Source organism: Leptopilina boulardi, unplaced genomic scaffold, assembly GCF_019393585.1.
Source record: "Leptopilina boulardi isolate dan_hultmark-lab unplaced genomic scaffold, ZJU_Lbou_2.1 LbouV2_351, whole genome shotgun sequence".
Lineage (NCBI taxonomy): Eukaryota > Metazoa > Arthropoda > Insecta > Hymenoptera > Figitidae > Leptopilina > Leptopilina boulardi.
The window spans coordinates 1,480,687-1,552,775 of record NW_026137920.1 but is presented as its reverse complement, the minus strand read 5'-3'; the positions used below and the strand labels follow the sequence as shown (position 1 = coordinate 1,552,775).

At 29.7% G+C, this 72,089-nt stretch overlaps 1 protein-coding gene across 1 annotated transcript; it reads right to left on the bottom strand.

Annotated features, from left to right (window-relative positions):
* Positions 1-26,043: 26,043 nt before the first annotated feature.
* On the bottom strand, positions 26,044-26,961 carry LOC127286213 (prostatic spermine-binding protein-like). Its single transcript, XM_051312570.1, has 2 exons — positions 26,656-26,961; positions 26,044-26,584 (listed from the first exon to the last, which is right to left on the bottom strand). The coding sequence occupies exons 1-2, from the start codon at positions 26,959-26,961 to the stop codon at positions 26,483-26,485; spliced, it is 408 nt and encodes a 135-aa protein (XP_051168527.1). The 3' UTR covers positions 26,044-26,482.
* Between the last annotated feature and the right edge of the window lie 45,128 nt (positions 26,962-72,089).

Below are 72,089 nucleotides of genomic sequence, written 5' to 3'. Positions count from 1 at the left end.
AAGGCCAGAAACAGAGGAAGACCCTCTGAAAATTCCATTGTGTGTGTGTGAAACATGTTTTTTATAGTGTGTGTGTGTGAATTCTCAAAATTATATTTAACATTCAATTAAAAAATTTTTTTTTTTTTTTTTTTTTTTTATTATGTATCCTTTTATATTTTGAATGTGTGTGTGTGAGTTTACTTTTTGTAGTGTGAATGAGTGAGTGTTTTTTTTAAATAAATATTATAATAATTTTGTAAAATTTATTTTATTTTAATTTCACCATCCTTGTCTTCCTTATATAATGTATCCCCTTTTTTTTTATATATGTCTACGATGATTATTTTATATAATAATAGAAATATTCTTTCTCTTTTTTTTTTTTTTTAAATAACCTTAATATTATTCTTTCTTTAAGTATAATTTATATGATTTATTATTAATATTATAAATTACATAATTGTTTTGTTTTTACTTTTAAATTTTCTTATATAAATTATTAATATATACACACATATATATATATCCTTTTCTTTTAAACTTTATTAATCATTTTAATTATTTTAAATTTAAAAAAAAATTTTTTTTTACATACAGTTTTAGATATATATACATATATATATAGATAAAAAACAATATTGTTAGGTGTTGGGGCCATCGATTTATTGATTAAATCGATGAATCCAACGCGAAATATTCATATTTAGAACTAGGGAAGAAGAATGCGCTCGGAGGTAATTTCTGCGAGTACGCTATGGCAGCCATGCACGGTGCGACAAGATGGCGAGTCTAGCTACTCGGCCGTCGCTTGGCATGAGAAGGAAGGCGTGGGACCCAGCGCGCGGGAGGCGTGGGCCTCGCCACTCCTCCGCGCATCGAGTACCTTCCCCCATTCTCATGCTTGCCTGATACTCAAGGCTCAACTCGAAGCCTTTGTTTTGCATTTATTTATAATTGTTTATTAGTTTAAAATTTTTATATTAGTATATTTCAATAAGCTATACTTAGTTTTATTATAATTAAAGCGTTTTAATTATTTTAAAATAAATTTGTTAACTAATGTTATATATATGATAACTAAAATTAGTTTATTATTATTAATTTTTTTGATATTAATGTTGAATATTTAATAACAATTCATTATTATTTATCTTAATCTTTACTGTCACTTTTACTTTAAATTACCAAATTTATTATTTTATTAATTACAATATGGTAATATTTTAATTATGTAATTCAACATAATAAACAATAAAATTAATAATGCTTCTATTATTTATTTATTTGGTTATATTTTCATGCAAACAAGCACATATAACAAACAATATAATTGTTCATACATAATTGCATTGTTTTATTGTTTATTTATTAATTAATTGCAATTGTTAATATAATAAAGCACGATATATGTATAGTTTATTAATGATTTAGTTTTTATTATTTTATTATAGGTAAAATATATATATGATTTATTCTTCATCATTTAATAGCAGTGTAAATTTTAAATTCAAATTATTTTACCGCTATTCAATGATGAGTGTTATATAGGCGCACCCGGATGACAGTCTAATACAAAATATGAGAAAAAGTTGGCAAAATGTTGACTGGTGAGGAGAGAGTTCCTTAAAGATCCGCGCGGCGGCGCTGTCCGTCATTTGACCCTACCAAGTATTATTAACCTGTTAAAGGCATTGACAATTTTGCAAATTTGCAAATTTTAGAATGTGTTTATTCAAAAAAAGAGCTTTTAACAGTTTAAAATAATAGTTTATTAAATTATTTAAATTAAAAGTAAAAAAAGAATGGTGAAATGTTTAATTTACGGGTGCAAAGCGGGATATGAATCGAGTAGAAAAGCATCACAAGAAAAAGTTCGTTTTTATCATGTGCCAAAAGACTCCAAATTAATTAAATTATGGCAAATTGCCATTTTTCGTGATGATATTAAAGTGAAGGCAGGTCATGCTGTATGTCAAAAACATTTTAAAGAAAGTGATTTCATTTATGAAAAATTAATTCTTGGGCCAAATGGAAATGTCATAGGACAGGTACGTGCATTTGTATTTTCATTTATTATTTAATCAATTAATTTTATTAGGATGCTCAACAACCTTTAAAACCTTGAATTCTCCTTGAATATTTTTTTCACCTTCAACTTTTTACATTTTATAAAACGATATTTGTTTTTCAAAATAATAAAAGACTCATGGAGTGTTATAAACACACTGTCAACATTTAGATGTTGCATATCACTTAATTTTTCTTTTTGTATCAAATAAAGTAGGAAATATTTTTCAAATTGATTTTATTTTTCTAAATATTGCACATTAAAACTATTTTTAAAAAAGAATTTAAACAGATGTTGACATTTGATATACAAATATTATATTTATCATAATTCAATAATTTTTATCCTTTTATTATACACATTATATTAGAAGTAAAAATAAAACTATTTTTTTTACAAATTTTCCTCAACAGATTGAAAAGCTTGTTTTTTATATCAAAGAAATTGTTTATTATTAATTATCAAAAAAATTAGTTTATTGAAATAAAATTCAATTTTATCAAAAATATTTTTTTGTTATCGAAAAAACATTCTCGGCGAAAAGATTTTTCTTTTAATACAAAAAATTTTAAAATTTTAATTTTATAAACGCTAATTGATTTTCAGACAGTACTTACAAGACCACAATTGAAAGAAGGTGCTTTACCTTCTCTCCACTTGGGCAGAAAGGAATCTTCAGAGAGAAAGAGAAAATTACCCGCGAGCAGAAATGTTCAACAAAACTCCGAAGTACAAAATTATAAAAAAAGAAAGAATGAAGAACCGAAAAACCGTCTATCGGAGGACGAAGCGGAACTCCTTATCGGTAAAGACAATACAAACATCAGTCTACAAAACAAAACAAACATTCCGTCAATGGAAAACGAATCAGACCCCTCCGCCACAACGCCGAATCCAACGATTCCCGACATTCAGTCCAATCCAGTGACTTCCGAATCCGAACCTAATCCAACGACACCAGCCACTGAATCAAATTCAATGTCAAATCCAGTTACTTCTGAGTTTGAGTCAAATTCAATGGTAAGTGAGAGTCAATCAAATCCAATGACTTCTGCCACTGAATCAAATTCATCGACCCTATTCAAAAAAATTTTGGAAAAAAATGTTCAAATGCCTGCTTCTTGGATTCGGTCAAGTGTATCATGGGGAAATGAACATGGTATTGCTTTTGTAAAATTGATTGGCATGAAAGGGAAAAATGGACTTTTAGATAGTGCTTTTCATAAGAAAATAACAATCGACGAAAACTTGCTTATGAACATTAGTATCAATGGTAAGAATGTGAATCAATCGGATTTGGGAATAAATTGCGAGAAAATACAGTCAGTAAAAAATCTCGAAGAAATTTTACTCATTATAGATAAAAAGAAAATTTGTTTCGGCAGCACCAACATAGATATGAACGAAAGCAACACATCTTTATTGCGAACCTTTTGTTACGTTGACGGGATTGGCACTCTGCGTAATAATAATTGTTCAATTCTTCTGCCTGAAGAAACCGAAACTAACACTCGCCAGTACCGGTTTTGTAACAGCATTAGTCAAGTTTTAAATAAAAAAATCATTCGCCATCAAGTCGGTAAAAGAAAGTATGTCCAGTTAAAAAAAATTAGTCCCAAAAAACGAGAGGAATTTATAAAATTACGTCAAAAAATGAGAAACGCGAATAGAGCGAAAGAAAAGGCTAAAACCAAAAATCGATTACTAAAAAGGACCCTTGATGATTGTAAAAAGGAAATTGAGGAATTGACAGAAACTTCAGTAACCAAAATTTTGTCTGAACAGTCAAAAATCAGTGAAAATGAACGAACGGCTATCAAAGAAATTTTTATGTCTGCGAATTGTAAAAATCCCAATGCACGTAGATACTCCGATGAGTGGGTAGTACTTTGTCTGCTGTTACATATGAAGTCTCCAGCAACTTACAGATTTATTCTTGAAAATGAAATTTTACCTGTCCCTGCTGTACGAACTATTCGAAGGTATATTTTTTAATAAACATTTTGTTTGATATATTTAAATTACAGTCAAGTCATTTTGCTAATTGTTAATAGTTCGTAAATTGATTTTCAGTATTTTATCGAACTTTTATTTATTAAATAATAAATGCTCTTATAAGAAAAATTGTGAATTAAAGTTATGATTAAAGAGTTGCTTACAAATTTTGATTTTTTATTACATTAAAGTTCAATCGATTGCTATAATTTATTGATTTTACTGATTAATATTTACATAATATAAAGTATAATAAAACATTATGTTTCAGGTACCTTTCGCAAATGGATTGCCCTTGCGGTTTCGATCCCAATTTTTTTGAGGTTTTAAAAAACCAATTCGATAAGAAATTTCCTTTAGAACTTCATGGTTTGATTTTGTTTGACGAAATGAGTACCAGAAAAAATTTACTCCTCGATCAGAAAACAATGATGTTCAAAGGGATAGAAGACTTTGGAAACAGCGTTCCGAAAAACGATAAGGCTATTATGGCTGACCATGGGCTTGTGATAATGTTTCAACCGCTTTATGATACATATTCACAACCCATAGCCGTATTTGCTTCTAAAGGTCCGACGACAGGAGATGTTCTGGCAAAATTAATTGTGACAGCCATAGTACTTTTAGAAAAAGCAGGAGCCAAAATCCATGGTGTAGTTTCTGATGGTGGGAAACCGAATAGAAAAGCTTGGACAGAGATGGGCTGTAGTGGGAAATTTGACGACAGCTTTAAAAATTATTTTCCCCATCCTGTTGTTGAGAAGAGGAAAGTATATTTCTTTTCCGATGCGCCCCATCTCATAAAAACCATTCGAAATCGCTTTGCTTCTAATGAAATCTTGGAGGTAGGAATGTGTAAAACCTATAATTTTTTTAATTTATGAAAAAAATTGTATTGAATTATTTATTGATATTCTAAAACATTTAGCTATAATCAAGTGAAATTAATTAAAATTTTCGTAGCCAATTTTATTAAATTACAAATATTAATTAAACTTTTTACAATTAAATGCAATTTCTTTACTATATCATAATGTTTCGAGGTTGCCACAAGTCAGGGATGTCAGAAAAAAAATTTTTTGTCAAGGAAATGCCAGGCAAAAGTTTTTGTCGGGGAAATTTTTGAAATTGAATGAAATCAAAAATAAAAAAAGAATTAAACAAAACTTACTAAAGTAAAATATCAATAAAAATGAAGTTGGAAATGTTTTTTAAACTTTTTTTCAAACTTTCTAAAATTCAGGGTTGATGCGGCTCAGGAAAATCGGCGAAAAGTCGTGGAATTTTGTCAAAAGTATTGGAAAAATATAAAATTTATATAAATGCTAAGAAAATTCCAAATTTAGAAAAACTTAAATTGTTTTTAATAATTGAATTTCATTAAAATTAAACTAAAAATTAATGTCAATTTGAATTGTTGAAGATTTGTTTACATATTGCAGATATAATTCAAAATTCAAAATTTTTTTTAAAGAATTGAATTTTGGAAGAGATATAGTTTTTATTTTATTCAACAATTTAATTCCAAGATACTTGAATTGGTACTTTTTGTAAATTTGAACTGGTGAAAACTTTTTACGAATTTTTCACAATAATTGAATTTTAGAGAATTTTTAATTTAAAAAAATGTTTTGAATAATTGAATTTGGAAGATTTTAAATTGAAAAGTCCAGGAGTTTTATCGAAAGTACTTTAAAAAATTAAATTTTCAAAAAAGAACCAAAAATTCTATTTTTTTAAAAATTTTAATTCAAATTTTTACTTTTAAAAATTGTTATCTTATTTTTTATAATGGGCAACCACTTGAAAAGTTTTCAATTGAGTCATTCAAAATTCCAGCTGGAAATTAAGGAAAAGTCAGGGAAAAACAAAACCAAATTTTGGTGTCAACCTTGACATAAAATTTTTCTTAAAATTCCTTATCTATAATAAAAATTTTCCGTCAGGGAAATTAGAAAATGGATTCTTGTGGCAACGCTGCATTTGTGAATTGACTTTTTATGCGTATTTCGTTCATAATGTCAATAAAATTTTTATAATATTTCAGGTTGATCCGGATTGTCTGATAAAGTGGGATCACATAAAAATTTTGCACGAACTTGATAAACTGCTACCGGCTGCTCAAAGAATTTGTCCTAAAATTACAGATGCTCATTTTGATGTTACTGATACTAGTAGCAGCAAAAATAAAATGCGAGTATCGCTCGCTGTACAAGTACGTTTTGTTGAAAAATTGTTTTAAAGTATATTATATAATTCAGTTTTGCCTATAGAATATTATGTTTAATATGAAACTGATTTATTGTTGATTTAGATTTTTAGCAAGTCGGTCGCACGAGGCTTGCGGTATTACAAGTCGGTAGAAACAGGGCTCCTGAAACATTGTGAGCATACAGCAGAATTTTGCGAAATTATAAACGATGTATTTGACGCGCTTAATCGAACAAAATTGGAAACTGGTCTACGTCTTGACTGTAGAGATATCCGTGTACGTATACTTATTTGTATTTTGTACCGTAAAAGCAAAATGTTCTTTTATTAATGCACCCAATATTATTAGGTTTTAGAAAATACCCTCGACTGGCTAAACATTTGGAACCAAAACGTCAAAGATGGCTTAATTAAACCTGAACGCTTTCTCACGAATGATACTGCTGACGGCTTGCGAATAACACTACATTCAACATTGGACCTAACGAATTACCTGCTGAAGGAGTTAAAGTTGGATGTCGTGCTGACAGGAAGAATCAATCAAGATCCCCTCGAGGTATTTGTCGATTAAAATAATTTAAAAAATGAGAAAATTCCTTTGAATTTACACATTTTTTCAATTATTTTACAATTTGAGACAAGACATTCACAATAAATAATCACATATGTTACGTAATTGTTACATAACTATTATGTGAAGTTCACCTCAAATAGATATATGTCATAATTGCATAATTATGCCGCAAATAAGCTGATTTTTCACATGCCTCTTATGTATCAATCATTTAACACCTGTGCTTGTTTAATGAATAGTACTGGGATATAATCTAATTAAATTTCTTAGTTTTTTATAGAAATTTTTAAATTGAAATTTTTTCCATCTTCCAATTTTTCTGTTTTAATTATAAAATGGGTAAAAAATTCAATTTTTATAAAAGACAAATTATATAGATATACAAAAAACTGTCTATACACAGAGTTCAATATTTATAATTGAATCAAAAAATTTTACGTTTTAAATACATTTTTTTCATTATGATCAAGCAATAATTACTAACACAATTATTTCTTTTTACGATAAATAACTGTGTACACGTAATAATAATTTCTATAAATATTAGCTACTCTCTTGTATACAAGAGATTTTTATAAGTATCATCGAAAATCATTGTTAGCAAACAATTTTTTTATACGCTAAATACTATACCTCACTTATACCTGAAGTACAATAATTGTAAAGTTTACAAATATTTAAGTAATTTTATATTCTTGAAATATTTGTACACTTTTGTGTTTAATTTTATAGATTTCTTACGACTAATGATTGTAATTTTTTATGTTTAATAAAAAGTGATTTAATTTTTTATAGAGATTTTTTGGGTCGATTCGATTGGCAGGTGGATGTAATGATCATCCAGCAACTCCAACCTTCCTTCAAATTTATAAAATTCTCACATTTTATTCTGCACTAAAACCTCCTAAAACGGGTAACTGTTCCTTGCCTGAAACATCCAATACAAAACCCTTGATGTCCATGTCTCAGTTAAGAGAAATTTTCAAGTCCGATCAGAAAAAATCTTTTATTGAAGAGATAAAGGGAAAGTTGAATATTGTTATTCAACAGAGGGATAACGACTTTACAGATTTCGTAAATGCCATAGACCATGATTATGATAATCCATATGTTATACAGTGCTTAATGTATTTTGTGACCGGAAATATTTGCAAGAACTTTGTAGAATTCACAAAATGTGACGTTTGTCGAACAGGATTTTTGACTTCAGAAAAAAACAGTTTTATTTCGAATCATCCGATTGCTCAGCTATTAACTAGAGAAGAGGATAAACTGGACATTCAGCATCCAAACATTCGGTTGTACAAATTTCTTCAAATAATAGAAGAGTCATTTGTGCAACATGTTGAAAAAAATCACGTTTACGATTTTGTTGTTGAGGACATGAGTAAAAAAGAAATTCAGTTTCCATGCTCTGAACATGCTGTAGATGTTGTTGCGTACATAATACATTATTATGTTCAGCTTCGAATGCGACAGTATGCAAAAATTCAAGTAGCTGATGCAAAAAAGAAAAGTTCTGCATTAAAGAAAATTTCCAAGTTCTATTCAACGTAATGTTATGAAAAACATGCTTTACTATAATTTTTATACAAAAAAATATTATATAAAATTTGTTATTTAATTATTATTGATTATTTAATATAAAAAATACCTAGAAAAATTGTTAGAAAAAATTATATATTTAAAAATGAATTTATATGCTTATAACTTTGAGTATAAAAAATAAGGCTTATATTGTTTCGTTATTCCTGTAAAAAAAAATTAATTTCATTAAATGATTACAACTACATTAATTATTAATTGTTATAAAATTAACATTTTCCAATTTTAATAAAATTTTACTTACAGAAAATAAATATAAGTCTATTATTTCTGCATTTTTAATTTCTATTCACATTTCAGTATTAATCTATGGTATATATAATATATAATTAGAAAAGTTTTGTATTTAATTATAAATTGCATTAATTATTTATTATCATATTACTATTTATTTAAATTTATTACTAATAATAAAATTGTTATTCAATTTTTTAAATTGACTTTTTATGATTTATATTTATTTCAAATTTTTCTTATATGAAATTTAAAAACAAAAATTTTTTAATGCAAATAATTAATTTATAAATTCTTTTCCAATGTATTTTATGCATTAAATTATTATTATTTAATCTATTTAATTTTCTTTATAAAGAAGATGTTTGCGATCAAATTTATTCTTTATAATGCAAATTAAATACGTTAATTTAACACTTTTAACATTTTTTTATTTATTGTATTATAGAAATAAATAATTTTTCTTCTTGAAATAATATATAAAAGACTCTAATTATCAAAAACAATAATTTTATAATTATTCTTGAACAGTTTTAATGTATTTATTTAAATATAGGGTCAAATGACGGACAGCGCCTCTGCGCTGATCTTTTAGGAACCCTCTCCTCACCAGTCAACATTGTGCCAACTATTTCACTACATAGTGTTATAGGCGTATGTGAAATAGAAGCTGGAGGTATTGGCAGTGTTGTTAAAGGTTTGCATGCATCCAGCAGGCGGCCATCGCTGTGCAACATGCGCACTTGGAGAATAGCTTCACTCTCCGGTCGATGTATGTGATCGATGCGTAAGCTTTAAGGCTGTTTTACGTTGCCTTTGCTGCGTCGTTCTACGTCTATAAAGGATGCCTCACATTGTTCTTGTTATTTTATTGTCTTAAATTCTTCAAAATTTTTCTGATTTTGATAACTGTCTTCCCTCCTTAGATTTCACATTGTCCTCAATGTGTTGAGGCCAAAATTGTTTGATATTTCTTGGTCTATTATGCGTTTGGTTGATTTTCTCTCCTTCTTCTTCTCATTGCTATAATCTTATAGCAAAAGTATAGGTTTTTCAGCACTATTATTAATATAATGAATATTAATAGCTTAAATGCTATTGATATGTATGTTGTGGCGTCATTTATTATTCCTAGGAATGAAATCTCCATCTGTGGAATAAAATTTTTTTTTTTTTTTTTTAGTTATATTTTTTTTTTACAATAAAATTTTAAAATAAAGAGGAAGGAAGAAGGCGACCGCCAAATCCCCTTCCTTCTTTTTCCTTCGTCTTTCTTTTAATTATTTTTTTTTTTTTGATTATTTATTTTATCTTATGTACAATAAATTATTTATTTTCAAAATATTTTGTTAATTTTATGATTATAATTATTATTTATAATTTATTTTATATAAATAATGAATAAAAATTTTTTTTTTTTTTTTGAATATGTATTAATATTATTATGATTATATAGTTATTTAATGATATAATTATTAAAATGTTAATCAGTAATTAATAAAATATTATGATAACATACATTTTTAATAATGATAATGTAATTAGACATAAGATTATTATATAATAAGGATAATTAAATAATATGACTATTATGGAATTATTACATATACAATAATCAAAGTGATTATTGTTTAATTGTCATATTATTAAATACTATTTAATGCTTTTTTGTAGGGGATGGCAATTCCCAAAAATCATCAATTTCGTCATAGTTGTTTTCGTCTGGTTTTTGTATATTATTTAGAAAACGTTTGTTTCGTATTACGCCATGGCATTGCTCTTTTAAGTGTCCCCTTGAATAACAAAGTTCGCAGCAATTTTCCCACTTATATAATTTTAATTTTATTATTGTTGGTTCTTGTCTTGACATTACATATGTCGAATTGGTGACCATTTTTGGTTTTTCTTCTTCACTAAAGTAGTAAATCTTATTTAAATGTTCTAGAATCTTTCGAGCTGCTGAATGCTCAGAGTCTCTAACTTTGCAACATCCGTCCCCTAATACAATGAAGGTATTATTATTTTTAGAGTCTGTCACAGTACACCTAACTTGCCAGGGTTTTTTATATGAAGGGCCTGTGCCCGGTTCTATAATATAAATGGGTTTGTTAAGATTATATTCGGCAGTTAGTTCCTCAAGAATTCCCTTAGGGTAAGCAATTGATGAAATATCCCCTTTTGGGAAAATGAAAGCTCCAATTAATTCTCCTTGTAGAGGTGCAGTGAATAGGAATGATTCAGTCATCTAAAACAGGAAAATTATGTTATTAATCTATTCATAAGCAATTTTTAATTTATCTACATGTTTTTGAAACCTTTGTCCATCTTCATTTATTAATATTACATTATTTTTATCCAATATAGCCACAATTCTGTATGGACCATGATAACAAGGATCGAATTTTCTTTTCATTCCTTCTTTTATTACATAAGCTTTATCTCCTACTTTTCCTAAAAATGGTTTCATTAGTTTATCATAATTTTCTTTTGATTTTAATTTAGCATTTATTAAATTATTTGCTGCTAAGATTCGAATTTCATTTAATCTGGTTATTAATTCTGATAAGTATGAGCCATATGTTTCTAGTTTTTCTTGTTCAGGAAATGAGCTAGGAGTACGGGCTATTTTACCGAAAACTAACTCATATGGAGTGAAATTAGTAGCTTCATGTACTGAAGTATTATATGCAAACATAGCAAAAGGAAGTAATCTATCCCAATCATCATAATCTTTAGCATATTGTTTTATATAATCTGCTAAAACAGCGTGACTTCGTTCTAAAGATCCATTTGTTTGAGGCCTATAACCTGATGTCGTGACTTGTTGTACTTCAAATAATTTTGATAATTTAGACATTAACTTTCCTATAAATGAGGTGCCTTTGTCAGTTAATATTACTTTTGGTGCTCCATATACTGAAAATAATTCTTTTGCAACAGTATGAGCGATTGTGGTTGCAGAAATATCAGGTATTGCAACAGCTATGCAGTATTTAGATAAATGATCTTGCATAGTTAGGATATGACAATTTCCATCTGGGGTTGTTGGTAATTTACCTACAGTGTCAAGAGAAACTTTATCAAAAACGTCTAAAGGAGTATCAGTAATAAGCATTGGTTCTCGGGTTTTAATACGTACAAGTTTTTGAGATTGGCATGTTATACATTTTCTTACAAATTCCGTTATTTCATCTTTCATTCGAGGCCAATAAAATCTTTCTCTTATTCTTCTATATGTTTTTGTAATGCCTTTATGTCCTGCTATTTTGCTTTTGTGGTATTCGCTGATAATATCGTTTCTAATTTCTTCTTTAGGTACTACAACTTGTCCATGACAAATAGTAATTTTAATGTTACTGTTTTCAAAAATAGAATTGATTATTTGCATTAACTCTCCTCTAGGTAATTCATCGGTAAAGTCTCCATGCCTAGATATTCTTATTTCTTCTGTTTTTTCGTGGTAAAGAAGACTTTTTAAATTACGTATTCCTGCAATGATATCTTCTTTTATTAAAGGATCAACATGATTTTCTTTTATTATTAAGGTGTAAATTTTGTATTTTCCTCGTGGCGTTACAAATATTTGTCCTTTAATAGGATTTTTAGATTTCATTTCTTCGGGATCTATTACTCCTATATCTATTAAAAGTCTACTTATAGGTGAAATGAATTCGCAATCTGCTGACAAGAAATGAATATAATTACTTCGATTATATGTTAGGTTTTCTCTGCTGCTCGTTATATTAGAATTTCTTTCTTTTATTTTGGAATAATTTATAGGTATTTCTGGAGGAATACTTGATAATGATGTTTTAATTTTCAATTTATTACATGTTTTCTTCGTTTCTTCCTTTTCTTCTACTTCTATAATTTCCTCCTCAGAATCTGTTTCTTTATTTGAATTATAATAAGGTGTAGATACTGCCGTAGGGTTGTTGAATTGCATTGGTGTGTTTATTTCCTGTAAATATGGTTTGAAAGTTACTTTTCTTTTTTTAAACTTTCTTTTTCTTCGTTTCAGTGGCGTTTGAAAGTACATCTCTTCTATTATGTCTTCATTATTAGTTGAATCTTCATATTCTGAGTCATAAATTTCTAATTCTTCTTGATTCATGTCGTCCTTTTCTGAGTCAGAATTTTGGAGTATTTCTTGTTTATTGTCCTGCCATATGGATTCACCTTTAGCATAATCCCAGTAGAAATCTAGTTTTTCTGAAAATTCAGCATGATCTCCTGTAATACATTCATTAGCTGCTTTGTGTATAGCTTCATCATCATCTCCATCGGAATTAGTTCGACAATTTCTGGGTGATAAAGAGGTATCTGCTAACCAATCTTTATGCTGTGCTAAAGAATCATTAAATCGTGATATCGATTGTTCTAAATTTTCTGCAATTTTGGTTTTAGTTAATTGTAATGCATTTCTTTCTTCTACTTCAGAACTTTCTTCAGTTATATTTATTGGTGGGTCTATGTTAGTTATGAGCTCCATTTCTTGCTGTAGAATCAAATCATTTTTCATAGGTAATTCTGGAGGTGCACTTTTTGGTCCAGGGGGAAGTTTTAATGCAGCTGGTGGAAGTTTTAAACTAGGGAGTATACTTCTACTAGCGTTTTGAACAGGAGGATTAATGCTTTCAAAATCAACGTCCTCGGAATTCTCACTTTCCGTTGGTTTTTCTATTAATTTTGTTCTGGTTTGTGTTGCCCTTCTTGTTGATACTCTTGAGGCAATTGTGCTTAGGTCTAAAGTTTTTGGAGGTTTTAATATTGATTTTGGCTTAAATGTTTTTAATTCCTTTTCACTTTTACTTCCTGTAGCAACAGATGTTGGAGGTGGTTTTATTTTTGAATTTTGTCCAGTTTTGCTTCTTGTAACAATAGATGTTGGAGGTGGTTTTATTTTTGGTTTTGGATTTATTGTTTGTTTGTTCATTAATATTTTGAATTGTGTATGTTCGGTTTCAAGCGGTTTTTCTTCTTTTGTGTAAACATTTCTAGATAAGGCATCTGCGTTAGTGTTTAATTTACCTGATTTATGTTTAAATTCATATAAATAATCTCGCAATTTTAATCTCCACCTTATTAATCTTTGTCCTGGGTCTTTAATGGTGTCTATCCATCTTAGGGGTTCATGATCGCTGACCAAAGTGAATTTCTTTCCATATATATACGGTCTAAAATAATGGACAGCATATAGAACTGCTAGACATTCCTTTTCTGTTGTTGAGTAATTTATTTCAGGCGCAGTTAACACTCGAGAGAGATAGGCAATAGGTAGATCAAATCCATCCTTTTCTTGACTTAATACAGCTCCTATAGCGAAATCTGAAGCGTCTGTTGTCAATGTGAAAGGCTTATCGTAATCAGGATATTGTAAAATGGGTGCCTTACATAATGCTGTTCTTAATTCTTTAAAGCTGTTATCTTGTTCTTTGTTCCATTCGAATTTTACATCCTTTTTTAATAAATTAGAAAGAGGTTTTGCCTTTCCTGAAAAGTCTTTTATGAATCTCCTGTAGTATCCTGCTAATCCTAAAAATTGTTTCACATTTCTTGGTGTTTTTGGTATTGGAAAATTTGCTACAGCTTCAATTGTTTTTGGATTAGGTTTTACTCCTTCATTACTAATTATGTGTCCTAAATAAGCAACTTCTTTGAATAAAAACTCACATTTTTCTGGTTGTAAAGATAAACTTGCATCCTTTAATCTTTGCAATAATCTTCGAATCTTCTTACCATGTTCTTCCAAGTCTTTAGCAAAAATCACAATATCATCTAAGTAAACAAATAGTTCTACACCTTGTAAACCTAATAATACTTGGTCCATTAATCTCTGGAATGTTGCTGGTGAATTCTTTAGTCCCATGGGCATTCTGATATATTCGTAATGTCCATGCGTTGTGGAAAATGCCGTTTTCGACCTATCTTTTGGATCTAACTCAATTTGATGAAATCCGCTAGCTAAATCAAAAACTGAAAAGTATTGGGCATTGCCCAAATTTTCGACTATTGAAATAATGCTGGGTAGCGGATAAAAGTCGCCCACAGTCTTCTCATTTAGAGCTCTGAAGTCTATTACTATCCGCCATTTTTTTTCCAGTTCCATCTATTTTCTTCGGTACTATTAACAATGGTGAGTTATATGGAGAGTTTGAAGGTCCTATAGCACCTTCTGTTATCATTCTATCGATTACTTTATCAATTTCTTCTTTCTGCGATGGTGAAAATCTATATTGTTTAGTGTGTATTGGTATTTCATCATTAGTGTGTATTTTGTGTTGTACTAAATGTGTAGGTGTTAACTGTTCACCAGGAAGGTGAAAACTTTCTGGAAACTCATTTATGATTTCTATTACGTGTTGTTTTTCTTCGTCATTTAGGTGTTCTAACCTTAAATTTTCAATTACAGCTGAAGCTCTATCTTCAGGAGGTATAAACTCGTCATCTGTTTCATATTCATCTGAATCTTCGCCCGGTAGTTTGTAGAATTCAAAGGGTATTAATTCTTGTGGAGATATTTCAACTTCGATATCTTCCGATGTGGTGTTAATTGCAAAAATATGACATGTTCCATCGTTATTTGTTACTATTGCTTCGCCTATTAATAATCCATCTGTAGTTTTTACTAATGGCAGGTATCCTTGTTTTAAATTAGTATTTAAAACCTTAACAGGTATTATCTGTTTAGTTCTGGCTTTGATTATTAAATTTGGGTTTTTTATGATTTTATTATTAATTAAATTTTCTCTTGCTAGGGATGATTCTATATCGGTAAATAGTATTGGTTTTATAGGATTAGAAGCTGTTACAAGTGTATTATGCCAGAAGGATATTTCTACCTTTTCTTGTCGAAGATATTCCCTTCCTAATATACCATCTGATTCTATAGGAAAATCGGAAGGTACTACTTGAAAAGTAATTAATTTGGAATCTATTTCTATTTTTACGGTTCCTAAAGTAGATGTTTTTATAGGAGTTATTCCAGTTATTTGTATTGCTTCATCCTGTTTGACTTCTAAATCTGGTTGTAATACACATAATTTAATTAAATTTACATCTGCTCCAGTATCTACTAATAAAAGTGCTGTTGTTTCCAAGAAACTAGGGGAATTTATGGTGATTACTGGGGATTCTCGATTATTTTTGGCGTGCAAGATTGTTCCATTTTTCTCAAAATTCTCACGCTTGTAGGACGCTCCTTTTGTTCCACACTCGTCGTCGCGTCCGTTCGTCGAGGGATGTTGGAGTTTAAATGATCCTTTTCAGAAGGTTTAGGAGATTGCGCACGAGGGGGCGTTCTATTCCCTTCGTATGGTTTATCGTTGTGCATTTGTGGTGATGAAGAATGAGGAAAATAAGGGTAAGGATTATAAGGAACATATGCATTTGGAGGATAATGATTTGGGTGTTGAAAGTATGGTTGTTGATGACTGGTAGATGATTGGTATGGTTGATATGGATTTTTCAATATACCAAAAGGAATAGGAGATTGAGCATGATGTCTCATTGCCTCATTTGGATGAGCAAATCGTACTCTAGGACTAGGGCTTCGTTCTCTGGAACCATAATCACTTGATTGAGAATTTCGTGAATAATGATATGCATTATATTCCGCTTTATGATACTGATGTCGGGTTTCAAATTCCAAAGCAAATTTTAATGCTTCTTCAATGGTTGTAGGCAGGGACCTGCCCGAATCATTCGTGTCGTTTCCGTTTCTGTTGTGTACACAACACATTTATACATTAACTAATGTGTTGTGTCCTGACACGAAACATTTCCCTATTGACTAATGTGTTGAGTCCTGACACGACACATTTTCTCATCGAATAATGTTTCGTGTCCTGACACGACACATTTCTACATTGATTATCGTTTCGTGTTTGGACACGACACATTTTCTCGTCAAATAATGTTTCGTGTCCAGACCCGACACTTTTGAAATAAATAAATGTTTTCGTGTCAGAACACGACACATTTTCTCATCGAATATCGTTTCGTGTTTGTATCTGACACTTTTGATATAAAGAAATGTTTTCGTGTTAAATAACGTTTCGTGTTTAAACACGAGACATAATTCTTTCTTAATGTTTTATGTTTAGTCACTGAAAGGAGAAAGTTATACGCAAACGCGATTTTTGACAAAAATTACTTAATATTATTTAATTTATAACAAAACAAGATGGCGGTCAATCAGAGTAGCGGATCTAATATGGCGTAACAAGTAAATTTGTTCATGAGAATATTTTACAATGAGAAAGTGGGTTATATCCGGACACGAAAACATTTAAAAATTTTAATAGTGTCGTGTCCGATTCTGACACGAAAACATTTAATTTTTTCAAAAGTGTCCGGTCAGGACACGAAAACATTTAATTATTTTAAAAGTGGCGTGTCTGGACACGAATACATTTAATTTTATCAAAAGTGTCCGGTCAGGACACGAAAACATTTAATTATTTTAAAAGTGTCGTGTCCGGACACGAAAACATTTAATTTTTTTAAAAGTGTCCGGTCAGGACACGAAAACATTATAAATTATTAAATGTGTTTGTGATTGAACACGATACTACACAAAATTGATTTGGCGTTTTGTTTCGTTTCCGTGTCAGTCCCTGGTTGTAGGATTTCTAGCTTCTAGAATACTAGACATACCATCTGGTAAACCTCGGGTAAATGCTTCTAATGCACATTCAACTAAGGGTTCCATCATAGTATTTGATCTTTCGACACCATATTTATCTTGAAGAGCAGCCTTAGCTCCTGCCATCAAAAGCAATATTTTGTCGTAAAACTCACTAACATTATCATTTCGGCCCATACGAATTGTAGATATTTCTTGTAGATACCATGTATATGACTTGCGATGAGCAAATCTTTGTTTTAAATGTTGGATTAGTTCGTCTATGGTATTAAAATTCTTTCCTTGTATACTATCTCTAGCTACACCTTTTAATCTGGCAAGAATTGCCTTTAAATATTGTTTTTCACAATTAATAGGAATATTAGACTCACCATTTATTATATCTTCTATAAAATCTCTTACAGGAATGTTTTTACCATCATAAAAAGGAATATTCATTATGCCCTGTTGCAACGCAAAACACTCAGCCATTGATGTTATCATGGCATCATTTAAAGTTCTATCAATATTACCGGATAAATTACTTGTTTGTGGTCTATCTGTAGCCATGATTATAAGTTTACTAAAAACGGAAGGAATAATTAAAATATCTCGTTAATTATATCAAATGAAAATGGTAACCCTAAAATTCCAACAATATTAGAATTACTCTCACTATTAATAGTTTGGAATTCTAAAACTGTGTAATTGATGCAAACTTTTGCTTCTCCGATAGTGTTGATTGTACTATCTCTTAAGGAATATTTAATTATGCGATTTATTCCTAAAAAGGGAATTAATTCACTTTCTTTAATTAAATTGATTGGTAAAGATGGATCAAGTATGAATAAACACTCGTGATCCTTAAAGAAATATGATTCCAAAAGAATTTTTGGATATAATTGATTATATTTTTCAATAAAATGAAAGTATGAGTTCATAGGGGAATACGGATAATGGCGGCTTGGAACCGTATAGCCGTATTGCTACTAGGGAGTTTTAGTGTTATCGGACTATTGTCTGTCTGACACAACTCGTCTTGTACTACTTACGGACCAACGCACTTGGCGCTAGACAGTAGTGCGAGAGTATAAAATCAAACTTTCGGGCCTGTTTGCAACTGCAACCTCTTATGTTAGTATATTCGCCTGATATCTTTTCTCAAGGGGGCTTTACGTAAACTTAAATTTCTCCCAAATTTTGGGAATCTAAAAATTTTGTTTTTGTCCTATCGATTAGTTATATTTAAAAGAATGATCCTGTGAAATTTGAAATTTTTTGTTATGATCAATGTCGAAAACTATATTGATTAATATTGTATATTATATACAATTTTATGTAAAGTTATAACCGAAATTCACTAGGATCTGTGTTAAGAAAAGATAATCCAAGAACACCTGTCAATTCGGGTTGTTGATTGTTAATGTAGGTGTGATATTGATATTACAAATAAATCAAAAATTGAGACTTCTTTTCAATTGTTTGTGTAAATCAAGAGCTTAGACAGAATTCGCCGAACGGCGTAAAACGTCGAGTACAAAGTCAAAATTCGCCGGACGGCGTAAAATTGACCCTGCTAAGACCTCAAAATTCCAAACAATGATATTATCAAAATTTATTGATATGAAAACCTCGCCGGACGGCGTAGATCTCCAATTTTCAAAGCTATAGTTCGCCGAACGGCGTAAAAATAGCTTACTCAATAAGATTTTGAATGATTTTATGAATTTATTAAACAGTCGGGTTTTAAACGCCCTAATTCTCAAGTTCGCCGGACGGCGTAAAATGAAAATATAACAAATTCTGTAATTCGCCGGACGGCGTAAGAACAAAACTGCTAGAGAATTTAAAATGACCGTTTACAAATGTTTATAGTGAAGTATATGAATAAACATTTAATGAAATGTGATGTGTTTATAAGGGTGATATAATTGATTTTGAATAAATTTGAACCCTTAAAAATTTTGAAATTTGTTCTAAATAAATATGCCGAATTATTTGCGAATTTTCATAAAATTGTTTTTGCAACAAAAGTGACAATCCCACCGCTGCCACCAAATCAGCTGTTACGTTCCGAACTAGGCGTGGTTTTTAAATAAAAATGAATTTTATTTACTTGAAGGTAATAAGGCTGATTAATCAGGTTGGTAAAGCCTGATATTTATTTTTATGTAGGATCGTGGTCACTTGTCAAAACTACGGGTTTTGCGTTACAATAACAAGTCAAATATTCCCTTTTATAACATTTATTGATTAAATAATAATTATATAGTAATGATTATACAATAATGATACAAGTTTACAATTCTTTTACTTACTTTTAGCAATGAAGTCGGATAAATCGATGATTATAGCTTAGTCGTTATAATTGGTTTTGATTTGATTTGAAATAGTTCGTTTTGGTTGCACTTGTGTAACTTTAACGACTTAAATTGTTTTATAACTATTTAAAGAATTGCAATATTCTTTATTGTTATCTCTCGTCACTCGCACCTTTGACAGGAATGAATTTTATAGCAGGTGTAAGAGAAGCAACATATACTAAATTGACAAATTTAGAAAAAGAGATAATGCAAGATTTCTTTAGTATTTATAGTTATAAATACGACAGTTATTTCTATTAAATTATTGATTCTAAGTGTTAATTTGCTTCTCTTGCACCTATTGGCTATCAGGAAAGAACTATGTTCTAAGTGAAAAGTCAAATTAACTTGCACCTATTGGCTATCAGGAAAGAATACAATAATTAGGGCGAAAGTAAACTGAAGGGTCGCTCTACGATGTTAGAGATTGCACCGGAACTTTTGACAAGCTTTATGGAAAAAGCTCTTGTTTATATACTAGTCGATTATGCTAATTAGTGGGAGAAATGTCATATTATTGGGGAAGGGGTGATCTATAAATAGAATCACTTTCCTTATATGGTAATGATCTACATCGCATGTATGACATTGAATCTTCTTCTTTCTGAATTCTCTCTTTTATATGCTGACAATGGGTTTTTGAAGATCATATTACACTTGGATCTTCACAACCTTCACATTCTTCACGCGTATAAACAAACAAGCTCGAACTTGCTACACATTTTGCTTACATATATCCTATTTTTAGCTTTTCAACTTTCTGAACTTATATGGTGAAAACGAATGTCATATCTCTTCTGAGATCAATTTCGTTTCCACACTCTATCCTATCAATATATACATAAATAAATACATGAAAATAAGACATACAGTTTAAGTATTGTAAAATTATTATAGAATTATATATAATGTCTTATTTTAATGATAAGAATAAGAAAAATTAGGGAAAATTGTTACCGGGATGTAACACTCTGACTCCACCTCAGTTAAATCTAATTGAAAATGCAGGGTTTTCAAAAATTACATCTGATGCAAGAATTTCTTTAGAAAATGGATATTTTGATGTTACAATACCACTTGGCATGATTTTTGGTTTTGCTGAGGATTATAAGAAAATTCTTATGAACGCTAAACATGCAGTTATTTTAACAAGAGCACGTAATGACACTAATGCCATAATTCAAACAGGACAAGGAGCTGATGAAGAATTAAAAATTTTCATCAATAAACTAGAATAAATGGTACCATACGTTTTACCAGCTGATAATAATAAAATAAAATTATTGAAATTTATTGAAAAAGATCCTTTAATTTCAATAAGTTTTCGATCATCGGAAATGTACGAGTATCCGTTAGTTCCAACAAGTTCAAAAGTCCTATGGCAAATAAAAACATCAACACAATTGGAGAAACCACTATATGTAATTGTAGGATTTCAAACAGCAAGAAAAGACAAACGAAAAAAATATGCCTGTCATTTTGATCATTGTAACATTACAAATGTTTAACTATTTTTAAATTCACAATATTACCCTTATGGAAATTTAAATCTAAACTTTGATTAAAATCAGTATGCTCTGCTTTATGAAATGTATGCTAATTTTTAAACATCTTACTATGGAAAAAAATCAGAACCTATTTTAACAAGGGCTATTTTTAAACAACTATTTCCTCTAATTTTTATTGATTGTTCAAAACAAAATGAGTAGCACAAAACAAGCATCAGTAGATGTACGTTTAGAATTTGAATCAGGAAATAATATGCCGGCTGAGACCAATGCATATTGCCTCATTATCCATGACCGCGTTGTTCAATATAAACCAATCAGCGGCGTCGTGAAAATCACTGGTTAACACACAATTACCATGGAATCCATTGGACAGCTGGAGACGTCTCTTACGATGAACTTCGTCCCATTCTACTTGAGAAATATATACAAAATGTACAAAATTTAGAAGATTTTAAATGTCCATCGTTGAAAAAAATTAAATCTGATTTGTTAACATGTACGCATCATACTCTTTATAATGATAATTGTGCTGTAAAAAATGTAAAGATTCTTCGCGATTGGTTTTTGGATCCTCCAAACCAATATATAAGTGCTATTATTAAAGAAACTAATGAAGTTGATTCTACGTTTACTAATTTACAATCTTTCTATGAAAATTGTGAATATATTTGATAAATTTTTTCAAATAAATAAATATTAATTTTGAATTTAAATAAAAGTCTCTCTCTGTTAATTTTAAAAGCCTATCCCTTTAGTATTTGAATTACCCCCACAGCACCGAAAATTTCCTGAAAATTTCCTAAAGATTTATTTGCAAACTTCAGAAACTTTAATTGCAAAGTTTAGAGAAAATTGTATAAAGATTTAAATGTTCAAAATGAATAAATGTTTGGCGTAAAACTTGACGGAAGATTTAAATTAAATTTTCCAGAAATTTTCGACGCGAAAATTGAGTGAAGATTTAAATTAAAGTTTCGTGAAATGTTTGGCGTAAAAGTTGACTAAAAATTTAAATTAAATATTTATTAAAAATTTATACCGAAAGTTGAGTGAAAATGTAATTTAAATATTTAGTCAATTTTTGTAACGAACATTTCCTAAAAATTTAAATTAAATTTTCAGAAAAGGTTGGACGAAAATATTTGTAAAAAATACAAAAATAATATTTAAGAAGTATTAATATTATTATTAATATTAATAATAATAATAGATAGATAGATAGATAGATCTTTATTATTATTATTATTATTATCAATAAAAAAAATTTACTATCTGTGATTAAAAATAAAATAAATAATATACAAACATTGTTGCTCTGCTTTGATTCACATTGAATCAAGCACTGCATACTTGATTGAGCAAGAACTTTTGAAAACAAATTTTGGGGTGCTGGGGATTGAACCTACGTTCGCTGCGCGCTAGCTAAAGACCCTAACCACTACACTACAGATATCTGGCTGAGAAAAAAAAATCTTCCACAGGCTCTACAACTTGCTGATAGACAAGTAATCCTACTTATCGACTTAAAAGGGCGGGCTCATTTAAAAAGGTTTTTCACGGAGATATTTGAATATTCTGAATATTCACATTGCAGGTGAATATAAAAATTAAAAGTGTATTGAAATAATGCTGTAAAACCATGACTGAAGGTTATGTGAAGAGGTTATTATAAAATTAATTATTTTTTAAAATATTATTTTTTAATTAAAAATTCACAAATTTGCAAAAATTAATTTTAATGTTTTTTATTTATTAATAAACAATTATATTAGTATTGTTAAAGACAAGAAAAAGCGTTTTAAGCGGACATGTTCTTCCTCCGAAGACATGTACCTTTTTATAATTTTAATTTTAATTTAAGTGTAAGTTTATAATGTTTGATAAATTTATATAGACTGAAGAGGGTAGCAACGTTGCTGCCGAAACGTCTCTAATAAATATTTATAAAAACTAAATTTCCAGTCTTATTCCTGAAAAATTAATATATTAATTATATTAGTATTATTAAATACAAGAAAAAGCGTTTTACAAATAATTAAGAAAATAATTTCAATATATTAAAATAAAAAATGAAAATGTACATAAAAATTCTATCTTTTAAACGTTTAAATCAAAATTATTATTCAAAAATTATTTATTATAATTAAAAATGTATTAATTAATGAAAAATTAATTTTTAAATATTTCGTTTTTTGTAAAAGATTGTGGCCTTTACAAAATGGTTCTTAAAGTTGAAATAAAATTTTTAAAAAATTAATATTTCGATTCGAAATAAAATTGATTAAATAGACAGAAAGAAATTCTTGTAATATACAGGGTGTCCCATTTTAATCTATCAGTCGAAATAACTTTTAATCAGTTGATTTCACAAAAAAATGTTTTAGACAAAAGTTATTGTGCTGAGAGGGGGACATCCAGTGGTAAACTGGAATTTGTCCTAAATGACCTAGTTTAGGTCATTTCAAGGTCAACTCATTTTTTTTAAATGGAACCACCTACTTTTTATGCCAGAAATCGATAAAACAGGAAATTCCACGTCGAAATCGTTGATGCTCTTTTTTTCGATAGATCGACCTATTTAGGACAAATAGGTCATTTAATTATTATTGTATTTGGGGAAATAACTTTAAACTAATTAATTTCACAAAGACATGTTTCAGTCAAAAGTTTTTTGTGCTTAAAGGGGAATATTCAGTGATGACCTTAAATTTGTCCTAAATGACCTGAATTAGGTCATTTCAATTTCAACTCATTTTTTTATAATGGAACCATCTACTTTTCATGTTACAAATCGGAAGAGCAGGCAATTCCACGAAATTCTCGAACTGTCTTTTTTTAGAGAGGAATCTTATTAACAATAAAAAATACAGTTTAGGTTAGTGCAATTGATAGTAAAAGTAGAAATGAATTCTTAATATTTAGTGTTAGTGGTGTTACTACTGACAGTTTAAAAAAAATTATGTAAATGTCACTGACATTGAACATAACGATAAATTGTGAAACAATTAAGTATTACAGTAAAAGTGAGAGGTGTAGTGCACTAAACAATTTATTGATAATAAAACTGATAGTGTAATTGACCATTAAAATAAAGAAGGATTTGAGGGAATATAAAAAAGATGTAAGTGTAAGGTGAAGTGAAAGTAAAAGTGTTTAAAATCATGTTACTGGTAGTGCAAGTATAACTGTAAGAGTAAGAGAAAATGAGATAGAAATTTTTTCAGTGAGAGTGAAAGTGAAATATAAAATTTTTTAGTAAAAGAGAATGTGAAAGAAAAATTGAAAATATTTTGAGTGAAAATGATTGACAGAAAGAGTGAAACTTTTTTGAGAGGAAGTGAGAGTGGAAAATTTTTGAGAAAAAGTAAGAGTGAAAAAGTTTTTAGCGAAAGTGAGAGTGAAAATTTATTGAGTCAAAGTGAGAATGTGAGTGAAAATTTTTTGTGTAAAAGTAAGGGTAAGAGTTAAAATCTTTTAAAGTGAGAGTAAAAATTTTTTGAGTGACAGTGAAAGTGAAATTTTTTTTAAAGAACGTGAAAGTGAGAGAGAAAATTTATTGAGTGAATGTGAAAGTTAGAGTGGAAATTTTTTGAATGCGAGTGAGAATGATAGTGAAAGATTTTTGAGTGAGAGTGTTATGTCATATTTTAAATAAATATTATTTTTAACTAATCTGAACTTATAATTGTTCCCTATTCTAATTTCCTCAATTAAACTTAGTTAAATTAACTAAGTTGGGAAGAGGTTTATTAAATGAATGATTTAATATAATATAAAACTTATTTATTTTTAAAAAATGTAAAATGTTCTTAACAATTTGTGTTATACAATCAAATAAATCATTGTTTTAATATTTGGTATGGTTACCTTTAGGATGTTATATTGAGGAGTCTTCAATTAGAAAAATTTTTAAGTGAGAGTGAGGGTGAGAGTGAGAGTGAGAAAGAAAATTTTTTGTGTGAGATTGAGAATGAGGCTGAGAGTGAGAGAGAAAAATTTTTGATTGAGGGTGAGAGTGAGAGAGAAAAATTTTTGAGTGAGGGTGAGAGTGAGAGAGAGAAAATATTGAGTGAGGGTGAGAGTGAGAATGAGAGAAAAATTTTTGAGTGAGAGTGAGGGTGAGAGTGAGAGTAAAATTTTTGAGTGAAGGTGAGAGTGAGAAAGAAAAATTTTTAAGTGAGGGTGTGAGTGAGAGTGAAAAATTTTTGAGTGAGAGTGAGAAAGAAAATTTTTTGTGTGAGATTGAGAATGAGGCTGAGAGTGAGAGAGAAAAATTTTTGATTGAGGGTGAGAGTGAGAGAGAAAAATTTTTGAGTGAGAGTGAGTGTGAGGGTGAGACTGAGAGAGAAAAATTTTTGAGTGAGAGTGAGGGTGAGAGAGAAAAATTTTTGACTGAGAGTGAGAGTTACGTGAACGCACCCCTGCATCATATCCAGAGAGCTGGGTTCTTCTTCAAAGTTTTTGGCGAATCTCGATGGTAAATACGTGATGAAATCAGCATCCACTTCTACAATGATTCTCGGTCCATATTTAGTTTGCACCTTCTTCATTTTCGTAATATAATATAGACCATTTTTCGTCATCTCGGATAGAGGTTTCGTCGGCAAGTAACCTTCGAAACGTCCAACTGCGTTGAATTTTGCGAGATCCATTTTTTCTATGAAACAACACCTGAAGCTGAAAGATTACCTTAAACAAAATAAAAATAAAACACTGTAGACTTAGAAATAAAATATAACTGAAAAGAAAACTTAGAAATAAACCTGAAATAGAAACTGAAGAAATTTAACTAAGAGAAAACTTACAAATAAACCTAAAATATAAACTTAGAAAATTTATCTAGAAATAAATATGAAATAGAATCTTAGAAATAAACCAGAAATAGAAACTTAAAAAATAAACCTGAAATAGAAACTTAAAAAATAAAGATGAAATGGAAACTTAGAAATAAACCTGAAATAGAAACTAAGAAAATAAAGCTGTAAAAGAAAAGAAATGTTAAAATAGATAACTGATTATACTTACTGTTAATTGTAAAACCTGAAATAAGAATGACCTAATGCTATATGAAAAATCGCTTTATATTACTGCAACTCCCCACTTATTGTGTAAACCCCACCACATTTCTCAATGCGCACGCAAATTTACCCCCACTACAGTATTCGTTGTGCACGCAAAAGTCCCCACCATATTTTGAATGCGCGCGCAAATGTACTCCGCCTTAATATGTGCTAAAGTTATGCATGCTAAAATTAAATCTATTTTTAAACAAATTAAATACATTAATTTAAAAATCAATTGTTTTATTATAATTTATGGTGAAGGCGGTTGTGATGCGTCTGGAATTTCCATGTTTATTTGAATAATTTTTAATATATCTGCTGTCGCAGGATAGGCCTCTAGCAGCTCAGTCATCTAAAAGAAAACATATTATTTTAACATTAATTAAAAATTAAATTGATTCAAAATACAATTTCCCAACATACTTCTTCGGGATCAATGTTGAAGACAAGACAATCATCATCATTATCATCGATGATGATGATTGTCTCACCTTGACTGTCGTATTTATCATCGACTTCATCATCATCATCATCATCACCATCATTTTCAGCATCTTCAAAGTTGTTGTGAGCATATTCGTCAAAAATACATTCGGGATCAATGTCGACGACAAGACAATCATCATCAACAACATTATCATCATCTTCATAGTTGTTGTGAGCATATTTATCAAAAATACATATAACATCTTCTTCTTCAATATTTTGCGAATGATTAAATTGATCCATTTTTCTAAAAATAAAAAACTTTAATTTATTATAAAAATCGCGAAAGTTTACTTCAGAAAAGAAAGTTAACAATTGATATAAGTTTAATTAACTACAATAAAATAAAGAAAAAATAAGGTAACTCAATTTAAAAAGAAAAAATAGCGGAACAAAAACTAAAAATATAGAGGAGGTTTAATGTGTAATGAAATAATAAGAAATGAAATCTAAAATAAAATATAACAGAAATAAAGCGAATAATTGAAATAAAATATAAGAAATAAAACGAATAATTGAAATAAAATATAAAATATATGAAATAAAACGAAAACTAGGACGTGCCCCACCACCTGGCTGGCGCACGCAACTTGTCATACCCCTCTTCGACTAACACGACTTTATTTAATTATTTTTTTTGAAAAAAAAAACAAATGGTAATTATTTTAATAAATGAGAATTCTTTTAATTCAAATATTCAAATTCATTCAATATTCAAATATATGTATATGTTTTGAAAAAACACCTGTGGAAAATGTTACCTCTTATTTCTTTTTTAAAACTTTAATATTAAAAATCGTTCTTAATAATTAAAATACTGCTTGATCAAGGTACAGAAATGTTCAATCATTTAGAGTTTAATTCAATTTAATGATTTAGAGCTTAAAAAATTAATTTTTTTTTTATTTACATCTAACTAAACTGAATTTTCCTAAAAAAGTCACTCATATGAATGACTTAATGTTATATTATTAATATTATTTAAAATTAATTTACTAGGTAACTTATAAGTTTTAATAAGATAAATTTTATTTTAAAAAATATTAAAATAAAGGATAGGGTTAAAATAAATGCAAGAACAATGTATTATATTTCGCATATATGTAATTTTCATATATGTACATGAAAAATTATAAAAAGTTTATTTTTAAAAAATGTATTTAAATTATTTAAAAAAATAAATTTCTTTTGAAACTTTGAAATGAAACACTTTTGCCAATCTCCATACTTTTAAAAAGAAAAAACTAAGGCGTTGTCCGCAGTGGCGAGACATTAGGATATTTCAGACAGCTGAACTGACTGTGCTGGCACTTCTGGTCTGAAAGTCAAGTTTTATTGTGCTTTAACTTTTCAATATGATACATACGTTTTTGATGTACGAAATATCGCTATACTGTTAATAACAGTTTCAAGATATTTTAAAAGTTTTATTTCCCATCGGTATAAGTGATAATATATAAAAATTTCCGGAATTTTCTAAATGTTTTGAGTCTTTAGTATTTAAGTTTCCTTCAAAATATCCAGAGCACTATGAATTATTGTTCGATGCATAGGATTGTACATCGTCATTACCGAAAAATGCTGTTTCCGCATTGGCGAGACACTTGTTGTCGGCAGTGGCTTTTTTATATCTAATAATATTGTACATGTCCTAATGAATTTGATATAATTTTTGTACGTTTTGTCGACAATATTTTTCATAACTATAGTTTAAATTGAAAAAGATGAACAGGAAGAAAAGCTTATATGTTTTTAATAACTGTGACATGGATTAGCGGCTCACAATGAGAAAAATATTTGCCTGTATTTTTATGATTGAATGAAACAATATTATGATTTAAAGGCATCAATTATTATACTCTTTCTCTTTGATTCCTTTGTTTTTGTGACGTTTGAACGATGAAGACTCTGATTTTAAGATAGTGTCTCGCCACTACGGACGATTTTTTATGTCGGTAGTCGCGAGACATTATCGTAAATCGGCAATAACTTTTTTTTCCATTATCTGTTCTGTAACTGTATAACTTAAATTTGCAGTATAGAGTCACACCTGTCCATGGATATATATACAGACTTGATGTTCTTGAAAATGTGAGTGCTATAACAAAAAAACAAAACGTGTCTCGCCACTACCGACTCTCCCTTATATAAATATTTTTTTAAACTTATTTTAATTTTTTTTTAAAGTTGTTTTTTACTTTTTTTAACATTTACGTCGGTTTTATCCGATGGCTTTTACCGTTTACTACCCGTCTGCATTTTTTTCGGCCTTGTTGGTGTACGTAAACATGGATCGTTTACATCCAACATTATACATTTTGACGTTGAAGGAGTCGGCTATGAAGTCAATGATTTCGACGTTGAAGGCTTTAAGACTGACAATTTTGTCGCTGTTCCAACATTTAAAGAAGTTCGAATCAATGTTAAGTTTTTTTATTGTTATTGATATTGTTATTGTTATTGTTATTGTTATTGTTATTGTTATTGTTATTGTTATTGTTATTGTTATTGTTATTGTTATTGTTATTGTTATTGTTATTGTTATTGTTATTGTTATTGTTATTGTTATTGTTATTGTTATTTTTTGAAGACGTTGAAGACGTTGAAGAACTGGATTCAGATGATGACGAACTGGATTCTGATGACGAACTGGATTGCGATATCTTTGGTGGTGACACCTTTGGAGGAGACACCTTTGGAGGAGACACCTTTGGAGGAGACACACCATCACATTTTTACTTAGGAGTAGTTCCTTTGGAGTAGGAATATATTCATCCACAGGCTCCCACCTACTCTTTCGACGTTGAAAATCATTCTCCTTTTCTTGTAGAAATATAAAAGATTTAGAATTTCATAATTATGAATAAAGAATAACAAAACTAATGGGACTTGATGAAAAATAGAAAAATATATAACATAAAAAAATAATTAAGGTGTATAAAATATTTATATATAAATTAAATAAAATGTAGGTGAAAAAATAATTAAAGTGTATAAAAATAGTAAGTATAAAATAATTAAATTGAAAAATATGTAAAATAATCAGAGTATAAAATAATAATTAAATTGTATAAAATATAGAAAGTGAAAAAATAATTAAAGTGTATAAAAATGGTAAGTGTAAAATAATTAAATTGAGAAATATGTAAAATAATCAGAGTATAAAATAATAATTAAATTGTATAAAATATATAAAGTGAAAAATAATAATTAAAGTGTATAAAAACGGTAAGTGTAAAATAATTAAATTGAAAAATATGTAAAATAATCAGATTATTTTTTCCAGACTATTTTATTGATACTCAAGATTCTCTCGCATTGATTTTCAAAATTAGAAGAATTAATTTTCATTTACCTCAATGTTTACTTTGTTCGTGGTGTTATTGTACATCACCGGCTGGATCGCCCTTGGGGTATAAACATGAGGTTGCTGATAAGTACCTCTATACGGTAATCGTTGATTATATCCAGGAAACATCTGTAAATATATCGTTAAAATTATTAGTTTTTAGTCGTTAAAAATATATGTAAAAAAAGTAAAACAAAGTATAATTTAAATTATTTTTAACTTACAAATTGGTTAACACCCATATGCCGACAGAAGCAGAAAAAACCGCAATACCCATTCTAAAACAGAACATACAGTTAAAATATTACTTGTGTAATAATTTAAATATTTAATGTTTTGTAAAATAAAATAAAATATTTATTTTTACAAAATAAAATTTAAAAAAAATATAGGTATATTTTGTGAAATAAAATATTAAAACTTTTTAAATATATGTTTAATTACCATTTTTCAGGAGTTCAGTAGATCTGTTTAAATGAAAGGTTTCACTTCAACTAATGCTTTCTTTCTAATAAAGCCGGTTCGTTTCATATTAGCATTGCTGACAACTGTGTAACAAGAAATCATAACGGAAAAACTTGCAAGGTTGATAAAGAAACCAGGTTAATTTAAACCCACTACCAAGCCATTTGCAATTCGCGAATAAAAAACTTAAAACTACCGCAAAGCCTTTTTAACCTGGTTTGTAAAAAATAACGCCAAATTATTTATTAAATAATAATAATTTAAATTTCCCGCCAAGCGGGGTTTGACTTAGTTGTTAATCGACAGTGATGCCGCCTGACGGTGACAGCTAAAACTTCCACAATCGGTAATTTGAGCGGAAAATTTGAAATACCCAAATTACTTTAAATTGTTTAAAAAAATTAAAAATTGTAAATTTATCTAACTAATTAGTCTTAAATTAAATTAACGCGTCAAATTCAAAGAAAACAATATATAATTAAATTGATTATTAATTAATTATTAATTGATTATTAATATTGCGAATGATTTATCTAAAGAGGTACGTCTAGAACGAAAAGAATTACTTATGTTTAAGAACAAGTTGATTGAGGGAGGTGAGCGAAACATTATAATCAAAAGAAGCAAATTATGGATTGGAAACAAGGCATTCTCTTTAGAAGAGGTCCAGGAAATGAAAAATGAAAAAGAGCAACATCGCTCCCAATCTTCTAGCCAGAGTCCAAATTCGCTGAATGGGTCAACTCCTGAAAGAGAAAAGAAGTGTACTTTAACCCAACTTTGGAGGAAGACTGTTGGCGATCAACCCTGGATGTGGCATTCAGTAGAATTGAAAATTTAAACTTCTGCTGCCCGATGATAGTGGGCGGTGATTTTAATGGTAGAACTGGTGAGTTAAACCAATTGGATGAAGTTGCCCTGTTATTGTCATTGGTCCTATAACAAGGACAATGGATCTGTAATTTTCAATAGGTAAGTTAAAAATTTTATGTACGGGACGTTCCACGTCAACAAGGACAGGCTTCTGCCCAAAAATGGTTTTGACGGATTTCAATGTTCTAGGGCTTAAAAAATTCGTAAATTTCTATACTTTCGAATGCCGAGTGGCGATTTTCAAAATTTTAAATGGCGGCTCCAATATGGCGCATAAATGGCAGTAAGTTTGAAAATTTAAAAATAAATTTGTGAATTAAACGTCTGAAAGAATTCCATTCAATCCAAAACACCTCATACAACAGTTTTTGGGGTCGCTGAATGCAAATATGATGTTAGTTTTCCAAAATTCAAAATGTCGAATTCAAAATGGCGGTTAAAATTTTAAAAATCGATCAAAATGTCTTAAAACTTATTTCTCAGGGGGTTTTTTGGGTCGCTTATTATGAATTTAAAGTTATTTTTAATAAATAAGAAAAAATAAAATAAATTTTAAAATGGTGGATCCAAAATGGCGGACAAAGATTTTAAAAACGACTAAAAATGATTGAATCTCTATTCTAGATGGTTTTTCATGCCGAACGTAAAAATGAAAACAAAGAGGGCCGTACATAGTATTATATGCATGTACATCTTTTTTTGGAACTTGAAATTTTTAAAAATTAATAATTGTCGAATAGTATTATTAATAATAGAATATAATGAAATTAATTAATAATAAATTATTGATAAACAAAAAAAATACAAATTTATTTTTCCGGTTATGTATGTGAAGTACATCGGGCACAAAGATCCTTTTAGGTATACGTTACTGACAGACACTGCAGAACCTCACTATGCTCTCTACTTTTCCTAATTTGCAACCTAAGGAAACAGTCTTATCGAACCGGAGCTTATCGATGTGGCTTTAATTGTAATTTATTGATTTCACATATTAATAATAAAATAATGGTAATTAATTTTTTTTAATAATATTGCCAGTCACAAAACAAACCTATTGATCCAGTTTTATTCCACAATTAGTCGCTTCTATATGACCATATATGGACATGTTCTAGAAATCATGTGACTCGGGGGGACCAATCAGCGCGTTGCTGGGTCCTACCACGCCGCGTATCCCCACCATTGTAAAAACTATCCTAGCTCGTTCACATTATTTTGGCTTTATTTCCGATCTCAAATCTCAGCAGTCGTATCGCTTAGAATAAATATTTTCGATTTTATTATTTAATAAAAAGATAATTATTTATTAACCTTTATTTTTTCCTTCTTCCTTCCTAATCTCAAATTTATTTTCCTACCTTTTTTTCTCCTACTTCTTTCTTTTGTTCTTTCTTCCCTTTTATTGAGAATTTTCGGAAACTCTTAGGAGGGTTTAAAGTTCTTTTTTTTCTTTTGCAGAATTTTTGGAAACTCTTCTGAGGTTCCGGTTTTTTTCATTCATTTGTTTTATTTTTGTCCATTTCAACCTAGGTATAAGTATAAAAGAGTTGTTTTTCTTGTAAATAGTATTTTTTATTTTTTTTATTTTCAGTTATTTTTAGTTGTGCATGTTGTTTATAGGAAACCCTTAATTCGTTCGTTTTTTGATTTTAATATGGCTCCTACAAAGCGAAAATCTTCAGGAATTGCCCATCATTTGGATAGATGTGCAAATCCTTTTGAAATTGAGGGACATGAAGGACAATATTTACGGAATATGTCTAAAAGTATGTTACAAAAGTTTGGAATTAGTAAAGAAAGTACAAAAATTTGTACTCAATGTCGAAATAGATTTTATGCAAATAATAAATCACTTAGCATCAGCAATATAAGTGTCGATGAATCAGATTTTTCTAAAGAAGACAATTCTGGTAATGAACCTTCCACGTCGGAAGATTCTCATCTTTCAAGGGCAGATGAGTTAGAGGTCAAGTCGTAAAGTAGCCGAAGAATTCGGATGTTCAAAAAGCATGACTGAAAAAGAAAAAAAACTCAGAGCAGAAGAAGGAATTTTGGCAACACCAGCTTTGAAAAAGGGGAAAAAAATCTCTGATGTTGTAGTTGATAAGGTCATAGAATGGTACGAAAATGATGTTAATAGTCGCATAATGGCAAATAAAAAAGATGCAGTTTCAGTGAAAATAAATGGAAAGAAAGAAAGAAGACAGAAGCGTTTGTTACTTTCTGATGTTAGTAATCTCCATAGTTAGTTTATCAGTTCAAATCCTGATATAAAGTTAAGTTTGAGTAAGTTTGCTGAACTGAGACCTAAATGGTGCGTATTAGTTGGTGCCAAAGGTACCCATAGTGTCTGTATCTGTACAACCCACGAAAATTTCCAGTCAATGATAGATGCTTCTGACTTAGAAAGGCTCACAGTCGAATCTGAAATACCAATACACAATTATAATGAATGCTTTAAACTTGTGCTTTGTGAGAAACCGCTTCCTGAATGTTACTTAAGTAAGTGTGCAGCATGTCCCAATTTTGACAGGTTTTCATCTCATATCACAGATATTTTTGAGCAAAATGGAGTTCAAGACATAATTTTCAGCACGTGGCAAACAGTTGATTGCTGCACATTAAGGAAAGAATGTCTACCTACTGAAGATTTTGTAAGTGAATTGAGCGATAACTTGAAAAAACTAATGCCTCATCATTTCATTTCTAAAACTCAGGCGGAGTACATTTCCGATCGAAAATATAATTTGAAAGAAAATGAAGTGTTAGTGCAACTCGACTTTTCAGAAAATTATGCTTTTGTCGCACAGGCATTTCATTATAATAACAGTCAATGTACGGTCCATCCAGCAGTTGTTTATTACAAATCTGGAACGGAGTTGAAACATTGTAGTTTTATTGGGTTATTAGATTCCACTACACATGACACAGCCGCTGTATATGTTCTTTAAGAATTTCTTATTCCTCAAATAAACAAACTTGTTCCAAACGTGAAAAAAGTAATTTACGTGACAGATGGTGCTAAACAGCATTATAAAAACAAATACCAAATGTGCAATCTAGTTCATCACCTGGAAGATTTTGGCATACAAGCAGAATAGCACACTCATGCTACTGCTCATGGTAAAGGAGCATGTGATGGAATAGGTGCGACATTTAAACGCGAAGCAACACGTGCTAGTCTACAGGCAAAGCCTACAGAAACTCTTTTGACGTCAGAATCCCTTTTTAAGTGGGCTAAATCAAAATTTCAGGGATACAAATATTTTATTACAATGCTGAAACACATAAAAAGAAACAAATACACCTGAACAAACGATTCACAGATGCTCCCGCTGTTAAAAACATTCAAAGCAGCCATGGATTTATAGTTGAACCAAATAAAACATTAAAAGTTTTGCAATACTCAAGTGCAACAACTTGCACTAATCTTGTGCATTACAAATAATTTAAACTAAAATCAGTCCTTTTCAGGACTACCAGTTTGCATAACTCCAAAATCTTTAATTTAAACTACAATCATAGGCCAGTCAATAAAGACAAAAAGTGCCATTAAATGTAGACAGGCAACTCTAACCTCGCGATACTGAACAAAATGAAAAAACTTCCAGTTTAAACGGATGAATAGTTTATAAATTATTCGATTTGTTGATTAAAAACATGTTGTTTTTCAACCTAATTTCTACAGAACGATATGGAGCGAATTTAATTTTTTTTCTCTCATTTTACTCTCGAAGAGTGATACTATCATGTACATAAATGAAAGAATTGAAATTCATTAATTAATTGCATAATTATGGATAAAGCAAAAAGGGTACGTTTTTTCGTTATAAACAATTGAAATTACTCGGCCAGTTTTTACTCTATCGAATTCTAATAAACGCCATTGAATTTCTTTTTTCTTTACAAAACTTTAAAAAAAAAGAAAAACAATCTAGGTCAAAGGGGGGGAGATAATTTTTTTTTCAAAAAAATCCTAACACTATAATTATTAATATTTTTCATTCAAATTTACAGTACTTGTAGTTTAATATGTGTACTGTTAAATAAAAAATTGTAAACATTGAAAGAAATTTTTTTATTATTTATAATGACGGTTAAAAAGAGCTCATCATTTTACCTTGCTCCGGAAGGCGGAGTGGGGGAACTCGGTGGCGCGTGGCAAACGCCGCCACAAAATCAAACTCGCCCGATCAAAATTACAAAATTTGTTATAACTCGGTGAATTATTAACCGATTTTAATCTTTCTTTTTTTAAATTCATGTTATTTTTTCTTCTCTTTTCAAAAATAAATTTACATTTTTAATAAAAAAATTTTTTTGGATAATATTTAAACATTTTTTTTTTAATAACAATTTTTTTCACTAATTCAAGTTTTTTAAACTTTTTTTTAACTGCATATAATGACAGGTATTTTAGTGTCTTTTTATGTTTAACGTTTTTTAAAATTATTCTTACACATTCGTGTAGCACTATGTCATTTTTTTCATAATTTAAAAAAATTTGATTTATATTACTTTTAAACGAGGGATAATAAAACATACGCAATGGAAAGTAATTTATTACAAATTAATTTTATTTATTATATTTTTAAGATTATTTATTATAAATATTAGTAATAATTTTATACATATTACAATTACAAATCGTCATCATGATGTACATGCTTACAAAATCTTCAGTAGGTAGACATTCTTTCCTTAATGTGCAGCAATCAACTGTTTGCCACGTGCTGAAAATTATGTCTTGAACTCCATTTTGCTCAAAAATATCTGTGATATGAGATGAAAACCTGTCAAAATTGGGACATGCTGCACACTTACTTAAGTAACATTCAGGAAGCGGTTTCTCACAAAGCACAAGTTTAAAGCATTCATTATAATTGTGTATTGGTATTTCAGATTCGACTGTGAGCCTTTCTAAGTCAGAAGCATCTATCATTGACTGGAAATTTTCGTGGGTTGTACAGATACAGACACTATGGGTACCTTTGGCACCAACTAATACGCACCATTTAGGTACTTTCTTTACTAATTCCAAACTTTTGTAACATACTTTTAGACATATTCCGTAAATATTGTCCTTCATGTCCCTCAATTTCAAAGGGATTTGCACATCTATCCAAATGATGTAGCACTATGTCATTATTTTCATAATTTAAAAAATTTTGATTTATATTACTTTTAAACGAGGGATAATAAAACATACGCAATGGAAAGTAATTTATTACAAATTAATTTTATTTATTATATTTTTAAGATTATTTATTATAAATATTAGTAATAATTTTATACATATTACAATTACAAATCGTCATCATGATGTACATGCTCATTATAATCATCGTCATTTAAAGTTTCACACTTTAATTGCATTTTTACATGCTTTCACTGGCTGCGACACTACATCTTGCTTTTTTAGACAAGGCAAGAATAAATTATTAAAATTAATGAAGTCAAACTTAAAATTACAATCTTTTGTTAAAATTTTTTTTGAAAATAACGCAGACCATAGTGAAATTGGAAGATGTGGAAATGAAATTATTTTAGCACTTTATGGAACAAAAAAAGAATTTGGAAGTTTGGAGGAATTGCGTTTCAAATTATTCCGAAAATCATCAACAAAAAGTACATTTAAATTAAAATCATTACCACCTACTGAAGCTGTTGGTAAACAACATTCATTTAGAGTATAATGAGCATCATGATGACGATTTGTAATTGTAATATGTATAAAATTATTACTAATATTTATAATAAATAATCTTAAAAATATAATAAATAAAATTAATTCGTAATAAATTACTTTCCATTGCGTATGTTTTATTATCCCTCGTTTAAAAGTAATATAAATCAAATTTTTTTAAATTATGAAAAAAATGACATAGTGCTACACGAATGTGTAAGAATAATTTTAAAAAACGTTAAACATAAAAAGACACTAAAATACCTGTCATTATATGCAGTTAAAACAAATTTTTAAAAACTTGAATTAGTGTAAAAAATTGTTATTAAAAAAAAATGTTTAAATATTATCAAAAAAAATTTTTTTATTAAAAGTGTAAATTTATTTTTGAAAAGAGAAGAAAAAATAACATGAATTTAAAAAAAGAAAGATTAAAATCGGTTAATAATTAACCGAGTTATAACAAATTTTGTACTTTTGATCGGGCGAGTTTGATTTTGTGGCGGCGTTTGCCACGCGCCACCGAGTTCCCCCACTCCACCTTCCAGAGCAAGGTAAAATGATGAGCTCTTTTTAACCGTCATTATAAATAATAAAAAAATTTCTTTCAATGTTTACAATTTTTTATTTAACAGTACATATATTAAACTACAAGTACTGTAAATTTGAATGAAAAATATTAATAATTATAGTGTTAGGATTTTTTTGAAAAAAAAATTATCTCCCCCCCCCTTTGACCTAGATTGTTTTTGTTTTTTTTAATGTTTTGTAAAGAAAAAAGAAATTCAATGGCGTTTATTAGAATTCGATAGAGTAAAAACTGGTCGAGTAATTTCAATTGTTTATAACGAAAAAACGTACCCTTTTTGCATTATCCATAATTATGCAATTAATTAATGAATTTCAATTCTTTCTTTTATGTACATGATAGTATCACTCTTCAAGAGTAAAATGAAAGAAAAAAAATTGAATTCGCTCCATATCGTTCTGTAGAAATTAGGTTGAAAAACAACATGTTTTTAATCAACAAATCGAATAATTTATAAACTATTCATCCGTTTAAACTCGAAGTTTTTTCAATATGTTCAGTATCGCGAGGAGCACATTTTCAGAAAGTTTTACTGCAATCGGATTATTATTAACAAAGGTATTAAACAATTAAAAAACTACCATTTTTAATGGTTTAAATTCAATAACTTTTAAACAAATAATCCGATTTTAACTTTCGACCCACCATTTTGTAGGTATTTTTTAAAATCCTTTTTTTCTAATCACAACTTTTTCCTCTAAAATGTAGAGGAAAGCAACGAGCACGCAAAAACCACCTTTTACCAACTTCAACCATTGTTTACAACAACTTCTGCAACCGGAAATCGAGAGCAAACTATGGGGCCTTAATACTACCCCCCCAACTACCAAATTCCGGTTAGAGTTGCTTGTCTACATTTAATGGCACTTTTTGTATTTATTGACTGGCCTATCTGTCCTTTTCAGGACTACCAGTTTGCATGATTCTAAAATCTTTAATTTTAACTACAATCAGTCCTTTTCAGGACTACCAATTGCATAATTTCAATATCGTTAATTTAAACTACAATCAGTCCCTTTCTGGACTACCAGTTTGCATAATTCTAAAATCTTTAATTTAAACTACAATCAGTCCTTTTCAGGACTACCAATTGCATAATTTCAAAATCATTAATTTAAACTACAATCAGTCCTTTTCAGGACTACCAATTGCATAATTCTAAAATCGTTAATTTTAACTACAATCAGTCCTTTTCCGGACTACCAATTGCATAATTTCTAAATCGTTAATTTAAACTACAATCAGTCCTTTTCAGGACTACCAATTGCATAATTTCAAAATCGTTAATTTAAACTACAATCAGTCCTTTTCATGACTACCAATTGCATAATTTCAAAATCGTTAATTTAAACTACAATCAGTCCTTTTCAGGACTACCAGTTTGCATAATTCCAAAATCTTTAATTTTAACTACAATCAGTCCTTTTCAGGACTACCAATTGCATAATTTCAAAATCGTTAATTTCAACTACAATCAATCCTTTTCATGACTACCAATTGCATAATTTCAAAATCGTTAATTTAAACTACAATCAGTCCTTTTCATGACTACCAATTGCATAATTTCAAAATCGTTAATTTAAACTACAATCAATCCTTTTCCGGACTACCAATTGCATAATTTCAAAATCGTTAATTTAAACTACAATCAGTCCTTTTCAGGACTACCAGTTTGCATGATTCTAAAATCTTTAATTTTAACTACAATCAGTCCTTTTCAGGACTACTAGTAGCATAATTTCAATATCGTTAATTTAAACTACAATCAGTCCTTTTCTGGACTACCAGTTTGCATAATTTCAAAATCGTTAATTTCAACTACAATCAATCCTTTTCATGACTACCAATTGCATAATTTCAAAATCGTTAATTTAAACTACAATCAGTCCTTTTCATGACTACCAATTGCATAATTTCAAAATCGTTAATTTAAACTACAATCAATCCTTTTCCGGACTACCAATTGCATAATTTCAAAATCTTTAATTTAAACTACAATCAGTCCTTTTCAGGACTACCAGTTTGCATGATTCTAAAATCTTTAATTTTAACTACAATCAGTCCTTTTCAGGACTACTAGTAGCATAATTTCAATATCGTTAATTTAAACTACAATCAGTCCTTTTCTGGACTACCAGTTTGCATAATTTCAAAATCGTTAATTTAAACTACACTCAGTCCTTTTCAGGACTACCAGTTTGCATAATTTCAATATCGTTAATTTAAACTACAATCAGTCCCTTTCTGGACTACCAGTTTTCATAATTTTAATATCTTTAATTTAAACTACAATCAGTCCTTTTTAGGACTACCAATTGCATAATTTCAAAATCATTAATTTAAACTACAATCAGTCCTTCTCATGACTACCAATTGCATAATTTCAAAATCGTTAATTTTAACTACAATCAGTCCTTCTCAGGACTACCAATTGCATAATTTCAAAATCGTTAATTTAAACTATAATCAGTCCTTTTCAGGACTACCAATTGCATAATTTCAAAATCGTTAATTTTAACTACAATCAGTCCTTCTCAGGACTACCAATTGCATAATTCCAAAATCTTTAATTTTAACTACAATCAGTCCTTTTCAGGACTACCAATTGCATAATTTCAAAATCGTTAATTTCAACTACAATCAATCCTTTTCTGGACTACCAGTTTGCATAATTTCAAAATCGTTAATTTAAACTACACTCAGTCCTTTTTAGGACTACCAGTTTGCATAATTTCAATATCGTTAATTTAAACTACAATCAGTCCCTTTCTGGACTACCAGTTTTCATAATTTTAATATCTTTAATTTAAACTACAATCAGTCCTTTTTAGGACTACCAATTGCATAATTTCAAAATCGTTAATTTCAACTACAATCAATCCTTTTCATGACTACCAATTGCATAATTTCAAAATCGTTAATTTAAACTACAATCAGTCCTTTTCATGACTACCAATTGCATAATTTCAAAATCGTTAATTTCAACTACAATCAATCCTTTTCTGGACTACCAGTTTGAATAATTTCAAAATCGTTAATTTTAACTACAATCAGTCCTTTTCAGGACTACCAATTGCATAATTTCAAAATCGTTAATTTCAACTACAATCAATCCTTTTCATGACTACCAATTGCATAATTTCAAAATCGTTAATTTAAACTACAATCAGTCCTTTTCATGACTACCAATTGCATAATTTCAAAATCGTTAATTTAAACTACAATCAGTCCTTTTCTGGACTACCAGTTTGCATAATTTCAAAATCGTTAATTTAAACTACAATCAGTCCTTTTCAGGACTACCAGTTTGCATGATTCTAAAATCTTTAATTTTAACTACAATCAGTCCTTTTCAGGACTACTAGTAGCATAATTTCAATATCGTTAATTTAAACTACAATCAGTCCTTTTCTGGACTACCAGTTTGCATAATTTCAAAATCGTTAATTTAAACTACACTCAGTCCTTTTCAGGACTACCAGTTTTCATAATTTTAATATCTTTAAATTAAACTACAATCAGTCCTTTTTAGGACTACCAATTGCATAATTTCAAAATCATTAATTTAAACTACAATCAGTCCTTCTCATGACTACCAATTGCATAATTTCAAAATCGTTAATTTAAACTACAATCAGTCCTTTTCAGGACTACCAGTTTGCATAATTCCAAAATCATTAATTTAAACTACAATCAGTCCTTTTCCGGACTACCAATTGCATAATTTCAAAATCGTTAATTTAAACTATAATCAGTCCTTTTCAGGACTACCAATTGCATAATTTCAAAATCGTTAATTTTAACTACAATCAGTCCTTCTCAGGACTACCAATTGCATAATTTCAATATCGTTAATTTAAACTACAATCAGTCCCTTTCTGGACTACCAGTTTGCATAATTCTAAAATCTTTAATTTAAACTACAATCAGTCCTTTTCAGGACTACCAATTGCATAATTTCAAAATCATTAATTTAAACTACAATCAGTTCTTTTCAGGACTACCAATTGCATAATTCTAAAATCGTTAATTTTAACTACAATCAGTCCTTTTCCGGACTACCAATTGCATAATTTCAAAATCGTTAATTTAAACTACAATCAGTCCTTTTCAGGACTACCAGTTTGCATGATTCTAAAATCTTTAATTTTAACTACAATCAGTCTACATTTAATGGCACTTTTTGTCTTTATTGACTGGCCTATCAGTCCTTCTCAGGACTACCAGTTTGCATGATTCTAAAATCTTTAATTTTAACTACAATCAGTCCTTTTCAGGACTACTAGTAGCATAATTTCAATATCGTTAATTTAAACTACAATCAGTCCTTTTCTGGACTACCAGTTTGCATAATTTCAAAATCGTTAATTTAAACTACAATCAGTCCTTTTCAGGACTACCAGTTTGCAAAATTCCAAAATCTTTAATTTTAACTACAATCAGTCCTTTTTAGGACTACCAATTGCATAATTTCAAAATCGTTAATTTAAACTACAATCAGTCCTTTTCAGGACTACCAATTGCATAATTTCAAAATCATTAATTTAAACTACAATCAGTCCTTTTCCGGACTACCAATTGCATAATTTCAAAATCGTTAATTTAAACTACCATCAGTCCTTTTCAGGACTACCAAGTGCATAACTCCATAATCGTTAATTTAAACTACAATCAGTCCTTTTCGGGAATACCAGTTTGCATAATTCTAAATCAGTGGCCAGATACTTCCCCTAGAAAAGAATTTAAAATAATTTCAAGCGTTTTTTAAATTTTTGTCCGCCATTTTGGAATTTATTTTATGTTTGCTTATTTATTAAAAATAACTTTAAATTCGTAATCAGCGTCCAGGAAAACCTCTTAGGAAAGAGTTTCAATCATTTTCGGTCGTTTTTAAAATCTTCGTCCGCCATTTTTGATTCGCCATTTTGGAATTTATTTTATTTTTGCTTATTTAAAAAAATAACATTAAGTTCGTAATCAGTGGCCATCAAAACCCCCTAGAATAGAATTTCAATTAATTTCGAGCGTTTTTAAAAAAATTTGTCCGTTATTTTGGATTCGCCATTTTGGAATTTATTTTATTTTTGCTTATTTAATAAAAATAACTTTAAATTCGTAATCAGCGGCCATGAAAACCCCCTAGAATAGAATTTCAATTAATTTCGAGCGTTTTTAAAAAAATTTGTCCGACATTTTGGATTCGCCATTTTGGAATTTATTTTATTTTTGCTTATTTATTAAAAATAACTTTAAATTCGTAATTATCGGCCAGGAAAACCCTCTAGAATAGAGTTTCAATTAATTTCGAGCGTTTTTAAAAAAATTTGTTCGCCACTTTGGATCCACCATTTTAAAATTTATTTTATTTTTTCTTATTTATTAAAAATAACTTTAAATTCATAATAAGCGACCCAAAAAACTCCTGAGAAATAAGTTTTAAGCAATTTTGATCGATTTTTAAAATTTTGACCGCCATTTTGAATTCGACATTTTGAATTTTGGAAAACTAACATCATATTTGCATTCAGCGACCCCAAAAACTGTTATATGAGGTGTTTTAGATTGAATGGAATTCTTTCAGACGTTTAATTCACAAATTTATTTTTAAATTTTCAAACTTACTGCCATTTATGCGCCATATTTGAGCCGCCATTTAAAATTTGGAAAACGCCACTCGGCATTCGAAAGTATAGAAATTTACGAATTTTTTAAGCCCTAGAACATTGAAATCCGTCAAAACCATTTTTGGGCAGAAGCCTGTCCTTGTTGACGTGGAACGTCCCGTTTTTAAATTCTCTAAGAAAAAATTAAAAATGAAAATAGTTTAAAAAATTTAATAATTTAAAATTTTAATATTTGTACCTATTTAAATTTCTTTTTATAAAATTACTTTTCACCGAAAAAATTCCATATTTCTTTTTCTACATTTACAAAATTCAACCATGGGTCCACTGATTCCTTCAAACGTTCCTGCTTTAGAAAGAGAGAATGTGGGATAAGTCGTGTCTTTCTATAGTGAGGGGTCCATTTCTATATGTCTATGGGTGGACCTAATCTTTGTGAATTTTGTAAATTCGGAGTCAATTTTGGATCTAAGCGTAAATCCTATAGTCACATTGTCGGACCATTTGCCAATCACTGTCTTCATGTATGATGCGGTAAGAATAAAAGTGGGAAATTGTCAAGTCGTCGGAAGGGATGTGTATAGCGGTGGTTTCAGATGGTCGGAGGAGAGGGGCGTGGAATACACGGAGATAATGAGCTGGTTGCCGGAGGTACGTTGCTGTGATGTTTCGTCTGAAATAGGTAATGAAAATATAATCCAAGCTATTAGTCAGGTAGCAGAGTCTCTGGTGCTACGAAAATTAGTGAAGAAAAGTAAATCGGGAAAACCTTGGTTCAATAAGGACTGTTTTGATCTGAAAAGAAAAGTTAAAGAACTATTAAAAAAATGTTTTAAATCTAACTTCAATTCAATAGACAATAATCTTTATAAAGTAGAAAAAAAGCGTTACAAAAATTTATTAGATAAATCTAAAAAAGCCTTTGAAGATTCAATTAGAAGTAACTTAGCAGATTCAAAAAATTCCTTAGCTTTTTGGAAAGCAGTTAACAGATTTAAATATCGTGCCCCAGGTCTCGATCAGATCAGTTTGACTGTATGGAATGAATTCCTGGCAAATGCGTACCCTCCAAGAATTACTTTTGATGTCAATCTAATTGATGTAAGAGACCCCGTCTTGGATGCAGATATTATGTACGAAGAATTGATATCAGTGTTAAAAAATTGTAAGAATGGTAAAGCTGCTGGCCCTGACGGGATCTCATAAAGGGGGATATAAATCGAATCCAACGAACTATAGATGTATCGCTCTTATGAATTCGATTCCTAAAATTTTCACACAGATTCTAAATAGAAGATTAAACACGTGGGCAGAAAATTGTAACATTATTCCAGAATTTCAATCAGGCTTTAGGTATAAAAGGGGTTGTATAGACAATGCATTCGTGCTAAATTCGATTATTCAGATTAGTTTAAGTCGGGAGAAGGGTAAATTATATGCTTTTTTTGTTGATTTTGAGAATGCATTTCCTTCGATTGACAACAACACGCTCTGGATTAAACTTTTTAACCTTGGTGTTAGCGCAAAATTGGTTAGAATTTGTAAAAACTTTCATGAGTCGGCATTAATTGCGGTCTGCACGAAAGAGGGTGTTTCTAATTCGGTGGAGATTAAAAGGGGGATTTTGCAGGGTGACACACTGAGTCCTTCGTGCTTCTCTCTTTATATCAGTGACATCGAGTCTCATTTTCATGATCATGGGTGCAGGGGTGTAGCAGTAGACTCATCTAAGGAAATATTGTTATTGGCTTACGCTGATGATATTGTCATTCTCGCGGAATCGGTTAGTTACCTCAAAAGAAAAATGAAAATTCTAAGTATGTATTGTATGAAAAATGGTCTAACAGTCAACACAAATAAATCAAAGGTTCTGATTTTTCAAAAGGGGGGTCGAAGAAAAGAAGTTTCATTTAAGTACAATAAGTGTGAAGTGGAAATTGTAAATAATTACGTGTACCTCGGAATTCAATTCTCTAATTTGGGTGTTTTTTGTAACGCTGCTGATAGAGCCATTTCTACATCAAAGACTGCGACTGTGTCGCATATACTGAATATTTTAAAGCGATCAAAATCTAACGTGTGGGAAACTACGAGTAAATTATTTGATAGCATGGTAAAGAGCGTGGTAATATACGAGGCAGAAAACTGGGGTCTCCGATACCTGGACTCTTTAGAAAAAGTGCATACAAATTTTTTTAAGAAAGTTTTATCATTGCCGGTTAACACTCCAAATTATGCCGTGAGAATAAAAACAGGTAGAGTAAGACTCTCATTAGCTGTTTTAAAAGCTGTATTAAGATGGTTAGAAAAAATAGTCAACATGCCAGAAGAAAGATACCCCAGAATCTGCTGTCGTAGAATTTTTGAAATGTCAACAAGAAAAATTCAAACAAATCAAAAATTTAACTGGGCTCTCCAGGTGAAAAGTTTGATCGGTGGGCTGAAACTAATGAGAGATGAGAGCGGCGTAGATAATAATTTTATAGTAAACAACAAGGTCAAAATCCTGAGAGAGTATGAATTGTTTTTGAGGGGTGCAGACCACGAAAGACTGCAAAGATCGTCGAGTCTTCAGGTCTACCCGACTTTGGTAGTCGAGGAAGAGGCTCATTCTTATTTGAAGTTAAAACTTCCGTTTTCGGTTCTTAGATTAATAGCCCAGACAGGAGTGATCCAATTTAGACGGCAAGCAATAATGTACAAAAAAGAGAGATTTAATATTGATGCGGAACAAAGCTGTATCTGTTGTAACTTAGAATTAAAAGAAACAATGTTTCACATTTTAGCGGTTTGTCCGGTGTATTCAGGCCTCAGAGAAACAATGCTTGCAGCGTCTGACTTAGAGTATACATCTGGTCATTTTTGGGTGGATCTGATGACATCGAACGACATAACCAAACTGAAAAAATTCGCAGACTTTGATTTAAGTTTATTAAGATTTAGAATTAATTATGTCGGCTTTTCGTAATGGTTTGTAATTTGAGTGTGAGGGAAATTGTCTTCGTCTTGCTTTTGTACATTGTAAAAAAATTTTTTTTTTCTAAAGTCAAAAATTAAAAACGTTGTAATTCAAAAACTATTTTATTAAATTCAATAATAATTGATTTTTAGACTTTCACCAACAATAACAACATTTTAGAAAAGTATGGATTAAATTCGAGAACTTTTAATTTTTTGTTCGGACATTTCAGGAATTTTGCCTCGTATATATATAATATAACATATAACAATAAATAATATTATAAAAATATACGCATACATTCACATACACACACACATAGACATAACACTGTAAATAATAATAATAAACATAAATAAAAAAAACATAATAATGTTATGTATAACATACACACATTTACACTATCATATATTATATTAAAAGATACATTTAATATAAGTACAAAACATTAGGTTAATAATTGATAATAAAAATTCTCCCGAGCGAGCGTTAGCGAGCGAGGATACATCGCTAGTTTGGAATTAAATGAAAAATTGAAGGAAAACCAAATATATTTAATTTAATATTTCCTAGTGTGCAGACTCGGTGATTATTTATTCCTGTTAATCTTAATATTTCATTTTGTTCAATTTCAATTCCATGGTCGATAGTATTTAATTTTAATAAATTTCTACCTGCTCCTGTATCTATCATAATATCACAGCCCCACAAAAAAAAGTGTCATGTACTTTTGACCGGAATACCCTAACCCTATGTATTTTGACGCGCTGAACACGAATCCGAAGTCCGTTTTGCTCCATCACGTCAGGATTTTTTTCTAACCTCAAAAAACATATCGGATTTTGAGAAGTAGGCGATTTTTTAAAAAATTGATGTATTAACTTCAAACTTGGTATCTGGGGGTTTTTTATGTCGCTGATTACGAATCTGAAGTTAGATTTTCAAAATCCAAAATGGCGGATCCAATATGGCTGACGAATTTTAAAAAAATTTTAAGATTTACTTCAAACTTGGTATCTAGGGATTTTTTGGGTCACTGATTACGAATCTGATGTCAGATTTCCGAAATTCGATATGCCTGATTCAATATTAAGGAATTATTTTTAAAAAATTGTCAGATTATTACGAAATTTGGTATCTACAGGTTTTCTAAGTTGCTGACAAGTAACACTAGGGAAGTGCCATACGCCGATTTTTCTGAAACTTGGCAGTTTTGTAGTTTTTTGAAAACAATTTGACACGTATGTTTTGTTTTTCCCCAAAAGCTGATTTATGGGGGGAACTACCCCTTGAATTTTTTTTTGGTAGGGGGACATTATTTTACGAAATTTTTTAAAAATTAATGTGCAATAGTGTATCTGTGGGTTTTTTGGGTCGCTGATTACGAATCTGCTGTCAGATTTCAAAAATTCAAAATGGCATATCCAACATGGACTTCTATCGGCCATATTATAGATACGCCATTATCAATTTTTTAAAAAATCGCCTACTTCTCAAAATCCGACATGTTTTTTGAGGTTAGAAAAAAATCCTGACGTGATGGAGCAAAACAAACTTCGGATTCGTGTTCAGCGCGTCAAAATACATAGGGTTAGGGTATTCCGGTTAAAAGTACATAACACTTTTTTTTGTGGGGCTGTGTATTTGTTGGGCATTTAAAACCATTAACTGTTGTAGTTATTGAAGGAATGGGGTTGTCTGTACTAATATTTATTTTTATTTCTTTTATATTTCTTTTCTGTGTAGTAGGTGCATTATTTTCTTCTATCGAGCCTCCCTTGCAGCACATGTGTTGGGGAAGGGTCTGGAGTTTCCCTTATTTCGTGGTTGAAATCTTTGTTGTTGTGGTTGATACTGTTCTTGTTGCGGTCTATATTGTTGATTTTGTGTTTGTTGGTTATTGTATATTTTTTTACGAAATTCACTGATAAGATGACCAGGTTTTTTACAATAGGAACATTCTTTTTGAGCATGATAAGTATTATATGGAGTATTCCTTTGATTAGGTGGATATTGAGAAGATCTGTAATTTGTTAGTTCATATTGTCTATTGTTAGGTTTAGGTTTCCATTGTTCTTGATATTGTTGATGTGGGTTCCATTGATTTTGATAATGTCGATTCTGATTTCGCGGATATTGAAAAGGGTTGCTGTATGTTTGATTCCAATTGTTTGTTCTGTTTGCACTTTGGTAATTAAAACTTTGTTTTAATTGACGACAGACTATGGCTGAATGACCTATTTTGTTACATATTTAACAGATTAATTCTTCCCTCATGGTGTGGATTTTATCTTTTTTTGTTTCTAATTTTTCCTCTCTGTTTCTATAGGAAGATCTTAAAGCTAAATTTGTTGCTAATTTTCTTTCTACTTTAATAGCATTATTTATGGCATCTTTATATGAATTTACATTTTCTAATCTGGTTTCAATGTCTGTTTTTAATCCTCTAATAGCACAATCTAAAATCTCTTTTTTAAATCCAGTAACGAAATTTTGATCTTCTCTTCCTTGATTGCTACGCCTATGTGAATCTAAAATTCTATTTCCTATTTCCCGTATTCTAGTTGCGTAAAAAATAACTTTTTCGTTTTCCCATTGATAAATGCTTCCTAATTCACCCTGTAGTTGGTATATAGATTTATTTGGAGAATACATATTTTTTAGGTTATCTATTAATTCATTAATGTTATCATAAGAATCATTTAATAAAGATTGTCGAGCTTCACCCCTAATTTTTGTTTTAATTAGTTTTGTTAAGTTTGCTTCTGCATTTTGGGGTAATAGGCTTTTGGCTTCTTTACATGATGAAATAAATTGTTCTAAAGGTATGTTATCGCCCGAAAAAATTGGTACTATCTGTAAGGCGTCGCGAAGTGAGACGACTTGATTATTAAAAATCGTTTCTTGTGTTTCTAGCATTATTTTTCTTTTATAGTTATCAGTAATATTTATAAATTTGTTTTGTTTGTCTTTAATTAATAGTTCTAAAATATCGTCTTTCTCTGAAATTGATTTGTCTAAATTCTTATATAGGGTTTTTGTATTATTTTCTAGATGTTCTGATTTGGATTCAGATTTTGATTCAGTATTTATTTCTAAGTTATCTAGTTTTAAGGTTGTTTCGATTACGGTAGAAGAAATGTCAGTTAAATTTAGTAAATTTGTGTCAATAGATTCTTCAAAATTAGTTATTGTTTCGTCGTTTGCTGTATTGATTAAAAATTTTTAAAATTTATTTATTTATAACTTGCTAAACAATATTTTGATTAAAAAAAAAATTATAGGAAAAATGTGTTTAAATTTTATTTTATTTGAGAGAATAATTTATTTTTGATATTAATTTATTGTTTATTTAAAATTTAATTATTTTTATATTGGTTATTTATTTATAGATTAAAAAATCTGTTTAAGAAAAAAATTTATATATTTTTAAGAGAATTATTTATTTTTAATATTTAGGGGAGACTGGGGCATACCGGACAGTTTTTTTTTGTTGTTTAGACAATTAATTGTAAGGAAAACGTCACTAAATATAAAAAATCAATAAACAATCTTTCCAATAAGGAAAATAATAAGATAGGATTAAATTGCAATTAAAGAAACATCTTGTTTATTATAAAACAAATAGTTTTAATATTAATGAAACAAATTCGACAATAAATAAATGGTTAATAAGTATTTTTCTTTGCAAATATTTTTTTTAAACAACTGAAAATATTGTCTAGAGCTATTAACATAAATAAAATTATTTTCTTTTTCATTTAAATAACAGAAAACATTAAAAAGTTAATTAATTAACACAAATAAAATTTTCTTTTTGGTTAAAGCTCAACACTTTAGCTAAAATATTTAACAGAAATAAAATTTTCTTCTTGTTTAAAATTTAACACTTTAGCTAAAATAGTGAACATAAATAAAATTATTTCTTTTATATAGGATATATCGTAGACAAAAAATAAATGGCAAATAACATTAATTTGTTCATTAATTAATGAAATTAATCAGATTCTTCTGATTCGTAGTAAACAGCTACTACTTTGGTAGACTTTTGTTTCGGTGGACGTCCGCGTCACTTAGGAGCTTGGTTGGCTTTGGAATTAACTTTGTTTTGGGATTCGATAACATTATTAAGGAATTAATTGCTTGTCAAAACGGCTGATTTTTGAGCTTTTCTGTCTCTTGTACCACTTTTACGTTGCGGTGCTTTAGGGGAAGGTCTTATTAATGTCAAAATTTCATTAAGTGAATTATCATTACTTGACATCGTCGATTTCGGGGACGGAGGATTGAGAGGCACATCGGGAGATCGAACTTCGTCAACCATTGGAGGATCCGGCACATCATCCAAAGGCAGTGACTCTTCCTCTTCAGCAAGAGATTCTGCTGGTATTTCGACTGTAGGAAGTGGTCTGTCTGTGACAGTATTTGGCAAGAAGTCCGATTCAGAAAAAATGTCTGGATCAAGTGGCCAGATACCGGTCGTTCGGAAACCGCTTTTAATATTTGCTTCATTACAACCTATTTCAAGAGCTCTGCTAGCAAGTTGAGGCAATTTGTGGTAGGTGATGGGTTGTCCTACGTTCATAAGCATCGAATTTTCGCATTGACTATTAAGAGCTCGTTTGAATGGCCCAAAAACTGAAACGTCTAGCGGCTGCAGTCGATGCGTACAATGTGGAGGAAAATAGACCATGTGAATTGAACTAGTACGGCAGTAGTCAATAGCTTCTCTCGAACGGTGACTTTCGTGATTGTCCAAAAACAATACAATTGGAGATTCAGGTGAAGCTCGCGAGTGTCTTTTTAAATGTTCCAGGAACATCAAGAAAATTTGGGACGTCATCCACCCGCTTTGATTTGCTGCACCTGCACTTCCATGTGGCGCTTTAGTCAATAGGTTTGGATCCATTCTTTTACGAGAAAAAACAAAAAATGGTGAAATGCGATTTCCTGCAGCAGAAACAGCTAAAACCAAAGTGACAAGCTGCCCTTTCTCGCCTGATGTTATACGTCCAACTTGTTTTTGTCCTTTTCGGCTCACAACATGTTGAGGTCTGTGGACTGTTTTTACAGCGGTTTCATCCATGTTGTAGATCGCACTTGGTTCATAATTTATATTTGAAGCTATCGATCGAACATTTTTGCAAAATAATGCGACATTAGCTGGATTAAAGGCTGTAGCGCCAGCCAAACTAGTCGCTTCAGGTGTTCTCACAGAAAGTTTACTATTTCTTCTCATGAAACCTCGAAACCATTCGATTCCAGTTGCATTTGCTTGTACCCATGCGGATGGCATCGTAACGTTTAACGTAAGTCCGAATTGAAACGCCAGAGAAGGAACCTCTGTTGCAGTCACACCGTAATAGAGATCGGAGCAACGTAATAAATATTCTTCCAAAGTTTTTTGCTCTTTGGCACTAAATACCTGTAATTACATATGTATTAAAAAATTGCTTTGAATTGTATACAGATATAAACGCACTTAGTTCTAATATGATTTGTAATTGAAACTTGAGTAGTGGTACTTGTAAGAAGCAAAAAATTTTAGGTTATGTTTATAATATTTACAAACCTCCAAACAAGGAGGGGGTCCTTTATGTTTATTTCATAAACATTATGCTTCCTCATTGTGTGAAGCAAAAAATTCGCTTCCTCGTGAAGGAAGCAATGAATTTGTCCAATTCAATTGATTGATTTAAAAAATTTCGAGTTAAAAATGTTTTAAATTAATTAAATTTTTGGAAAAATAAAGAAAATTTTAATTAATTTTGAGTGTAACATAAACTTTATATATACGAATCGATTCGTTTTAATGCAAGGAATACAATTATTTTATTCATCAACTTGAATTTAAAAAAAAAACAAAATTTTTTAGCTAAAATATGAATTTTCGATTTTTCAATTTTTATTAATTCTCAAATTTTAAATCAAATCTATACTTTATATATACCAACCAATTCGTTTCAATGCAGGGAATAAAATTATTTCATATATAAACATGAATTTAAATAAACACATCATTTTTTAGCTAAAATGAGAATTTTTGATTTTTTAACTTTCTTTAATTCTTTAAATTTCAATCAAATCTATACTTTATATATATCAATCGATTCATCTTGACATAAAGAAGACGATTATATTATATATTACCTTAAATTTTTCGATTTAAAAATTTTTTCAATTAAAAAAAAATTTTTGGAAAAAAGACGATAAAATTTTTTTTTTGGGGTATTTTTAAAAATCCTCTCGTCATTTTTGAGAGATTAATGTGTTAAATAAGCCTACCAAATTTTATCCAAATCCATTAAAACCTGTTAAAGATATCGTGTTCACAAAAACGATCCACACACACATACACACACACACACACACACATACACACACACATACATACATCCGGACAATTGATCAGGATCTCATATAACATGTTTCTATATAGAGGAAAATTTGTTTTCACCATTTTTAAAAAGTTTATAAACGAAAGGACTACATAGCTTCCTCCACGAGGAAGCAATAACATCCATTTTAACTCTATAGTATTACTAGTATAGTATTACTAGTATTAAACATTCCACTTGCTTGTACGGCAAACACAGCATCATTCAACTTTTGAGCATTTATTTTTTCAGTCTTCCGAATATAATTTCTCACCATTCTTAATTTAAAGTAAAAATTATTTCATGCCAGTGCCTGTTTCAGCTTTCTTCAACCTTTCTTGTAGTAGATTCACAAAGAAACGTCTCTCGGTGAAGTTCGTAAAACTTCGTAAATCTTCGTAAAGTGGACGGAGATTCACGAAGGCGAGCACGAAATTCCCTAGCCGACCGGTAATCTTCGTGAATCTCTGTTGCAAGGGAAACAGACATTGGCGGTTTGCCCCACAGGGCCATTTTTACAATCAACACCTTTATTAAAAAAATGCTTCATAAAATCATTTAATAATATACCGATAAATTTAACTGAGGTATGCACCTTTTAAACCTAAAAAACAATTTTAATAAATATTACACGATTTTCTCACAAATTGCTTATGAACAGTTTCGCAAAAGTTTCTAGCGGAATCCAAAAACCAAACTTTTGTTTGTAAAATTGCACAAACACAATTAAAAAATGTCAAACTGAGGAAATAAGGTATTCTTAATGCAGTCTTTTCAAATTGATAATTGACCTATTCCCCTATTTATTGCTTATTTAAAATTTATTAATTATTTAATTATTTTTATATTGTTTATTTATTTATAAATTAAAATGATTGTTTTGCTTCCTCGTGGAGGAAGCTATGTAGTCTTTTCGTTTATAAAATTTTTAAAAATGGTGAAAACAAATTTTCCTCTATATAGAAACATGTTATATGAGATCCTGATCAATTGTCCGGATGTATGTATGTGTGTGTGTATGTGTGTGTGTGTGTATGTGTGTGTGGATAGTTTTTGTGAACACGATATCTTTAACAGGTTTTAATGGATTTGGGTAAAATTTGGTAGGCTTATTTAACACATTAATCTCTCAAAAATGACGAGAGGATTTTTAAAAATACCCCAAAAAAAAAATTTTATCGTCTTTTTTCCAAAAATTTTTTTTTAATTGAAAAAATTTTTAAATCGAAAAATTTAAGGTAATATATAATATAATCGTCTTCTTTATGTCAAGATGAATCGATTGATATATATAAAGTATAGATTTGATTGAAATTTAAAGAATTAATGAAAGTTAAAAAATCAAAAATTCTCATTTTAGCTAAAAAATGATGTGTTTATTTAAATTCATGTTTATATATGAAATAATTTTATTCCCTGCATTAAAACGAATCGATTCGTATATATAAAGTTTATGTTACACTCAAAATTAATTAAAATTTTCTTTATTTTTCAAAAAATTTAATTAATTTAAAACATTTTTAACTCGAAATTTTTTAAATCAATCAATTGAATTGGACAAATTCATTGCTTCCTTCACGAGGAAGCGAATTTTTTGCTTCAAACAATGAGGAAGCATAATGTTTATGAAATAAACATAAAGGACCTCCTCCTTGTTTTTTAAATTTTATTTTATTTAAGAGAATTATTTATTTTTAATATTTATTTATTGTTTATTTAAAATTTATTAATTATTTTTATATTGTTTATTTAGTTGTAAATTAAAATGTCTGTTTTAAAAATTTTTTTTATTTAAGAGAATTATTTATTTTATTATTATTATTATCAATAAAAAAAATTTACTATCTGGGATTAAAAATAAAATAAATAATATACAAACATTGTTGCTCTGCTTTGATTCACATTGAATCAAGCACTGCATGCTTGTTGAGCAAGAACTTTTGAAAACAAATTATGGGGTGCTGGGTATTGAACCTACATTCGCCGCGCGCTAGGTAAAGACCCTAACCACTACACTACAGATATCAGGCTGAAAAAAAAAATTACTGATAGACAAGTGATCCTACTTATCGACTCAAAAGTCGATAATATAAAGTTGTAGAGTGTGTGGAAGATTTTCTTTTCACCCAGATATCTGTAGTGTAGTGGTTAGGGTCTTTAGCTAGCCAAACATTTATTCATTTTGGACATTTAAATCATTATACAATTTTCTCTAAACTTTGCAATTAAAGTTTCCGAAGTTTGCAAATAAATCTTTAGGAAATTTTCAGGAAATTTGCGGTGCTGTGGGGGAAGTAAGATACTGTTAATTGTGTTAATTTCACCGTCCGACAAAATTCAACTTTTTTTTTCACACACGAAAAAAACAATGATTTTCAGAAACTAGGACCAAAAAAAAGATACCCGTGTCTGGGCGTTTTGCTAGATCAGGTCATTTTTTGTTTTAGGGGTAAAAACAACCCTTAAATGAAAGGTGATAGGAAATCTTGTACAAATTAATAATTTTTTATGAAACCTGGTATCTCGGGGTTTTCCGGGTCGCTGATTACGAATCTGATGTCAGATTTTCAAAATTCAAAATGGCGAATCCAATATGGCGGTCGAAATTTATAAAAATTCACCAATTCATTTGAAAGTTGTTACTTAGGGGTTTTTGGGGTCGCTGATTACGAATATGATGTCAGATTTTCAAAATTCAAAATGACGGATTCAATATGGCGGTCGAAATTTATAAAAGTTCATCGAATTCACTTGAAACTTGTTACTTAGGGGTTTTTGGGGACGCTGATAACGAATATGATGTCAGATTTTGAAAATTCAAAATGGCGGATCCAATATGGCGGTCGAAATTTATAAATATTAATTATTTTTTGTAAAACTTGGTATCTAGGGGTTTTTGGGGTCTCTGAGTACGAATCTGAAGTCAGATTTTTAAAATTCAAAATGTCAGATTCAATATGGCGTTTGAAATTTATTAAAGTTCGTCGAATTCACTTGAAACTTGTTACTTGAAGATTTTTGGGGTTGCTGATTACAAATTTGATGTCGGGTTTTCAAAATTCAAAATGGCGAATGCAATATGGTGGTCGAATCTTTAAATCGTAAAAATAAGGGTCTAAAATTTACACAAACGTAATACAAGAGTTTTTATGAAATGTTTCTATTAATTTTATTTTATTGCATCATATTTGTTTCAGATTAAAAATCACTTAAAATAAAAATTTTAAAATGTTAGCTTGCAAATTTTAACAAAAAATTGATCGAACATTTAAATTTTCAAAATTATTTTTCAGATTTGTGATCTTCACCTTTATTAGATTTGGCGTTTTTATTATTTTTATCTGACATCACTTTCGTACTTAGAGACGCCGAAAGCCCTTAGATACCAAGTTTTACAAAAAATTAACAATTTTTATAAATTTCAACCGTCATATTGAGTCTGCCATATTGAATTTTAAAAATCTACAATCAGATTCGTACTCAGCGACCCCAAAAACCCAGAGATACAAAGTTTTATAAAAATCTAATAACATTTATAAATTTCGACCACCATATTCGATCCGCCATTTTGAATTTTGAAAACCCGACATCGAATTCGTTATCAGCGACCCCAAAAACCTTCAAGTAACAAGTTTCAAGTGAATTCGATGAACTTTTATAAATTTTGACCGCCGTATTGAATCTTCCATTTTGAATTTTAAAAATCTGACTTCAGATTCGTACTCAGCGACCCCAAAAATCCCTAGATACCAAGTTTTACAAAAAATAATTAATATTTATAAATTTCGACCGCCATATTGGATCCGCCATTTTGAATTTTCAAAATCTGACATCATATTCGTTATCAGCGACCCCAAAAACCCCTAAGTAACAAGTTTCAAGTGAATTCGATGAACTTTTATAAATTTCGACCGCCATATTGAATCCGTCATTTTGAATTTTGAAAATCTGACATCATATTCGTAATCAGCGACCCCAAAAACCCCTAAGTAACAACTTTCAAATGAATTGGTGAATTTTTATAAATTTCGACCGCCATATTGGATCCGCCATTTTGAATTTTGAAAATCTGACATTAGATTCGTAATCAGCGACCCGGAAAACCCCGAGATACTAGGTTTCATAAAAAATTATTAATTTGTACAAGATTTCCTATCACCTTTCATTTAAGGGTTGTTTTTACCCCTAAAAGCAAAAAATGACCTGATCTAGCAAAACGCCCAGACACGTGTATCTTTTTTTTGGTCCTAGTTTCTGAAAATCATTGTTTTTTTCGTGTGTGAAAAATCGTGTCGGACGGTGTTTTAGGTGGTTTAAACAGAGATAATACATATTTGCTCATTTTTTCTCAAAATAAAGTTATTTTGCCCTGCATGTTACCCATTTTTCATCAGTTTGTCTTTTTTTGTCCTTTTTTTAAAAAAAAGAGGTATAACTTTTTTGTTTTAATGGCTATTTAAAAATGTCAGATGAAAAAAGTGTTTGAAAAAAAGAAATTTTTTTTTTAATGCGAATATTTGAAATTTTCAAAAACTCAAAATTTGTATAATTTTGTTGATTTTTGAAGAAATCTTCTGGCCAACGAACTAAGGCAAAATTTTGGTACACTTAAAGTGTATACCAAATTTGAAGTCGATTTATTAAAATTTGTTCGAGTTATCGTCGGACAAAATTTGTCTACAGACATACATACAGACAAACAATATTTTAAGATCCATTTTTTCGGCAACAGAAAGTCTCAAAACGTCGAGATTCACTGGAGTTAGAATGCTCAAAATCTCCGAAATGTAATACCTTCTCATTATGATGAGAATGTAAAAATTAATCTTCTATTAAATTAAGTTAACAAATTTCCAAAAGCGACACCGACACCGTGACCTCGACACCGTCCTTGGAAAATCTATTTTCACTTATTTTCAAATAAATCAGAATACTTTGCCATATGCTTTTAGAAAATCTTACATACTTTATTTTGTAACATGTTTTCTCAATTTTAACCCGAAAAAGGGTTATTTTGCAATTTCATGCCAAGGAAAGGGTTATTTTACAATTTTATGCAATTTTTTCTAATTTTGCTTCCTCGTGGAGGAAGCTTTGTAGTCCTTTCGTTTATAAAACTTTTCAAAGTGGCGGAAACAAATTTTTTTCTTTATAGAAACATGTTATATGAGATCCTGATCAATTGTCCGGATGTATGTATGTGTGTGTGTGTATGTGTGTGTGTGTGTGGATCCCTTTTTTGTTTAGAAGATAACTTTAACAGGTTTTAATCGATTTAGATAAAATTTGGTAGGCTCATTTATCATATTAATATCTCAAATCTGACCAAAGGATTTTTAAAAATACCTCAAAAAAAAATTTTTATCGTCTTTTTTCCAAAAATTTTATTTTAATCGAAAAAATTTTTAAATAGAAAAATTTAAGGTTATATATAATAAAATCGTATTCCTTACGTTAAGATGAATCTATTGATATATATAAAGTATACATTTGAGGTAAATTTAAAGAATTAATGAAAGTTAAAAAATCAAAAATTCACATTTTGGCTATAAAATTTTGTGATTTTTTAAATTGAAGTTTATATATGAAATAATTGTATTCCTTACGTCAAGACGAATCGAACGATATATATATATATAAAGTATACATTTGAGGTAAATTTAAAGAATTAATGAAAGTTAAAAAATCAAAAATTCACATCTTGGCAATAAAATTTTGCTTTTTCCACGAGGAAGCAAATTTTTTTGCTGATCTTAAAGAGGAAGCAAAATGTTCATGTAATGAACATCTGAATTTACAACTTGTTTGAATATATACCTTTAAAATTACTCTATTTTTAAAATGTTACTTATAAACAATTTTTTATGGTTTTTTTTATTATTTATTGTTGTTTTTTAAATTTTTAGTTAGGAACCAATAATATTGTGCATAATTTTAAGTGTCATTGAAATCAATTGTTTTTAACTTAATAAATTTAACATTTCTTATTTTAGAACGAAACATCTTCTATTATATTAAGTTAACGAATTTCCAATAGCGACACCGACACCGTGACCTCGACACCGTCCTTGGAAAAACTGTTTCGTCGATTTAGGGCAGAAACACGCCAATTTAGGCGAATGTTGAGAAACATGACAATCTAAAAAATATTAGGGAAACCTGCCATTCCAGTGAAGATTTCAAAAACATGCCATCTCAGATGTCAAATTTTTGTTGATTGTTTTAGGTTGGTAACACTGTAAACGAAAAATTGATGAGTCAAAATAATTAATATTTTGTTGAATATTGATGGCTAAGTCGGTAGAACCTTTAATAATTTTATTATTAATAATTATACTTTTCTTAATATTTAATATTGATTTTAAGAATAAAATTTTGTTAACTATAATATAACATTCTCAAGAAAATGTTACCAACCTAAAACAATCAACAAAAATTTAACATCTGAGATGGCATGTTTTTGAAATCTTCACTGGAATGGCAGGTTTTCCTAATATTTTTTAGATTGTCATGTTTCTCAACATTCGCCTGAAATGGCGTGTTTCTGCCCTCAATCGACGATTTTCACTTATTTTCAAATAAATCAAAATACTTAGCCATATGCTTTTAGAAAATCTGACATACTTTTTTTGTAACATGTTTTTTCAATTTTAACCCGAAAAAGGGTTATTTTGCAATTTCATGCAATTTTTTTCGAATTTTTGGATATATAACATTAAAACTACTCTATTTTTAAAATGATACTTGTAAACAATTTTTTATGGTTTTTTGTTAAAGATTATATTAAGTTGACAAATTTCCAAAAGCGACACCGACACCGTGACCTCGACACCGTCTTCGGTAAATCTATTCTCACTTATATTCACTATTAAAAAATGTCAGAGGAAAAAAGTGTTAATTTTTACTCTTGTTTTTGGAAAAAAAAGTGAAATTTTTTTTTTTTTTAATGCGAATATTTGAAATTTTTAAAAACTCAAAATTTGAATAATTTTGTTGATTTTTGACGAAATCTTCTGGCCAACGAACTCAGGCGAGATTTTGGTACACTTAAAGTGTATACCAAATTTGAAGTCGATTCCTCGGTCGATTCATTAAAATTTGTTCGAGTTATCGTCGGACAAAATTTGTCTACAGACATACATACAGACATACATGCAGACAAACATTTTTTTAAGATCCATTTTTTCGGCATCAGAAAGTCTCAAAACGTCGAGATTCACTGGAATTAGAGAATGCTCAAAATCGCCCAAATGTAATACCTTCCGATATGATGAGAATGTAATAAACACTTTTTTCCTCTGACAATTTTTAATAGCGATTAAAACAAAAAAGTTGTACCTCTTTATTTAAAGAAAAGACAAAAAATTATAAAAACGGATGAAAAATGGGTAATATGCAAGGCAAAATTGCTTCATTTTGAAAAACTATGTATGTTCAACTATGTATTATTTCTGTTTAAACCACCTAAAATTAACGTAAAATACAGTAACGTACTCATAAAATCCCGAATTTTTCGTTTTTTTAAAATTTTAATTAAAAATTAATTTTTACATTCTCATCATAATGAGAAAGTATTTCATTTCACATTGGTCCGGCGGGTGGAAAAATGTCCAATTTTTTAAAAGTCCTTAAAATAAAAAATTTTTTTGCACATCGATTCTTGAATACTTATAGTATATTTTCTTAAAATATTAACTACTTTTAATTGCTTTTTGCTTCCTCGTGGAGGAAGCTATATAGTCCTTTCGTTTATAAAATTTTTAAAAATGGTGAAAACAAATTTTCCTCTATATAGAAACATGTTATATGAGATCCTGATCAATTGTCCGGATGTATGTATGTGTGTGTGGATAGTTTTTGTGAACACGATATCTTTAACAGGTTTTAATGGATTTGGGTAAAATTTGGTAGGCTTATTTAACACATTAATCTCTCAAAAATGACGAGAGGATTTTTAAAAATACCCAAAAAAAAAAATTTTATCGTCTTTTTTCCAAAAAATTTTTTTTAATTGAAAAAATTTTTAAATCGAAAAATTTAAGGTAATATATAATATAATCGTCTTCTTTATGTCAAGATGAATCGATTGATATATATGTTACGGTAAAAGCCCGAAGTTGGTAAATGTGCACATTTACTGGTTAATGTGCACAATTACCAATGCAGTTGGTAAAAGTGAGAAATGTCTGTTTTAAATTAAAAATTTCGTACATTTACCAAGTAAATTGGTAATTGTGCACAATCACCAACAGAAATTGGAAAATGTAGGAAATGTCTAAATTGAATCAAAGATTTCTCACTCGTACCAACTACCTTGGTAAATGTAGATACTGTGTTTTGTTTATATTTCAATTAAATAGTAATCAAATGCCTATAAAGGAAACAGAATAATTAGAATAGAATGTTTATTCTGCTAACCTCAGTATTTCGTTTAGTTCGCTTTCGACAGTGAAATTGCGAGTATATTTTAAATTTTGCCTGTAAAAATGAGTGAAGAAATTGTAATTTCCGAAGTGAAAAAAAAATTTTATGAAATTGCAACAAAGATTATAGAAGGGAAAAAAAATAATTCTGTTTATTTGTCGGAAGTAGAGTATAATAAGGTGTTGAAAGAAGTGTGTGATGCGAAATTAAAAATAAAAAAGAAAACGAGTGCTGATTTTCGACGTTTGCGTCGATATGACGTGATAACAATATAAATAAATAAATAAAACTTTTCCAATTTATTTTTTTGTAAATGTCAATAATAACGATTAAAGTTATAATATAAATAATAGCAGACAAAATTTTAAACCTTCAATATGTCCGGCACTTCTATTTACCCCTTTTTGTGGTAACTATCTACATTTACCAAGGTAGTTGGTACGAGTGAGAAATCTTTGATTCAATTTAGACATTTCGTACATTTTCCAATTTCTGTTGGTGATTGTGCACAATTACCAATTTACTTGGTAAATGTACGAAATTTTTAATTTAAAACAGACAATTCCCACTTTTACCAACTGCATTGGTAATTGTGCACATTAACCAGTAAATGTGCACATTTACCAACTTCGGGCTTTTACCGTAACATATATAAAGTATAGATTTGATTGAAATTTAAAGAATTAATGAAAGTTAAAAAATCAAAAATTCTCATTTTAGCTAAAAAATGATGTGTTTATTTAAATTCATGTTTATATATGAAATAATTTTATTCCCTCCATTAAAACGAATCGATTCGTATATATAAAGTTTATGTTACACTCAAAATTAATTAAAATTTTCTTTATTTTTCAAAAAATTTAATTAATTTAAAACATTTTTAACTCGAAATTTTTTAAATCAATGAATTGAATTGGACAAATTCATTGCTTCCTTCACGAGGAAGCGAATTTTTTGCTTCAAACAATGAGGAAGCATAATGTTTATGAAATAAACATAAAGGACCCCCTCCTTGTTACACAAGTAATTATGTTTAAAGACAAAAAATTGACTGATCGCTTATGTAATAAAAATATCAGATATTTGTCTTTTATCGAAATTTTTACCGATATATTTTTTATTTAATTTTCAGAATAACTACCCTCAGAACAAAAGAATATCCTCAGAACATCCAAACCGCCGTTACGTAGGATATTTTTGGGATATCCTGATGATATTCTAGGGATATTCTAGTGATATTCCAGGGATATCCTAGTGATATCGTGGGGATATTCTTGGGATAAACTTGGTATATCGTTAAAATATTCTAGAAATATCGCTAAGATCTCCCTAGGATATCATTATGATTCAAATTTTGACTATTTGAGATAGCGATTTTTTGATACAAATAAGTTTCCCGTGATTGTCAGTCATATTTTAAATCTGGGCCTTAAAGTTGATAATTAGAGCATATATTTAAGCCAAAAATGCGATTTTCGACACTTTAAATTCGTTTTTTATGGGACTGACTGAATGAAAAAATTTTTTTCTAACTCATGCACCGAAAGTACACCATTTCTTACCTGTGTAGCGGGAGAAAAGTATGTCTTTGCCGACGAGCAGGAGGGAAAGTTACATTCCCTCCTGGTGACGTCACTGAGCGGGAGGGAAAGTTACTTTCCCTCCCGGTGATGTTGTTATTAGGTATTACATATTAATCAAACTATGAACAATAGTGAGTCTCAAACGTCTGGTACACCACAAGTAGTAACTATACTACTACCAGACACAATCACACCATCATCAATAGTATCCACACTACCGCGTATGTACTTTCGGTATACGTGTGTTAGAAAAAATAGTATGTGCAACTCGGGAGGAAAATGATTTCCACTCGTATTTTACAGTTCTCGTCTTCACTCGCAAACCTTCGCCTGCGGCTCGTGCGCTCGCTACGCCTCAAACTGCAAACTACACTCGTGGAAATCAACCATTTTCCTCCCTAGATTCACAATATACTTTTCTGGCATGATCTTGTTCAGTGACTTTTTTGAACAGTAAATTAAAGATTCTGGTCACTGTGCAGCGAAGCTGGGACAGCGAAGACTAGGGACAGGAGGAAAAACTCGGCTGTTTGCCCACATTGAGCAGTGGGCTAGAATGTGCCAAATAACATAAAATATGTACAGTTGAGCAAGTGTTTCATAGTTAGCGCTTGAGTTGGTTTCAAGAGATTTTTTAAAGAAAAAGTAGAAAAAAGAATTCTTGTAGACAATGTAAATCATTTTAAATATCTTGGAAATACATTATAAATACATCCAAAAAATATGTTTTCCATTTTTATTTAATTAATTTGTATGGTAGGGTCGTTTTAAGGATACCTTAGGGACATTTTTAGAACGACTCAAAGATATTCTAACCCTTAAGATAATATAGACATACTGTGGATATCCTTAGGACGTCCTAAGGACATCCCTAATTATTCCAGGGATATCCTTGGGATATCCTTAGGACGTCCTGAGGATATCCTTGGGACGTTCTAAGGATATCCTAATAATATCCGGGGAAATGATTAGGATATCCCTGGGACGACCTAGGGACATCCTTAGATATCCCTAGGATATCCTAACCGCCTCTACATTATCGTTTGGAGTCAGTATATAGATTGGACTGTCACTTAATTAACAAAATTTGAGTACTTTTTCAATAATACTATATTTAATGTTAATTATTTTGAATCTTCCAAAAGCTTCCAACGGATGTCAATATAGATGTTAATAATGCATACTTGGACTTTAATTTTTAATTGAAATTGGATGCGGAAACGTGCGGAATTAAAAATGGGAATAATTTTTTTTTGTAAGTAATAATTACTTAAAATCAATCATTTTCCTTTATTTTTTCACATTAAGTAAATAAGTGTGTAGTGTGTCGTTTTGTATATTTTCTTTTACTTTTGTGTCTAAATAACTCTAGAATTAAGTAAATTATAATTATTTATATTGTAACAAGATATTTTGTAAATAAAGTCGTTCACTCCTACAAGGAAGGATTTATTCCTTTTCTTGCAGTCGTTAGATAACCACAGTTTTAAGTCCGAAGGAATTCAATTACAAAACTATGTAATTGAACAATTGGAATATCAAAACTGTTCAAAAGAATTGAATAAACAGGTTTTACAGATTATACAAAATTTCTGTAAAGAAATCTCTCGAAAACTAGAAAAAAGTGACAGACATTGAAATTTTGTTTTACAAGATAATGAGGCCTGGTTGGTTGAAAAAATCACTTTTCCACAAGAAAAAACTGTGATGGAAATATCTGAACCTTCTTCCGATATTACTAAAAGTCATGTCCAAACTAATAAAGGTCGACCTGTGAAATCATTTAATGATATTAGTGAGCGTGCTAAAAGACGTAGAGTAACAGGTTTACGCGAATCAACTGGGTCTGAACTAGCATATGCTGCATCTATCAATCTCTGTTCGGAAGGTAATACTTCAGGTGCAAATTTGGTACGGCAAGTGGCATTTGCATCTTCTCAAATAGTCAACTTGGTTTCTCAACCTTCAAGCACTTTTACACCTTATACTGATGATGAAGCTTTGGCTTTAATAGTATCAAACAAATTGACCAAACATCAATATCTCGATATTAAATCTGGTGCTAAAGAAAGAGGCGTTGATATGTATCTTTCTTACCATAGAATTATAGAAGCTAAGAAAAAGTGTTATCCAGACAACATTACCGTTAGTGAACAAAATGATGAAATTCAATTACAATCGCTTCTTGATCACTTATGTAAACGTATAGTTGATGTCGCGGAACCTGTTTTACTCACTTTGTCTGTAAATTATCTTTCGAATATGATTTTGGCCGTGAAGTGGGGTTTTGATGGCAGTTCAGGGCATTCCGATTATGAACAGCGATCGTCTGAAAACTTTAATGACTAAAACCTTATGATAAGTTCTCTTGTGCCTTTAGAGATGTACACACAAGAATCTAATTCATTGGAAAAAATAATAGTGTGGAAAAATTATCGTTTACCATCTTCTCGAAGTTGCATACCAATTAAAATTCAGTTCACAAAAGAGACTACTGAAGTTTCATTGCTGGAAAGAAATCAGATTCAAAGTGAGATAGAGAGTTTAGTACCAAGTGCGATCAAACATGATAAACTAAATAATATTTCTATTTCTCACCAAATGATGCTTACCATGCTAGATGGAAAAGTCTGCAATGCTCTTACTCATACATCCTCAGCTCAAAGATGTTATGTTTGCAAAGCACTACCAAGTGAAATGAACAACATAGAAAACTCAATTAAAAGAGAAGCCGATCCGCCCACGTTTGAGTTTGGTTTATCTCCACTACATGCCTGGATTAGATTTTTTGAATGTCTATTGCATATCGCATATCGATTGAATATTAAAAAGTGGCAGATTCGAAGTCTCGAATATAAAGCTAGTTTTGCTGAAAGAAAAGCATCCATTCAAACAGCTTTGAAGGAAAAGATAGGATTGTTAGTAGATATCCCTAAAACGGGAGGTAGTGGAACTACAAACGATGGAAACACAGCTCGCCGATTTTTCAATGATCCACTTACTTCATCTGAAATAACAGGCATTGACTTGCGTTTGATAAAACGATTCGCTACAATTTTACAAACTCTGGCTTCTGGTTTTGAAATTGATGGCAAACAATTTCAAACATATGCTCTCAATACAGCAAAACTTTATGTGGAATTATATTATTGGTTTTATATGCCAGCTTCTGTGCATAAAATACTCATTCATGGTGCGACAATAATACAAACGGCCTTACTGCCCATTGGACAACTTTCGGAAGAGGCTCAAGAATCGAGAAATAAAGATTTAAAAAAATTTCGAGAAAAAAACACACGAAAGACATCAAGAAAAGATAACATGCCTGATTTGATGAATACTTTGTTAATTTCATCTGATCCAGTAGTAGATAGGCTGTGGGCGTTCTGGATAGTAGGAATCTGTTACTGACATTACCAACCCTATTGAAAATCCCAACATGGGATCCTATGTAAAATCCCATTCCCATATGGGAAACCACATGGGAATCCATATGGGAAATGGAATACGATTTCATGTGCATTCTTCCAAATGATAAAACAAATAGATTTAAGCATAGGAAATAATATAAGATTTCATATAGATTCTGAAATCTCAACCTAAGATTTCACATGGATTTTCATATAGGAAACGATATAGGATTTTATTTGGGAATTTTTTAGTTGGCTGCTTTATGCAGGCAGCAGTTTACAAAAAAAATTAATTATTTGATTAAATATCAAATAATAATAATGCAACTCATCTGAAAATAAAAAAAAGTTTACTTTACTTCTGCCTTAGACTCTCAGCTTTTATAGTATTCCAGACTGATCTCAACTGTGAGAGAAAATATTTTCACCATCCAGTGGCGAAACAATGAAACTATAATGACGATCAACATCTATATTGAAATTTCCTATGTCATTTCCCATGTCATTTCCCATGTGAAATCCTTTATTATTTTTCGTAAAATTTTCCCATGTCATTACCCATGTGAAATCTTTTATCATTTTTTCGAAAAATTTTCCAATGTCATTTCCTATGTCATTTCCCATGTGAAATCTTTTATTATTTTTTCGAAAAATTTTCCCATATTAATTCCCACGTCAAACCCCATGTCATTTCCCATGTGAAATCCTTTATCGTATTCCATTTCCTCTGTGGATTCCCATATGCTTTCCCATGTGGGGATTTTCGATAGGGCGAAAGAGGATTTGACATTGGAAAATTTGTCAAAAAAATGATGAAGGATTTCACATGGGAAATGACATGGGGATAACATGCCTGATTTGATGAATACTTTGTTAACAGGGAATTGATATGGCAAAATTTTTCGAAAAAATAATAAAAGATTTCACATGGGAAATGACATAGGAAATGACATTGGAAAATTTTTCGAAAAAATGATAAAAGATTTCACATGGGAAATGACATGGGAAAATTTTACGAAAAATAATAAAGGATTTCACATGGGAAATGACATGGGAAATGACATAGGAAATTTCAATATAGATGTTGATCGTCATTATAGTTTCATTGTTTCGCCACTAGATGGTGAAAATATTTTCTCTCACAGTTGAGATCAGTCTGGAATACTATAAAAGCTGAGAGTCTAAGGCAGAAGTAAAGTAAACTTTTTTTTATTTTCAGATGAGTTGCATTATTATTATTTGATATTTAATCAAATAATTAATTTTTTTTGTAAACTGCTGCCTGCATAAAGCAGCCAACTAAAAAATTCCCAAATAAAATCCTATATCGTTTCCTATATGTAAATCCATGTGAAATCTTAGGTTGAGATTTCAGAATCTATATGAAATCTTATATTATTTCCTATGCTTAAATCTATTTGTTTTATCATTTGGAAGAATGCACATGAAATCGTATTCCATTTCCCATATGGATTCCCATGTGGTGTCCCATGTGGATTCCCATATGCTTTCCCATGTGGGTATTTTCGATAAGGCGAAAGAGGATTTGACATGGGAAAATTTTTCAAAAAAATGATAAAGGATTTCACATGGGAAATGATATGGGAAATGACATGGGAAAATTTTTCAAAAAAATGATAAAGGTTTTTACTTGGGAAATGACGTGGGGTTTGACATGGGAAAATTTTTCCAAAAAAATGATAAACGATCTCAATTAGTATTTAACATGGTATTTAACATGATATTTGACGTGGGATTTGACATAGGAAATGACATGGGAAATGAGGAACCTTTTTTTGATATTTTCCTATGCCAATTCCTGTCCCAATTTCCCATGAGGATTTATATGGGATCCCATGTGGTTTCCCATATGGGAATGGGATTTTACATAGGATCCCATGTGGTTTCCCATGTGGGGATTTTCAATAGGGAACATTTTTGTCGAATATTATGATTGCAAAATATTGCGCAACTGTAAAAAATGTTTGGTACTTCTTGTCTTGATGTGTTAAATTTTATTTTGACATTATCGCGATTATATTTGTTATAAACAATATGTTGACAAGTTTATACTTTCCTGGTTTTTTGTTTTATTCGTAGAATTTTTGTTAAAAAAAAGCCCTTTCAGGTAGATTACATAACGTAATTTGTTTAATCTACCATTGGTTTTTATAATTTATGATGATTGATATAGGAATTGTTTTTGTTAATAATAATTATTATCTCATCATGTTGGAATTTGATGAGTAATTTTTCGATATATAAGCAGTGTTCTCCATGTGTTTTTTAATCAGTCTTGAATTAAATTTTGAAAACGATTTAAATGCCAAACATATTTTCAACTGGTTCATACTCCCATTTTAAAAATATTTAACCAATCAACTTGATTTTTGGACAGCATGTTCCTTGAATGTGTAGTTTTCGTGTGGACTAGGATTTTGAAAATTCATTAATATTTAAAAAAGTTATAAACAATTTAAGTTGCAAAATTATGGTATAAAAATTCAAAAGTCTGTCATTCGGTTATTTTTTAATAAAAAATTCTGATTCTAGTCAACACGATAGCCAAAATGGTACAGATTAAGAAACTATTTACTTTTTTCATTTTAGATTAACTGTTCGAGAGAAAAAGTGTGAACCACTTTTAGAGAGGACCACTTTTGGCAGCCATTTTCTAAGACGCCATTTTAAAAAAAATAATAATAATTTTCGATTATTTTAAGACATGTATTTTTAGATAAAAAAATTTTAAGTAACAAATATTTTTTTTACTATAAAAAAAATCTTTGAAAAAAACATCAAAACCAGTGGAACCTTCCCTTAAATACTTGGGAGGGCCTCATAATTTTATTGGATTTGTCAAACTCTGAAAAAAGTTTAAAATGGATTGTGTGCCAAAAAATCATCTAATTTTCTCAAATTCATTCAACCTGAATTCATCTTTCACAAAACAACTGACAACAGGAGCCGAATTTTCAACAACTGGAGAATTAATCAATGTTGTAAAATTTATGTCAAGTCATCCGCGAAGTAATATTTCTTTTGATTTTGAAGATTGGAAAATTTTGAAACATCATATTATGATTATGGGAGCATATTTTAATGGTGAAGAAACTCCTTGAGAAATAAAAAGTGGTAACTTACACCTACGATTTGGAATTTTATATGGAGAAAATGCAGTTGCACTAGAGGATAGAAGAGACAGACAGTTTTATTACCCGTTTATTTTTAAAGAAGTATCTTTTAAAATTTTTGAGAATCTTATTCCATGTGTTGATCAGCGACTTGAATATTTATTTTCTATGCGTTAAAAAGAAGTGTACAAGTTAATTGTAAAATCTATTGTGGAAATTTTATTTTATAGACATGTTTTAAATGCAAAAGAAATTGAAGTTGTTATTTAAAAAAATTATAATTGTAATAATAAGACTTGAAAGAAAAAATGACTTTTCATTCAGTTTAGAATTTAAGTCTTTATTTGTTGATATAATTACTTTTAATCTGAAACATTTGTCAACAACTATTTGTGAAGTTATTCGTAGAGTTGGTAGCATTGGACATAGTGTAATATGAACAACTTGTGTAGAGGCCGGCTGCAAAGAAGTAAGTGAACTTGATGTGTGAGATGATATTTGAGATGACGTCATTGCATAATACAGATAAGTTGTACTTGATTCGTGAAAAACTAATTGATTTGAATTTAAATTTATGGAACGATGATGATTACGATAAATTAATGTTAGCTATAAAAGATTATTGTAATCTATCTGAAGCATTTCTTTGCCGTATTTGCAATCAGATTTAAATTTTTTTTAAAAAATTATACCTGACGATTATTGTATTTATAAGAAATGTAAAATTTTATGAAAAAGACAAAATGTGAAATATGACTGATTTATCGACAATTTTATCATGTGAGTAGTGCTCGTATGGTAAATTTATCATATGAACACTACTCACATGGTAAAATTGTCGATAAATCTGTCATATTTCACATTTTGTCGTTTTCATAAAATTTCACATTTCTTATTCCAAATCGGCATTTTGACACTTTGGAACATGCATTCTATTCATTTGTATTGCAAATTTTGATCAACAAACATCAATTCAAACAATCCAGATGAAAAGAATTCAGGGTAAGAAAAAATAATTGGCCGTAACGTCCCTACACGGTTTAGACGCCAAACCGAATACAAAGTAAGCTAACTCCCAATTATTTTTCCTTACTCTCAATTATTTTTTTTTACTGGGTACAATTTTATGAAGAACTATTACTGTAAAAAAATGTAAGAATGGGAGAAGAGGAAAAATAAATATGAAATAATAAAAAATCATCTTTTTTATTTTTTTAACCTTCTTCATTTATTTATAAAATTTTATTAAAATACATTATAAATCTGAATCATTTATCCAACTATTATGAGTATTATCAAAGCCTAACCATTTTACAAATAATTTTTACCTTGTTTTTTAAGTATTTTTTCTACTAAATAAATATTTGAATATTTAACTTTTGTAAGTTCCTGCTCATAAAAGCTACCACTAATTGGATTTTCTTGGTAATCTGTATTTTTTATATGACTAACAGTAAAAATTTCTGTAGTCTAATTCGGAGTATATCCTTATTCTAAAACATGTTTAAATTTACTTATACGCACTTTATCTCCTACATTAAATTTGAATTTTTTCTTTATTACAGAAAAATTTTTCTTTTAGTAAATATTAATTAATAATTGTTTTTCATTTTGTGCAGTTACATTTTTTGGTTTCATTTATATAGTTTGATGTTTAGTATTATTGTAAGAAGATATTGAATTAGATAATATATCTATCCACTTGTAATTACAGTGCAAACCGTTTGGTTGTATTAACAATGCAGGTAATGCATTTGTTTTACCACAATTAGACGGTCCACAAAATATCGCTCGCACACTATTTGGTAATAAATCCCCATGACGCTTTTCTTGTTTTTTATCACACTTTTGGGTAAGAGTGTCAAAATTAAAAACAGGTAGTTTAGAAGACTGTTTTTAAACTCCATCTTGATATATACTGAGTTAAAAAATTATAAATAACAGGTTTTTATTAGTTTTTGTGTCAGTTGATGTAAGGCTTTTAATGGCGTCGGTTGTCCAATTTTTTTAAAGTGACGTCTGTAATGTGATGTCAATTGTTAATTCTTTCAAACTTTGTGCAAGGTCAACATTCGTCTTTGGTTTCGGGAGATTCCCATTAGAACCGACTGTAGGAGGTTTCATTTTATCCGTCCGTCAAATTATTAACTATTAGCTTCATAACAGGTTGTGTTAATTGGCTATTGCTGCTGCTGTTGTTGTTGCTGTCAGTGGTTGCCTATGAACTGACGGAAAACTGAATAAATACTTTGCTTTTATACATTTGCACATTAGTCTTAAAAGTTTTCTTCATAAAGAATGTATGAAATATTGTATTGTTTTTTATACTTTTTCATTTTATTCTACAAAATATCAAAGCGAATACTTAAACATGCCTATAAAGAAAAAAACAAACAGTTGTAAGAAGCATGTCAAACGTGGCAGAGGTATCTTAAATAGAATTATCAACAATTTGCCCGTTGAATTACATATTCCTGGCTACCAATATTGTGGTTCGGGGACAAAGGTAGCAAAAAGAGTATCGAGAGGTGATCCAGGAATCAATCCTCTTGACGTAGCGTGCAAATAGCACTATATTTCTTACTGGAAAAATAGGGAAAATATTGGGGCGCGAAACGCTGTAGATAAAGTTCTTCAAGAGAAAGCTTGGCAACGTGTATTTGCAAGAGACGCTAGTGTTGGTGAAAAGCTTTCTGCTTACGCAATAACTAACGCAATGAAGGTAAAATAAAAATTTGGAATGGGATTGAAAAGAAAAACAGGTATGAAAAAGCGAAAAAACAGATAGAAAAAATCTACATTGAGGAAAATTATAGCGGCTGCTAAATCGTCTATGAAAATATGTTCAGAAGCACAATCAACCATCAAATCAGCTCTTAGAGGGGCACGTATAGC

What these genes read in the sequence shown, in the direction of transcription:
- LOC127286213 (XM_051312570.1), bottom strand. Translation starts at nt 26,961, where the DNA reads ATGGATCAATTTAATCATTCGCAAAATATTGAAGAAGAAGATGTTATA. An exon ending in TCAACATTGATCCCGAAGAA is followed by an intron (nt 26,585 to 26,655) that starts GTATGTTGGGAA and finishes GTTTTCTTTTAG; the next exon opens with ATGACTGAGCTGCTAGAGGC.